Here is a 72,089-nt window from a genome sequence, read left to right as displayed (position 1 = left end):
AAAATCAACTTTCCAGATTCTTGTCCTGAACCAAATACAATTACAATATTTAGGTTTTATACTTGAGAGCATAAAGTATAAATTTCATAAAGCTAACACACAAAAATGAAAACTATACTCCTATACATTTGTTTGTTGAAGCAAATACTGGAGAAATATTAGTAAACTTCATTCATTAGCATAGTGACAAATGCAATATTATGGCCAAGTAGGATTTGTCCCAAAATATAAAAGTTAGTATCAGGGAATTCATTAATTTAATTTACCATATAAATATGTTTGGTGGGAAAATTGCATATATCCACTCATGCACAAATTTCATTGAAAATGTTGAACATCTATTTCTGATAAAATTCAGTAAAATACAAATCGAGATTACTTATACATATATTTTGTTATTTAACATAATTAGTTTACTTAATGGATAAACTAGAAGATTGTCCCAAAAAGCAAAGATTGGCAATATTTCCATTTCTATCTAATGGCATATGAGAGGATTCTAAATAGCAACATTATGCTTCTTAACGTGGATGATTATAGAGAAAATGATTTTATAATTATCCACTAAATTATATGCGTGTTTTGTGCACATTGTTGAATATATGTTTCCTAATAAGATGGTAAAACCTGCTCTATAATACAAAGATACATACATGCATTTAAAAGATTCATTTGATGTAATTTATGCTCAGTTGTAAATTTCAGATTTGCAACTGATGGATACAAAACCAGTCACAGCAAGCAAAAGAAGTGCCACACATTCAAAATGGACAGCATGATATATAAAATGCTCTGTGCCCTTTTTATTGATAGTTATAAAATTTTACTTCAGTGGCCGCTGATATATTGCCCAAAGGCACAAACATTCTTAACACTTCGATAGGAAACTTTGATTTGCAGGTCTTGAACAATGAAAGTTAAATGAGGGCTTTAGCTCTGGCACTTAAGCTGCCTGGAGCTCATTGCTCTTATCCTTAGAAGTCGGACAAATTGAAAAGCAACACCTTTTCTTTGACTCACCACAGAACCGAGAGCGTGTAGGGGGGCAAGGAAAGCATCATCCTGAGTCGGGGGAAGCAGGCGAGCCGAGTCACAATGAGGTTGCTTACCAGACACTGAAGCTGCTGACAATACCAACCAATAGGAATACTTAAACCACGATTTTGATGTACTCCAAAGGCTGAATGTGGACTAGCAAGAAAGTTATTCATACTTTATTCATAGGGGCCTTAGTTTCAGAAGATACTTTGTACATGTATTAGTTTTACCTCTAAGGAATACAATAAGCTCTCAAGATCTGAGAGCTTTTTCCTATGATTCTGGTGAGGAGAATAGAAGATGAATTGTGCCTGGAGCCTCGTCGACAATGAAGCTCAGTTCTCGTGGGAGCAGACTGTTTTTCTGAGCCTTGTTCCACACCCGTGGTGAAAAGGTGTTTCTGTGTGTCCACCTAGTCTTCCTGCCTCACCAAAGTGGGAGATACCACACAACAAAAACGACTTGAACTACTCGAAAAATTGTGTCAGAGACACAAGCCCACTAAAAGACTGAGATTTAAAATTGAAGAATGGTAATCCTTCTCCCCTATCTGTGCTGTTCTAAAAGTAGATTCGATAATCTACTGTTCTACCACACCAAAGCAGATTCCAGTTAGCTATCAGTAGACCACAGCTGGAAGTCTTGCAAGACACATAGGCTCTTTGACAAACTGTGCCAATGAGCCTGAAGTGAAACGGGAGAGGAAAATGACACTGGAGGACCTGGATGACTCTGCTCCTCACAAATACACCAAACATTAAAGTGAGCTCATCTTTAACCATAGCATGCATCCTTATTCTAGAGGCCCATTGTACTACATTTCAATCTGGTACATCTGGTTTTCAACAATGTATAACAAAAGGCAAGAAAAATATTTGAAGAGAGAAATCATCAGAGTCAGATACAGATGTGACATAAATACTGGAGTTACCAAACAGAAAATTTAAAATAATTAGGGCTAACACAGTACAAGATTTAATGGAGAAAGGAGGCAATATACAGAAATACATGAACAAAGGAAACAGAGATTGATGTCCTAAGGAAAATTGCAGAGAAAACTCTAGAAAGATTTTTGTGTGATTAAAGGAAAAATCAGTGTGTTCAAAGACAGGTCAATACAAAATTTCCAGAGTGAAATGTAGAGATTAAAAAAAAATTATAAAGGAAACAGAATGTCTAAGCACTGTAAAGACAGTTTCAGAAGTAGAGGTTAGAAAGGAATAGAAGACCCAAACATTCAAGCAGTATCACAGAGAATGTTGACAAGCACCTGGTTGGTGTTCTTTTGCTCTACTCAGATAGAAACTATACAGAGGCCAGGAGCAGCCCATGGTCCAGTGGCTGAACTGCCACATGTAGAGGTTTAGAGTTCCAAGCCCTGAGCACTGTAGGCCTCATGTTCCAAACTATAGAAGACAGAGACTCAAGTCTATTTCTTTGGGTTTGAACCACCAGTTGCAACTATTGTGATCCTTAGTGGTGAATAGTAGCAACAGCCAATACCTAGTGGTATGACAGCTCCTGAACCTGCCGTGGGTGTTAGGAACTCTTTCTAGCATCTGGTATTATAGCTGTTGGGCCTAATGTAGGAAGTCTTAGGCCTTGAGGGTGTCTACTGTCACACCTCTTAGGTCACTGTCCATAGCTCTTAGAGTCAACTCTTGGCCCTTAAGAGTTGGAAGCTCCCAGGAGGTCATTCGGTGGCCAAGGCTTCTAGTGTCTCTATCTTTGGTCTCTTTGCAGCCTCTGTCTTATTCAGCCACCCCTGTCCACTCTCTCATTTTCTGTCTTCTTTCATTATTTCTCACTGTCTCCATGGGACCTTTCACTCCCTCTTCTCACTGTTCCTGCTCCTATGCCTCACTGCTCTCGCTGCTGCTCTTACACCTCTAGTTCTGTTGCCGCCTTTGCTGCCGCTACCACCGAGCTGTTGCTTCTGCTGCCTTCTCTACCGTCTCTTGGTATTACCAACGTGCCCCATTCCACAAATGATAAAGATCAAGCAAAGGGAAATCAAATGCGAAACAAATAAACATCCTACCTTAAAAACAAACAAAACAAAATTTCTCATTGGGAGCAACGTTGCAACGAGGAACCAGGAGTCAGCTGACTCTGAAGAGGATCTGAATAGCTTGCTTATGTAGCCAGGAGGGCGGTGTGTCGAGGGTGTATGCCCAGTCAATCAGTTCTGCCTGCAAATGAAAGGCTGCCCTTCCACTAACTACTGTGCAGACCAGACTCTCAACCTTCCTAAAGCTGCTACCTTTTAATACACATGTGGAGACCCTCAACCATAAAATTATTTGTGTTGCTACTTCATAACTGCAACTTTGCTACTGCTATGAATCATAATGCAAATATCTGACATGAGGAGTTTCTAATGTGCAGCCCTGTGAAGGGGTCTTTTGACCTCCCCAAGGGTCGTGACCCACAGGTTGAGAACTACTAATATAGACCTTTTGTTGGGCGGTAGGAGGAGCTGCTTACCAGGCTAGTTGGGTGAACACGACACAGGGTTAAAGTTCACAGGGGCTTGAGGCAGCAAACCAACCTGGTGCCAACTGCTGTAAACACTGGGGCTGTGACTATTCCTTCTGGAGCTGGAGCTGTGCTCCTATAGTAAGCAGCTGTGGCTGCCGTGGACCTTCCTCAAGCATATTTGAAGTGATCAAAACAGCTGTGCTGAGGTAAGAGCAGTCCACTTGGTTGAGAGTTCTGTGCTTAAGGCAAGCATGGTTCCAGGAAACAATCTAACTACTTTTAATTGGGGAGTCGAATCACCCTGGATACCGGCTTCCTTTACAGAAAAATATTAGTTTGGTGGAAAGGACATTGCAGTTTCAGACCATGAAGGCCATGAATTTAAATCATTGTAATGAGGCTCAAGTAGATCTTTCAAGTGGGAATCATTACAATCAACACATTTTTGCCAATGAGAAGTAAGTTCACTTATTCCTGTGCTTTAAAATCTGTGCTTGAGAATTCGACAGATTCCGCATCCTCCTGATTGTAGTATTTTCTCTGTACCAGTGAAAAGTGCCAGCATGAGTAAGCTATAGGTTCTGCTCCTATAATTTGGTTTACATGAAATTTCTGTGATTTTATCCTTTCCTGTAAATCCAGATTTTTTTTTTTTAATCTCAATAGAGTGAATCAGTTAGACCTTTGCCACAGGGGATTTCCTCATGCAGCAAATTTTTGTATTTTACTTATTAGCAGCCTCAGCTTCTTATCAACTATGTTACTACTCACTGGGCGTTGGGCTACTAATTTTATTTTTAAGATTTACAAAACTGAGGCTAAAGAGATTCGCTCAGTAGTAAAGAGCACTGGCTGCCCTGCCAGAGGACTTGGGTTCGATTCTCAGCACCTTTTTGTTGGCTCACAACTATTTGTAACTCCAGTCTCAGGGATTTGATGGATTCCCTTTTCTGCCTTCTGTGAGTGCCAGGCATTAAAACACCCACACACTTAAAGTAAATAAATAGATAAATAAATAAATAGAATTGAAAAATTCAAAAAGACTTACAAAACTGATCTACATTTTCTTACCTGTTTACTTTGGTCATAATTAGCCAAATTATGTGTTTCAATACATGGCAGTTCCTAAATAAACTGTAACATACTAATATTTATCTTTGATCACAGTTCTCATGGTGATTTATTAGCTTTTTCTCTTGCCTGGAAGGTTCCCAATGTTTCAGTCTTGCTGGTGTGTGTGTGTGTGTGTGTGTGTGTGTGTGTGTGTGTGTGTGTGTAATAGTACATGGATTCCTGAGGAAAGTTGTTTTGCTGTGATCTTGTCTGTTTGATTCCTTTTTTTTTTCTAACAATTTGTTTTGATAGTTCTGTCCATAAACTTCACTGATAGAGGTAAGTAGGAGCAAGCTGTATAAATGCTTGTTAGGTTAGGTTAGCAAGGCAAGACTCTCAAATATGGAAAGCAAAAGAGGTAAGATCTTCTGTGTAGAACACTCAAGTTGAAAGGGGTTGTCCCAATGTATGCACAGTCATTCAGTAAGAACTAAGCAGCAGGTGCATAGCACATACACCCTCCCCACTCTCCCCCTGCTAAATGTGGGTGCTTAAAAATATTCACTTTAAAAAACTGCAAACTGCAAAGCATCCTTGGAAGCAGTAGCAGTTTGCACTCAGTGGTGGGAAGAGAAATGAGTTTTTGAGGCGCATAGTGGTTTCCCACAGGAAATCCATCATGTAGTTAAACTAACTTCAAGAGCAAGTTAATGAAGTGACAGTTTGCTTAACATCCTGAATGCCCCCCACTCCATTTCCAAACAAGACTGTAATTACCAAGCAGTTTCATCGCCCTAGCACCCAGAACATTTTCACCTTGCAACCCAACCACCATATACAAAAAGAAAAAAAAATGTTTCAGGACAAATCGGCTTAATGTGTTTAACAACACAATCACCTCCTGATTCTGGCAAACACCATTGAAGAGCCTGTGTTACGTTCACTGGAGATGAAATCATCAGGGAAATTCTACCCTGAAAATTGTTCTTTCAGTTCATTTTAGCAATAGTTCAGAAAATACCACATGAAAGTTTCTGAGTTAGACAGGTATGCTCTGGAGACAAGTAAGCTGGGTCCCAGCAAGATGTGCCTCTAGAGTTAAGAGAATTGATTAAATGGGTTAGCAAGGTGGACTGAATTGCCACATATGCAAGGTAGGAAAAATTCTGTGTTTGTTCTTTCTCTACTTTAGTTATTTGTTTATTTGAGACAAGTTCTTGCTATGTATCCCAGGCTGGCCTGGAATGATCCTGCCAGCTTGGTTTCCCTAGTGCTGGGATTACATGCATGTAGTATCACACCCAGCTTTTCACTACTATGTAATGGACCCCTATTCTTTTAGCACTCAGTTGCCTTTTTTTTAAATTCCATAAAGTCTCATTGATTGCCTTGTTCAAAGTTTTCCATAACACAACTACATGTCAAGGTAGTATCACCACCTTCCATTGTCAACCTCTCCTCCTCCCATTAGTGACACTCAGTCACTAATCAGGCATCCTTGGCTTTATCTTTCCTTGTAGAATATTCCAGTTAAGTCTATCTAAACATGCAACACTGATCTACAGTGTCTACTGGGGCAGAGAAGATAGTGTTGAACGTTTTAGTCCTAGGATTAGAAGCAAAAGTCTCCACACATCACTGAGGCAGTAATTCTGGGAGACTGCAATGGTGGGCTAGAGGAAATCTCAGGATGACATCCTTTCAACTTCTAAGATCTCTTAGTCATAGGGTGATAGTATCTGCCACATTTCTGACAAATGGATGGTCCTATCAAATCACATTCTATTCCATGTTTTCTAGAGGGGGATGTCCTTATGTGAATGAACACATGAAGACATGAATACATGAATACATGGAAACAACAGCAATGTGACTTCCTCTGGAGCCAAGCTATAGTCATAGACTTGTTCTCTTTAATGGACTGTTTAAAAGAGACAACATTGTATTTTCTGGGGTAATTTTATACTGTAGAAGAAACTAAATGGTTGAATACTCTTCAGGAAACTGGCTACAATCGTAAATACGTCAATAAATATGTTGTGAGCATTAGCAATGTGCAACCATGTCCCTCGCACAAAGGCTGCCAAAGATGATATGTAAGTTGGTAAGCATGACTATGTTTCAATGACGCTTACTTGCAAAAATAAGTGATGAGGTGGATTGAGCCTATGATCTCTGGTTTGATAACTTTTGTTCTAGAGTATAGAACAAAAGGAAGGGGCCAGTGTTAAGATGGAAAAGTTGTATATATTTGGTATTTTGTTCATAACTTAATCATGTAAAATCTCTTGTGAAATAATCTATTAAGAAAATATGTGTTAGCCGGGCAGTGGTGGTGCACACCTTTAATCCCAGCACTTGGGAGGCAGAGCCAGGAGGATCTCTGTGAGTTCGAGGCCAGCCTGGTCTCCAAAGCGAGTTCCAGGAAAGGCACAAAGCTACACAGAGAAACCCTGTCTCGAAAAACCAAAAAAAAAAAAGAAAAGAAAAGAAAATATGTGACAGTATAATTTTGTTTTGAGAACATGATGTTGGAGACTGTGTGGGGAAAGGATCACAAGGCCCATCCCATCAGTGTTAGAAGAAGAGAGCCTATTTGCAGTAAGGTGGGCAAGAAATAATGATTCTCAGTCTGGAGGGGGCAGCAGAGATGAGATATGAGGGAACCAGTCACTCAGGTCTTCTATATTACGACATGGAGATGGGAGATTTGCCAAAGAAGCAAGATGGATTTTAGATTTTCTTTTCTTTTTTTTTTTTAGCTACAGATATAATAGCACAGTCCAAGACATGGAAGACAGAGAAGCAACCACAAGTTCACTTTCTGAAAGATTTTACTTTTTCAAATGAGTGAGATATCCCAAGAGAATACCTGAATAAATAAGCACAAGTCAAAATGGGACACATTTAAAAAGAAGCAGAGGAAAGACTAAAGTAATACGTGATTAATTCACACTAGAGAAAGCTTGGAGGGGATGCTCTTGACAGACCGTGATCTACAGATACCACACCTCACAGGCAACTGGGGATTTGCCTAAATGAGTCATAAACGTCACTTTTCTCCCTCTTCAAGTGTAGGAAGCAGCGTATCTCGGTCATGTGTCTCTGCTTTAGTATGTAGACTTCCAAGTGAGCATGACAGTGCAGGGGGACTGATTGCAGGCAGATAAAAATAACTGGTGGAGAGAGACAGGATGTCAACTGTGACCAGCAAACAATGCCACAAACACACTCAATGCAAGTTTCTCTTGCTGGGCTTTGACCACATCCGAAAACACAGCACCACACCTCGTCAGTATTTCCAGAGCTCATTTCCTTGCTGGAGTAATCTCTCTTTGGCATGAGAAAATGGAAATCATTGCTCTTTTTATTTGATTCAACTGAATGTCGTTGCTCCCAGAATACTGCTTCCCAAAGCAATCACAGCAACAGGACATGAGTTAAGGAACTATGGATTAGGACACAAGCTTAGTAATGTTTCACAGGTCATTCCTTGTTAGTGGGCAAAGTTTCAAGAAGTATATTTTTGGTAAAATTATTTAATAAGAAGTTGTTTTTCTGAGGCAGAAATTTTGATTAGCTAGATTTGTTTATACCAGAACATCTCTTGCTCATATATTCCCTCCTCTTTCTCGCCGATTGGACTCCTGGAGCTCCACCTGGGGTTTGGCTGTGGTCTCTGCATCTGCTTCCACCAGTCACTGGATGAGAGTTCTATCATGACAGTTAGGGTGTTCAGCCATCGGATCACCAGAGTAGGTCAGCTCAGGCACTCTCGACCATTGCCAGTAGACTATAGCGGGGGTATCTTTGTAGATTTCTGGGGACCTCCTATTCCCATGGGGTTTTCAGAACATCTCCAGGTTACCTGGTAACACCAATAATGCTGAGATACAATATGAAATCTCAAGACAGTAGAGTTTGGGTATTTTCAAACATTGTAAACAAACTACAGTTTGATAAACATACACATACATGTACAACATACAACATATACCCATTACAACAGAATCTGCAGTAGAGTCATCATCCCATCGGAGATCCATTTGGATTGTGTTTTGTTGTAAGCAACAGAATGTTCAAATTTACTACTTAAACAATTGGGGCCGGGCGGTGGTGGCGCACGCCTTTAATCCCAGCACTCGGGAGGCAGAGGCAGGCGGATCTCTGTGAGTTCGAGGACAGCCTGGGCTATCAAGTGAGTTCCAGGAAAGGCACAAAGCTACACAGAGAAACCCTGTCTCAGAAAAAAAAAAAACAAAACAAAAAACAAACAAACAAACAAAAAACAATTGGGGCTTATTTCATTTATAAAGCAAGAAACAGAAAGGCAGATTTATAGCTTTACTCAACTGCACAACAATATCAGAAAAAAATAGAATTTCTGTTGACTTTTTCCTCTTAGTTGCTAAAAGGCTGCTGCAGCTGTAATATCATATTTGTGTATAAGGAAGGAATAGAAAAGTCAGGAAAGACGAGGTTGTAATATTTATCTTTTCCTTATAGTAAGAAAACAAAGTGTTTTCCAGAATCCTTATAGCAAATATTGTCTTGGGCCTTTTTATCTGGATTCGGACTATAGGGGTCACATTCAACTACTATGCAGGGTGGGAGGGCAGAATGAGGCTTTTGGGAATCTGAAAATAATATTCCCATGCACAATTAGATGCTTGCATTTTTTCTCCCTCCTCCTAGCTCATCCTTCTTTGCCTTCCACAGATACTGAGTCCTCAACCTTTATCAAGCCTCTTATGCATGTGCATGCATGTGTTCAGGTCTTCTTTTTGGAGGCCCCAACTGCTATGAAGATACATTAGGAAGTAAAATGTACTTAAAGCATACCCCTCTTTTATTTGAGTTCTAAAATTTGTTTGGGACTTTGTATTCCTTTTAAAATAAGAATTATTGGTTGGATGTGGTGGCACACCTTTAATCTTAGTTGGAAAGAAGAGACAGGCAGATCTCTGTGAGTTCGAGGCCAGTCTGGTCTGCAAGGAAGTTCTAGGAGAGCCAGGACTATGTAGTGAGACCCTGCAATTATTGTAGTTAAATCTAAGGTATATATGAAAGATGATCCTGGACTGGAGAGATGGCTCAGCGGTTAAGAACACTGGCTGTTCTTCCAGAGGTCCTGAGTTCAATTTCCAGTAACCACATGGTGGCTCTCAATGATCAGTAATGAAATCTGGAGCCCTCTCTTGGCATGCAGGCAGAACACTGTATAATAAATAAATAAATAAATAAATAAATAAATAAATAAATAAATAAATAAATTTATAAATAAATAAGTAAATAAATAAATAAATAAGATGATGGACTAAAGGCTGCCTCTACATAAGCCTGTCAAGTTGTGAATCAGAATCAGAATAAGAACAAGAACACCAGGCAGTGGTGGCACAGGCCTTTAATCCCCACACTTGGGAGGCAGAGGCAGGAGGTTCTCTGTGAGTTCCAGGCCAGGATAGGCACCAAAACTGCACAGAGAAACCTTGTCTTGTTTTAAAAAAAAAAAAAAAGAACAAGGAAAAGGAGGAAGAGAATGAGGAATGTGTCTCAAAAAGAGGAAGGGCTTCAGAGATCCATGAAGGAAGTGAACGGCTATCAGAAGAGGTCAGATGGACGAGGTAGGGAAGAAAGTGGAACACAGCCTTCCCTGCACAGTTCTCTGGAAGGGAAGGGGAACCAAATCCACCGCCAAAGGTAATCCGGATGAAACTGAGCATCCCTGGCCTTAGGACAAGCCCCCAGCCCTCACAGTCCACAAACACTTCAGGAGTTGGTGAGATAGTGACTCCGCCGGAAAGTGCAGGAGCTACAGAAAGAAATCCCATGCTGTCAGGCTAATAGTGCAGAGAGAGAAAAATCTAGGGGCCTGAGATCAGGGAACCTCAACAAGTAAGGCCAGCTCCATTTTGCCTGCTTCAGTTTGTGCTTGAGTGAAGAAAGGCCCAGAGAAACAGTTGTGAAGAGTAGGAAGGCTAGACACTAAGCAGCTGATAGATAGGGGGCAGGAAACAGGCTTAGGCTAGGACTTGCACAAAAGAGATAGCTCCGGCCTCAGTGGCTGGGGACATGCCTCATCAAGAGGGAATTACTCTGGACTTTGATAGTTCTGAGCCTGAGGCCAGTGGACCACCAACCTCATCGATGACTATGAACCTGAGAACTCTGATATCCATCCCAGTATGTACATGATACACACAGAGGCATTCCTCGAGCAGGGAGATTTCTACTTAGTTGTCTTGAAAGTATGAAAACAGGTCCTCCTTGGATTGACCAGTGTGGTAGTTTCTTCCCATATTCCTAATAGACCTGGGAGACACCCCTCTGCTAAGGTATTAACCAACTCACTGGGCACAATCTGGAGAGTCTTTGGGTGATGAGAGAATATGGATAGACCACTGAATACAAAGCTATGAGTGACTAGCAGAGACCAGAGAACAAAGAAGAATAATGAGTCCCGTGAAGACATCAGACACTGCTCCAAAGAAAGGCAGCAGCAAAGTGGACTACGGAAAGCATAAGCGTCCATAAGTTCATCTGGTCCTCCTTCGCTCCATGCATGTAAGCAGCAGACTCCAGTTCAGGGGCTCAGAAGGGAGCTCTTTAGAAGATTAACTGTTGTTGTTCTTGAAACAGTACCGCTAAAACACTTCAAATACTGGTCTGTATCAATCATCTAATCATACTATGAAGCTTAGAGCGTTAACCTTTTTTTTTTTTTTTTTTTTTTTTTTTTTTTTTTTTTGGTTTTTCGAGGCAGGGTTTCTCTGTGTAGCTTTGCGCCTTTCCTGGAGCTCACTTGGTAGCCCAGGCTGGCCTCGAACTCACAGAGATCCGCCTGGCTCTGCCTCCCGAGTGCTGGGATTAAAGGTGTGCGCCGCCGCTGCCCGGCGAGCATTAACCTTTTAAGTGAAAGTTTTTGTGATAATCACTGCTTGAAGACAATTAGTGATTCTTTTACTGGATTGTACTTTGTTAAACTGTGTTTTCCTTGTTACTCTTCTTTATGAATGAATATACATTTGTTTATGCATTTTTTCTAGTTTGGGACGATGTTTATTTGTATCGGTTTGAGTTTCTTTTTCCTTTTTGCTCCCTCTGTTTCTTCCCCTTCCTCTACATTTGCTAGTATTTTGTCTTCACCTTAATGTATAAAATATTGCTATGTTTTTCTTTTATTCCTTTATTACATTTATCTAATTATGTCTTAGAGGTTTTCACACTAGTAGGAAGCCCTTTATGATTTCAAGTTTTTAAATTTTTTTCTTTTTTTCTTTCTTTCTTCCTTTTTTTTGGGGGGAGCGGGGGGTTTCGAGACAGGGTTTCTTTGTGTAGCTTTGCGCCTTTCCTGGAACTCACTTGGTAGACCAAGCTGGCCTCAAACTCACAGAGATCCGCCTGCCTCTGCCTCCGGAGTGCTGGGATTAAAGGCGTGCGCCACCACCACCCGGCCATCTTTCTTCCTCTTATTTAACTGTATTTCTCCCTTTATCAGTCTCCTTCCTTTATCTCATTAATTTACTATTTCCACACTTAATGTAATTTTTTTTTGTTTGTTTTATTCAAGATAGGCTTTCTCTGTGTAGTTTTGGCGCCTGTCCTGGATCTCACTCTATAGACCAGGCTGGCCTTGAACTCACAGAGATCCGCCTAGCTCTGCCTCCCTAGTGCTGGGATTAAAGGCGTGCGCCGCCGCCGCCGCCGCCGCCGCCGCCGCCGCCGCCGCCGCCGCCGCCACCACCACCACCATCACCACCGCCCAGCCCCTAAATAAATTTTAACCTTATAACACATTCTTCAGAAACACAAACTAAACTAAGGCAGCTCATTATCAACAATCTAACCCTACTGAAAATACTTAGGAATATACAAAGGAGGAAGGGTAATGTGCCAGTTCTGAGAGCACAGGGAAGAATGAATTTTATAATAGTGACTGAACAAGGAAGCGAGGAAGGAATCATAGTAAAGCAGGAAACACCTGATGTTATAGGGGAGAAAGTAAAGAGTACACAATTAACCAACTTTGAAAAAATCAAGAAAATTATAGGAATTAGAAATATCTGTCAATATTAACTTTAAATGCAAAATAGCTTCATTCATCAATAAAGAGATGCAGACTGCCTGGCTGGATTAAAAACAACAACAACAACAGAGATGTGGTGGTATTGTGTTCCCCGAAATAGTGTGCATGCTAATAAACTTATCTGGGGTCACAGAACAGAACAGCCACAATATTAAACATAGAGGATAGGCAGTGGTAGCACATGCCTTTAATCCTAGCATTCCAGAGGCAGAAATCCCTCTGGATCTCTGTGTGTTCAAGGATACAGCCAAGAATGGTGACTCACGCCTTTAATCCCAGGGAGTGATGGCAGAAAGCAGAAAGGTATATAAGGCGTGAAGATCAGGAACTAGAAGCTTTAGGCTGGTTAAGCTTTCAGGTTTTGGAGCAGCACAGTTCAGCTGAGATCCATTTGGATAAGGACACAGAACCTTCTAGTCTGAGGAAACAGGATCAGCTGAGGAATTGGCAAGGTGAGGTGGCTGTGGCTTATTCTGCTTCTCTGATCATTCAGCGTTCACCCCAATACCTTGCTCCAGGTTTGATTTTATTAATAAGACCTTCTAAGAATTCTGCTACACAGAGGCAGCTAATTTTGTCTCTAAGAAATACACCTTACTAGTAAAAGTACCAACAGACTTGTGAAGAAGGAAATAGGGGTGAAATCCTGTTCACAATAGCTTCCAAATAAAACACAGTAAAATAAAATAAAATAAAATAATAAATGAAATAGCTAGAACTAAACAAGGAGGAGAAAATTTTTACAGTGAAAACAGTAAGACCCTGAGGAAGGAAACCAAAGGAGGCCCTGGAGGACAGAATGCTAACCCATGCTCACGGATGAACAGGATTAATGCCGTGAAAATGGTTATATTAAGTTATATCTTATCTATATTTGAATATTCCGAGGTTTTTTCTCTTATCTCAACGAAATCTCATCAAAATTCTAATGAAATTCTTCACAGATCTAGGAAAAGAAACCCCAAATTTATGTGGAACCATGAGAAACCCCAAAAAGTGATAGAAACACTTAGTAGAAAGAGAAATGCTGAAATATTCACAATACTTGATCTCAAATTATATCCCAGAGCAATAGTAACAAAACCAGTATGGTACTGGCACAAAAGTAGAAATACAGTCCAGTATAATAAAATAGAAAAACCAGAGGTAAATCTGCAAAGCTGTAACTCCTTTAATCTTGACAAATTGTCAAAAAAAAAAAAATGGAGGAATAGAAAAGCTCCTTTAACACACAGTGCTTGTAAAACTGGATTTCACCCTGTAATGGTGAAATGGTTCACTTCTCTAATCCTGCACAGAGACTAATTAAAAATGGATCAAGACTTAAACCTTGAACGTGTTAGAGGAAAACAATAAGAATACTTGATACCAGCATAGACAAGGATTTTCTGAAAAGTCCAGTGGCACAGAAAATTGAGAAATGGTCTTAGACAAAATTTAGATCTACACAGCAGAGGAACTAGCCAGCTGAATGAAGAGACTGCCTCTAGGTGGGAAAATCATTGTCAACTCTATAGCTAACGAAGGATTGACATCAAAGGTATATAAAGGATTATAAAAACATAATCCCCAAACCTACTTCATACAACCCACAGATGGATGAATGAAATAGGCAGACAGTCCTCAACTGAGGAAATGTTGGAAAAATGTTCAATATCCTTAGAGATCAGGAGAATGCAAATGTAAACTACCTTGTTCTGGCTAGCTGCAATCTGAGTGGCTATCATCAAGAGAAGAAATCTAGCTTCAGTATTCACAACTGCAGGAAATGGAGCCAACTTAGGTGTCCATCAAGGGGTGAATAAAGAAACTGCGATACATAAACACAATTTAATTTTGTGGAGCCATCAGGAAAAATGAACTTATGATATCTTCAGGAAAATGAACATAACTGAACATAACTGAAAATCATTACGTGTAGTGATATAAACAGATGAAGTAAGACAGATAATCACATCTTTATGTCTCTCTCTGTTTCTCTGTTTTTGTTTCTCTCTCTCTCTCTGTCTCTCTCTGTCTCTCTCTGTCTCTCTCTGTCTCTCTCTCTCTCTCTCTCTCTCTCTCTCTCTCTCACACACACACACACACACACACACACTAGAACATACTTTTAAAGACTGTGGCTTGCCAGTGAAATTCTGTTATTTCAATATTGCCAAGTGTGAAAAAAATATTTACCATCTGCACCAACTGTTCAAGTCCTAAATTGAATAAACATTTGATTTTGTTTAGAAAGATTTAACTTTTGGAAATAGTTTTTTAATTCAAAGTTAATTACCACTCATTGTAAAAATTCAAAACAAGTAAAAGTTTACATAAGAAAAACAAATCACTTATTCTCTGAATACATGCCTACTGTTAGCCTTTGAGTGATATTCGTCCAGACTTTTAGAGTTTACATGTTTTTATGGAATTTTGTTTAGCCTCAGAAGAGGCAAAGGATGGTACTATCTATCCTATCTGCCATGTTAATGGAGGTAGTTTTTAGGAATCTAACAGTGTAATGCAAATTAAAAGAGAATTAAAAGGAGCAGGTGCAGGACCAGCTGCCACACCTCCTTGTTTAGACTTCCTAATGAATAGCTACCATTAGTGAGATGCAGCTTTGCCTCCCCTCCACGTCTTTAGTCTAGTCCCCTGCTCCTGCAAGAAACGGTGTGACTGATGGAGAATGGAAGTGTCAGGAACTCAGAGCTGGCGACTTCCTGAGTTGAGATACTTGGGACATTTCTCAGCTTCGTTTCTCAAGCTGGATGTGGGTGGAATAAGATCACACCTATGATGCTGCTGTGACTAGTTGTCTCTTGCAAGCTTTCTTAAAATTAAATAAATGCGCTGTATGAAGACTAATATGCCTCACACATTCATTAAACTGAACGAAGAACTACAGATGTTGGAGACACATTTTTGTTATCACAAAAATAATTGGGTCCTTTTATACTGGTTGTAACAGATTTGGGTAATATAGAATTCTATCGTCTGCCCCAGAAATCTCACTCTTCCTTATTTATAACTGCTAATTTAATTACCATAGTTTTTATAGACCTAGTGATATTTCTTCTTCTAATTCAGTTTTGGTAACTTACATCATTTTAGAAATTTAATTTGTCTAAATATTAGCATTGTATGTGTCAAGTTGGTCATATTTTCTTATCAATATTTATTTCCTATAGTATATGTATTTACTATCTATCTGCTTTGTTAATCAATCAGGGCTCAGGAAATTAAGCCCTACAGAAGAAGGGGCAGAAAATTTTAAGAGCCAGAGAGGATGAAGGCTACCGAGAAAGCAGTCCCTCTCATACATAATAGGTCTCATTGATATACATTTGAATCCACAGAGACTGTGGCAGAATGCAGAGGGCCGGCACACCTGCACATGTCTCAACCAGATGGGTCCCCCAGCACTGATAGGGGAAAGTAGACATTAATTTCCATCCCTAACCAAGAAGCTGTCTTCAACTGATAACCAATTTCAAGGGAAAAAATTTTAATTTATTAATTAATGGAATTTAATTAATTCCATTAATTTTCTCCAATGGAATCTCACTTAACCACACTTAAGGCACTTAAGGGCAGGCCCATGCCCAGTAGAAGATGATCAACACACAATGAACTCATTGGTATTTTTGTAGATGTTTGTTTTGTTTCATGTTGCTTTGTTTGGGCATTTTTTTTTTTAACTTACTGGGGTTTGTTTGTATATTACAGTTACCCCCCCCCCCATTTTTAAAAGGGATTGTGTGTTTCTGTCTTTTTTCATTTTTTTTTTTTAAATTCTGGTTTATTTTGTTTGTATTATCTGCCTGCTTTTTTTTTTCCCCCTATAAAGAGAGAAAGGAGGCATGGCATTGGGTACATGGGGAGGTAGGAATGATGTGGGAGTATATGGGAGAATAGAAACCATGATCAGAATATATTGTCTGAAAAACATTTTCAATAAGAAGATATAATAATCCCCATTACCCATCTGTCTTGTGGCGACAGGGGCAGGAGAGAAGTTCCTCCTTACCCCCCCTACCCCCAACCCCTACCCATCAACGCTGGAGGCAGACTGGAGAGGCAGCCCTGTGGTCATAAGAGTGGGAGAGCCATCCCTGACCCCCACCAGCGGCAACACTCTGGAGAGCAGGCCCTGCATCTCACCAGAGCAGCACAAGAGAGCCAGCAGGTTAGGGTAGGTGTAGTTGAGCCGGACCGGAAATTGTGGACCATGGGAGAACTGTCCACATTTCCTAACTGGCGGACCAACCCTACAGCTGCCCAGGCCCAGAACCAGGGTTATAACTTGGCCTGCCCCAACATCCACCCCATCCATCTATGATCTTCTGGAGCACGTGAAGGAACCTGACCCTCAGACCCAAAGCTGTAGAATCTCCACAACACAGGGAAGCAGCAGAATGTCCAGGGAGAGTCCAAGTCGGGGCCCAGCATTGAACATGTAGTGAGACCAGGGGCCTCGAACCAGACCAAAGACTCTTAGCAATGAACACTTGCAAGTGGAAATGTATGGACACAGGAGAATACGGCGTGACTTGTTGGGTCGCATTGCAGCTTCCATGACAGGAATTTTTAATTCCTTTCCTCTTTCCCCCCTTCTCATTTTATTTTCTTCATTTTTTTTTCTCTTGAATTTTGTTTTATTCAGAGTGGGAGGTGGAGGGGTGGAGGGCGGATGAAAGGGATTCGGAATGAATGGGATTAAGATACATGATGTGAAAAACACTTAGAATAAATAAATTTTATTAAAGAAAAAGAATATATAATAAAATAAAAATACTCCCTCCAAAGTTTTCTTGTGTCATTTTGGGGCCCATTGCTTTCCCAGTCTCTAGCTTTTGAACTTAACAATACAATTTCTATTTTAATTTGAATCTCTTGTCATTTTAAATCAGATTATAAAATGAAAATGATATTTTTCAATTAATCTGTCATCAACCAACTCCTGTTATACCTGCTGATAAGTTATAATAGACTTTTTGAAAATTCCATAGACTGTATAAGCCAGTTTTACTTTTGTATTGGTAACCCATGTCTTTGATTTCTCTTTAAAATTATTATTGAAACTAAAATCTCCAGGACATCATTAGTGATGGGAATGGATGTCTTCGGCCTATACTGATTTTAGAGGGAAAATAGCATTTCACATTCAAGGATGGTATGATGTCAAGGCTTTATTTTATAAGAATTGTTAATTATGTTGAAAAAAAAATCCCTTTTAGTCCGACTTTCTTCGGGGTTTTGTTTTTCACTAGTCTGAAATGCATGCTGGGATTTGCCAAGTTATTTCTCCTTTATTCTAACGGTGATCCATTGTTTTTAGTTTGTTGATCTGGCGACTTACACTGATTGGGTTTCTTTTTTTTCTTTTTTTTTGGTTTTTTGAGACGTGGTTCACTGATTGGTTTTGAAATGTTAAATTTTCTTTGCATTTCTGAAATAAGCCTCCTTTGGTCACAATTATCCTTTTAATATGTTGCCTTATTATAGTTGCTAAAACTCTACTAAGAATTTTCTATTTGTGCAGATGAGGAACAATTTACTTCAAGTTTTCTTTTCTTACAATGCCCTTTAGAATTTGTTATAAGGGCAATGCTTACTAAGCATTTCACAGCTAGCAGATGCTGTCCTGGGTAATTTACATATTATGTTCAAACTTCTATTTTGATACAATTTTGGACTTTAGAAAACTACTGTAAAAATAATATAATATATTTTCATATACTTCTATTGATTTCACACATCTTAACCACCTACTACATAGATATTATTTTCTCACTCATACTCTGTTGCTTTTCATTTTCATGACTCGTATTTAAAACAGGAAAATCCTATATATTTTCCTTATATCCCCTTTCTATCATTTTATAAAGTCATTGGGTAATTTCTATCTTTAATTTTTTCTTGTTATTCTGTGCAGAACCAGGTTCTCGATTTAAGTCGTCTCAGATATTATTTCAGAGTCAATAAAACTGATCTGATTAATTTAGCTGAAAATCTCAAGATGAATTGCTATTATTTACTCCGCAGCGCTCTTGTAGATAAATCTATTTATAACACTATGAAGTCCATGTCTGACAGGACAGATAATGGCTCTCTAAAACTAACCTTCTCCCTGAACCACCCCCCCTATTTCTGTTTTTAGAGCCATCTCCTCTCTTAGAGAGATTGCAGGCTGATTTCTGAGCGCTACAGCCTCATGACTGACATTCCCTGACTGTGAGTTTGGCTAAGGAAGAAAGCGTGTGAAAGGCTGAAAGCAAGAGGAGAGCAGCTCATTTTTTTGGCCTTATCATAGCATGGCACTAGGTGTTGGTGACTAAAATCTATGCCTCCTGCCATGAAGCTAGGAATCTCACAGGGCTTCCTTAGCTGGCATTCCTCTGATACTTTCAAGCCCAGGGTTGGTCCTCAGCATATTCTTTTGTTAACTCAGAAGCCTTTCACTCTCCCTTATGCTTTTCTGTGTGATGATTAATCTGGTCAGTTTGACTGGATTGAACAATACCTTGGAGATTGCTACAGCACACCTCTAGGTGTCCTTGTTACAACATTTCTATTGACAAGTATGTCATGAGCTCTCTGATCTAATGAATGGATTATTCCATGGATAGATTTAAAAAAATGGCTAGAATATTGGGAAATGATAGATTACGGGCAGTAGGCCTGGTTAGAAGAAGTAGCTTGAGGGCTCTAATAGTCCTGTCCGTACTGTTCTGTTTCCTGAGAGCCAGATTCCTCCACCACTTTCTTCTTGCCATGATGAACTAAAACCATGAGCAAAAGAAATCTTTCCCCACCTAAGTTGCTATCATCCCAAAGTAATAATAAAACTGATGTGCCCTGCCTGCACCTAGGTAAGTATTCCCTTTATTTAACCCTTTCCAGCCTCCTTTGACTGTTAGCATTCTGCCCAGCCAGGATTCCAGCTAGTGCGTCAATTCTCCACGCTCCTGCTCTTGTTCTTTGCTCCTCCTCTCAAGAGTTCTCCAGTGAGAACGCCTGTCCCTGGGAGTACTCTAGCCCCAGTCATCTCTTGTTTTGATCAAAATTTAATCTACTACATGTCTTACTGGTGGAAGATCAACCAAAAGAAGATTCACTGTGTCAGAAACTCTGAAGATTGCTACTTGCGTTGCAAATGTCCTCAGGCATTTGGAGTTTTGGGGGCTCCTTCCTTTAATCTCAAGAAAACTGTTTTTAATGAGGAAACTTCATAGTCAAATGATAAAACTCATATTATCATCCTGTCCTTCAAGTAAGCCTAGCCCTGAATGTGCAAGCAGTTCAGAAAAAAAAGCACTTAATCCAGTGTTTCCTGAAATACTTCTTCAGAACAATAGTCCTGCAAAAATTTTAAGAATAAAAGGGCAGTTACTTTAATGTAACACTTTTAGAAATAATTTTATATACAACAATTTGTAACTAAAGCCATTAGAAGTCCTACAGTATATAAGTATATATACTTACTTTGAGCTTTTTATATTTCAAACAAAAACAAAATTTGTCAGACTGTGTAGGCTGTTTGCTTATTCCTCCCTCTAAGACTTGGAAGAGCATCTTCATAAAGGGATGAACTGTCTTCCTGAAAACCTGGACAGAAGCTTCTCCCATGGAAGAAAACAGCCTACATCTGCTATCATATACTTTTCTTTACTGCTTCTGAATTTTTGTTATCTGCTCTTTAAATCTTTGCTTTCCAATTCTGTTTCCATAAAACACATAAAGGACATGAAAAAGATTCAAGAATCTTATGCCAAACCCACTTTTTGTTCTATGGCTTTTAACTTGGTTTCACTTTCCTGTCTGAATGAGTAGATTTGCCAGAGGATCTCAGTCTAAATTCAATGTAGTTTAATAGAAATGTGAATGATCAATAAGGTCTAATCACATGCAATTGTAGCTCTATAACTAGTTTTGAATGGTTTCATGGTTTAAAACTGCCTGGTTACAGGTAGAGGGCGCTCTCCCTTCTTGTCTCCCCTAAAGCTGTGTGCTTCCTTTGCACATGCTTCAGGGTGGCTGAGTGATTTGCAATAACAAAAAAATTCTGCAGAGTGATAAGTTCTATTGCCATAAAATAGAAAAGCTTTTAAAATAGGAGAATTAAAGTGAGAGCTTTTAAAATTGCACAGTGCTTTTTATTTGGAATATTTCAAATTATAGAGAAATGAAACTATAAATATACCATAATGTCTGCTTTTAGGTGTTTAGAGTCTCTTGGAATAGATAGATGATGGATAGATAAGTAGATGGATGGATGGATGGTTAGATAGATAAACAAATATAGGGATATGTGAATATGTATATATGTTCCACACAGATATAAACATACCATACCAATAAGGGATAATTAATTATAAAAATGATAAATAACCATTAAAATAATCTAGACGAAGTAGGCCCATTTCTTTACACTGCGACCTAGTTTTCTATTTTTCTACATATGGAACCTGAGTGGCAGCTGTCATTGTATGTTTTTTAGTTTTGCCAGCAAAACTTCAATTTTCTTGCTCTTCAAATTCTCATTTCTTGACAGGTATCCATCAAAACCTCTTCTCAAATTTCCTACACTTGTAACATGCTTGGAGTGCATCAGGACATTTCTGCTCAGTCTAGCTATCTTTTAAATTTCGTTTTGATAACCCATCTCATTAAAATGTAGTGCAGACTCCTCATGTTTATTTATTATTTGAACATAGCTCATGAAGCCATTATTCAAATCTGACTGTACTCACTAATATATTTCATAACATACATATATCCCCAGACATTTTTGTATTCCGGTAATGTTTCCATTAGCCATCCATTCTTTAATGAAAAGCTATTTATTTTCCTGGAAATGAAAGAAAAAAATCTGTGGAGCTCTCTGCTGAACACTCACAGGCTTTCCCTGTGGTTTTTGCACAACTTGGTTCTATTTTCCGATTGTGTAAACCTAAGGAGTGGGTAGCATTGTAATACAGCTCACATTTCAAAAATACTACAATCATTAGAAACTATGACACAGAATTCTTAGCCTTGGTTTTTTTCTTCTATTTCCAAGGTCCCAGTCATGCATTTGGGATATATACTTACTCCTTTAGGCCAGTAAGCGATTCTCTTCTTGAGCTAGAGCACATCACCTGTGTCCTGTGCTCTGATTTTCGACTCCATTTAGACCTGCATGTGTAAACTCACAAGCTTGAGCCTGGGAAGCCCTGGGACAGCCACGGCCACCGGTGAGTTTGCTTGGAGAGTCTTCCAGCTGTTTTGTGTTTCTGGGGCCAGTAACAGAATTCTTGCATTTTTGCCCAAGTTCTTCTTGCTGTTGACCCGTGGACTGAAAGCCTGTTCCTAAATACTGCTGTTGTTTCTGGAATTGAAATTCCTGGATGACCCAGGTTTGAGCATCTTCTTCCTTCTCTCTGTTTTCTGCAATATTCCTTCTGCTAAAGATGTGTTTTGCACCCTAAGTTCTCAGCTCCGAGACCTTTTCCCAATGTCACCTGTATGAATCACATTACAATTGCTTGTTTGGTTAACCTGTGGGGTTCCTGCTTGGATCCATGGTCAGTTATCTTCCTTAATGACCAACCCCTCAAGGCCATTCCACAATGGCATCCTTTCCTTTTGAACTGATGTTCCAGGAATCCATGACAGTGTAGATGTCTGGGATCGGTCCTTCAGCTGCCTCATCCCCATCCCAGTGTTCCCTCTGAATGAATCCTTCTAACTGTTCATTGCTTTTGGAACTCTACATGAACCAAATACTATTATTTTCCTGAAGCAGTGTTCTGTGGGCACTCAAGATGTGCTCCATGGCACCTGCCATCCTGACGGTAGCTGATGAAGAAATAGTGATCTGGCCGAACACATCTGAGAAGGACTCTGAAGAAGAGATTAGCCAGTTTCCCTTTGTGCAGAACTTGTCTAGATTCAATATACTAATATGCACCCATACAGGCAAAATTAAGGTACTCCTCCCCCCCCCCCGATACATTTGTTTAGGAATATTGTTTTCTAAGAGCTTCTTAAAGCCAAGTATTCTGTAAAACATTAAAAATGATTTATTATTGTTATTACGTGTGTGTTTTTGTGCACTGTGGCAGGTGTGGTGTGCGAGGGGGGGTGTCAGGGGACAAATATTGAGTGTAAGTTCTCCTTCCATTGTGGGTTCTTGGTGGGCAATTCAGATAGGCAGGCTTGTGGGACAAGCACTTCTATCCACGCAGCCATCTTGTCAGCTCTAGAACATGCTTTTAAAATGCTTCTAAGGGTTAGATTAGAGAATCTTTTAGTGTTTTTCAGTTTTACAGACTGGTTCAATTATTCACAATAAGTATTCTGGCAGGAAGGAAGTGAAAAAAAAAAAAAAGGTCTCTGAGTATTTAGCCAGCTCCATCCAAAGAAACAAGAGCCATGAGCACAGCACCTGGGTTCCTATATAGTTCTTGTTTATAGAGGTGCAAAGATGCTGCAGAAGACCCCACCCATTGTGTTATGTCTTTCAACAGCATGATAATATTTACTGAAACCTAATGGGTCAAGCGCAATTCTAGGTTCTGAAGCTGTAATGGTTAATTAGGCTAATTCCATCTTGTATGTATGAATTTCTTTAAACATCATCCAGAGAACCTATATTCATATTACCAAGAATATGGAATCCACCAATGAGTCCACAAACAACTGAGAGCATATGGGAATGTGGCATGTACTAAACTGAATGCTATCTCCGTGGTTAAAAGAGAAAGAACATGCTGTATGTGGACAAAATAGTTTTACTTTTGATAAAGAGAATGAAATATTGTCTTTTATGACAACACAGATTGGATTGGAAGGTAACACATTAATTTAAATAATTCAGTCCCAGAAAGACAAATACACATATTTCCCCTCATTCATAGAAGGTATAAATAGAGTTCACAGAAATAGAGGTTAGTGGTTACTGGAGGCCAGGAAGGGGAAGGAAAGGAGACAGAGTATAGCCAAATAATGAAAAGCAAGATGCATTTAGAGAGCAGAAGTTAATTTGTGTTCTATATCATAGCAGCATGAATATACTCTCTAACAATTTATGATGTATTTAAACATATCTCAACAAGTCACTTTCCAATACACAGAAATAGTAAATGTTAAGAGAGATGAAAGCTAACTACCTGGATTTTATCATTATGCATTGCATGCATGTGCAGAATTACACCATATCCCATAAATATGTGCATATGTTAATTACATTACATTTTAAAGCTGAAAAAGCCATGTTAGATAAAATCTTTCCATGTGTCTACACTAACAATTATATATATATATATATATATATATATATATATATATATATATATATATATGTAACCAGGGCTGCACCATGCCAAAAATCGTGATTCTCTGGGGTTCATGGTTACTCCTCAATGCGTTGAAATACTGCTGCATAACACCCTTAGATACAGATGTTTAAGAAATCCCGGTGCTGATGCAGGGATAGTGGTAAAGCTTGCTGGTGAGTCGGGCTTATACAGAGCTACTCATGCTGGCTACAGTGATGGCTGGTGGAACCAAGGCAGGCCCCTGGCCCCCTGGTAGGATGATGTCCATCTGACAGGCATGTATTACTCACTAAGCACTCAGAATGTTCATTCTCCTCTCTTCATTGGGTCTCAAAGGACAGAGTGAGCCGCTGAACACACACCGGGGCTTGCTTACTATTGGCCTACCAGTTCAGTAGATTTCCTTGTAAACTCAGAGGTGAGGAGACTCCTGGATTTCCTCAAGGGATATGGTGTATTTCTCCTTGATTCATTCACACCTTGCTTTCATTCTTTATCTAAGGCAGACTTTATTTTTAAATCAGGTAGTGATGAAAATTCAGCTCTCGGCATACAGAAGCACAGCAGATTTTTCTTCCCACGTTCCACCACTATTTAAGTTGACTCGGTTCAACCTAAACGCTTGAAGCCTCTCTCACCACATTTCCTGTTTATAACTGAACAAAGTACACACAAAAGAGTTGAAGAAACAGAGGAGAGGAGAAAAAAACCCGAGTGCTGATAAAGATATATGTCGGCGCTATGCTGTTTCTAACATAACAGAGCAACGGCGTTTAGAAAAAAAAGCTGGTAGGAGAATTCGCAGTCTGTCCTTCTGTTTCATGGCTGCACACGGGCGCTTCTGAAAAGAACCATGTCAGGTGGGTGGCATTCTGAAGTCCTTTTTTTTTTTTTTCATTTCTATGACTAACAGTTTATTTACTAATTTCTAAGTCTTAACAAAGAGGTATTTACTTGTGGGAAAGTAAGTTGGTTAACATGGCGTTTTAAAAAATGTACAACGATGTTTTGTATGACTGAAAAGTGGTTTGTTTGAATTGCATTCATAGTATATTGATTATTTGCTCCTGAAAGAAAAAAAAAACTTAGGCAGCGTTTCCTATAAACACAGTTATCATGGCTATTGATGAATGTTCACTAGTAACTGTGCCATTTGAAAGTTTGTTGTTTTTACAGAAACTTTTGTTGACTTTGCATATTTCTCCTTGGTTGGTGTAGACAGAAAATGGGATAGGAATAATTGATTGTAACTGTCTAGCAATTAGGCGTTATAGTTTCCCCTGAGGGATCAGTAGAATTGCCAATAATCATGGAGATGAAAAACTCACGAGACAGATTGTGATGGGATCTCAGATGATTTCCCTGCTACGAATCCAAGCCCATCATTCCTTCCTTCCACATTCCTGATGTTCTCTTCACTTTTTTAACAAACGTTTTTACAGCAGAAAAAAAAAAGTGTATTATTTAAAGAAAGAGCACTGTGAAACAGAAAACCCTTTGTTTGTTTGTTTGTGTTTGTTCTCAAGACAGGGTTTCTCTGTGTAGCTCTGACTGTCCTGGAATTCTGTAGACCAGGCTGGCCTCAAACTCACAGAGATCTGATTGCCTCTGCCTCTTCCTCCCAGGTGCTGGGATAAAAGGCATGTACCACCACCACCCAGCAGAAAAAATGTCTTACAAGCTGGCATTTAATTACTTTAAAATGCAAAATATTAACTTGAATTTCCTTCAGAGTTTTACTCCTGTGGATTCCACATAGTTTGCCTTTTATAACTGGAATAATAACGTGCATTAAATCATAAACTCAGCTTTACTACCAGCTCTGTAACATAACCGTTTCCTTCTTCATTATAGCATCTGCCTCGTCATGATAAATAGATGCACAGATGATATCCATTGCACTAATTAGAATTTGTCCATTCATTCATCTATTGTTAGATACTTCTGTTGTATCCAGTTGTTTGTTTGTTTGTTTGTTTGTTTGTATTTTAAATGGCAGGAAAATGAACGACTTTAAGGCTTTCATGTATTGGGGGTTATTTTTCAGAAATTATATCTAGAATCAAAATTCCTGAATAAGATGTTATGGATATTTTGAGTTTCATTGTTGCTAAATTGCTTCTCCAAGGCTCATGGCAATTCCCTCCCATTCTAGAGTGCTTCCTTTTAATGGTTGATCTCATTTGACAAACTTCGTGAGCACAATGTACAAGTCCACTGCTTAATACGTATCACTTTGGTTACAATCAGCTTGGACACCAAACATTGTGCACAGATTTTTAAGCTGTTTGTAACTCTGTGGTTTGCACCTTTCTGACCGTATCTTATGCCTAATTGTTATGCTGTTGGCACATTTAATATCAATAATTATTGGGCAGTAGTAGAGCAAAGATATCACATATTATAATTTCTGAGAGTTCACTTTCAGAAAATTGTTTGAAGGATTTTAAAAAATTGTTTGTCTGGGTAAGGCACAGCAGTGTAACTTAACATACGACATTTATATGTGCCTTCTCTTTCCTGGTTCACAGGAGAACAAAAATAAAGGGACTAGTTCTAATTTTGCTAGGATCATGTAAGAAATAGACATGATCAGAGACAGCAGTTCTCTGCCCATGCTGCTGACAGGAGCTTGGGAAGGGGAAGGTCAAAGACAATGAATGTGATGTTCAACTCTCTCTGGAACTTACCAATTCTCAATGATAAGAGATAATGGTAAATTTTCTCCATCCACTTCACAGCTCAGCACTTGAGCACAGGGCAGGGATGCTGTCACTGTCAACAAGGCCTCCCCAAAATGGAGATGAAAGTGTTTGCCATTAAAGCTTACTAGATCTTAAAAGTCAAAAGGATCCCCACAATGCAAAATTTAATATGAGCTAAGGGAATCTGGTGACATTTTCCATTTTTTAAATAGATGAAATAAACATACTGATCTAATAACTAAGGCCATGCTTCCCTATTCAAATAAAATGAATATTAACCAGATCAAATGGAGAAATCTGTTCCTTTGGCTCATCATTTAATGAACAATGGTTCACCATTTAGTTAACACTTTGTGTTGTTTGCTTTATGGAGTTCTCACTGTCTTTGCTCACTGGAATTTCACTTACATTTCTGGGCAGAATGACACTCTTTTAGAGACTAGAGTTAGCTAATTATGAATAGTCTCTTAAACCCAGGCATTCTTTTAAAGATCCGGAGACAGTGTTTGCCATGTAACTTCAGTAATATTTGTCAGTAAATTTAAGACAAGCTAATCAAAGGAAAAAAACACACCAACACTTAAAGGTCATAGGCATGAAACACATATGCTCACAAGTTCATAGTAACATGTCATTATTACACAAATTCTTACACATTTTAAATTTTATTTAATTATCACAGCATTCCTTAATTTAAAGAAAATAGCACAGGCCTTTGCAAACATTTAACTCTAGTGTTTGTGGGTTGGAAGATTCCACATAGCCATGCTTATGTCCATAGTCCTTCCAGATTGCTCCTCTAACAAAAGACACAGTGCATGTACAAGATGAAGTAACTAAGCATGGATGAGCAGCAGCTTGTCTACAGAGGGATTTGGGCAGCACCTCAACCCCAACAGCATTTGTGACGTTTACCAATCTCATATAAAGTTTAGTTTCAAAAGCAACAAAGGAATTTAGCATTGGAGAAATCTGCAGCATGGTCTCTTAAAATCTGCCATCTACCTCACAGGCCTATGTACATTTTTTTTCCCAGTTAACTTACATACAATCTAAGAGGAATCCAGATGCTTCAGAAAGAGGTGGGCTTGATGCCACAAGGATGAAGTTGGAAGCTCCAGATTGACAGCAGGCTAACTGAGGATCACTGATTTGCAAGAAGGAAGTTACATAACTTCCATAGGACTAGTCTTGTTCTCATTCTCATGCTGTGTGAAAAATAGACATATCAAAGGTTGTGTTGCTATTTCGCTTCTCCCCCACCACTCTGTGAGCTATACCATTTACATCTCAGATACCCTCTGTTCATGGCAGGAATTCATTTTGAAGTTTGTGAGTTTCAAATTTTGTATTAGAAACAAGTTATTTACTTGGAAACCTAGAGCTGATGTAAGAGCTCCCCTGATACTAACATCTATGATTCTCATGCTTTTTATTGGTGATGATGGGCCTAGGTGGTGGAGGTTTGGAATATTGACATGGTGGTAACGTGCTATATAACCCCCAAATCAAAAATATGCTGTGTTCAACACAACCATCAGCACACTGGAAAAAAAAAAGTGTCATTAATAGACACACGGGAATTGTAACATCAATTTTCTTTCAGAACATTTCAGTGCTTCAAATAAATATGAATATTTGTGTAATGCAAAAGGATGTCCTTTGCTCTAATAGACTTTATAAGTCAAACAAAGGAACTAAGAGGGGATGGCTAAATGTGGCAAACCCATATACTTGTCCTAGTTAAAGATAGTTTGAAGTCTGAAATATGTAAAGCCCTATGTTTACTTCTTTCTACCGTTAATTGTTTAAGTGAAAGTTTCTGCATTAATAAAATCTGCAAATAGAGAAGCATTACATTTGCTTAGTCAGGTCTCCTTCCATAACTCATGCAATTATGAACTCCATATACAGTGCCTGCCAATACCTGTTGACTTTAAGGGAGTCAGAGCTCTTACAGTCAAATCCACTGGTACTAGTCATTGGTGACTGAAAACTAGATAGAAATTCACATACGACTTTTCTGTCTGCCATAGCCTCACAAATGATTTCCTAAGCCCTTTGGCTTCCTGATGATGTAAATACCCAAATTCATATTGTATATAAATTGCTTTTAAGTCAAGAAAAACCATATACATGAAGGTACAATTAATTTAAAATGCTACTTAAACTTGCTCTTGTTGAATAGATGTTGAGTACAATAGGATGCACTCTGCACTCACAGAAACTCTGAGGGATAAGGAGATATTTGCATTGCAAACAGAGAATTACTGGAGGGGGAAGCCATAGTTGTGTGTGTGTGTGTGTGTGTGTGTGTGTGTGTGTGTATGTGTGTGTGTGTGTGTGTGTGTGTGTGTGTCTGTTAGAGAAGTTCTTCCATTTAATCACCCAATCTTTGCTCTTTTCATGTATGTATTTTATTTTTCAATGTGAGGGTAAGCATTGCTGACCATCAAGAAAATGCAAAAGATGTTAAGAGTGTCACAAAGTACAAAACTTCTAAATAAAAATCTTCCCCTTTAAAACTCAGATCTCATTACTGAGGAAGAAGTTTCTGAAAAATAGAAACATGGAGTCTAAAGTCAGAGAGAAACTGGATCCAGTGTTAAACTGATTCTCCCTAACAAGTCAAAACCTCTCCCAATATATTGCAATTTAGAGTGTGTTGTCGAAGTTTAGATTTGCTCATGAAAAACAAATTTGCTCTTTTGTAAACAATGAAACACATCCCCAAGGGGTTGTGTAGTGTGGCCCAAGTTCTTACCCTGTACCACTGACATAGTCCATGAATGCTGTCAGAATTTTAGCTTTTAGCATAAAATGGTATTGGTATTTTAGTTGTTTATTTGTAGCTGAGAGAAAAAAATTATGTTCCTGTAGCAATTAATGAATTAATATAACTATTTCACTTCTCCTTTTAATTGGAAAGGATAAAGTGCAACTTCCACTTGAAATAAAATTTTGTCCAAATGATAGGATGATTTATAACTATTTTTAGTGCAATTAAAAAGTAAGTGCTTTCTGTTTACTTCTTTGAACTATGACTTTTTATATTTATTCCAAGTACAGCAATTTATTGACTGTATACAAAATTAGAAATTGGGGGAAATGAAAAAAAAACCACTAAGTAGAAAAATTAATTTTAGCAAGCTTCCAAAAATGGTGAGTGCCAGAGATTCATTATTATTTTCTGTATTTGTTACTCCACAGACAGAGCAGTGTCAGAGATATATAGTAGGATGAAAAGTCACCACGTAAGTCAGGTTAGAGGAAAAATTAAGGATTAAAGGACACATGTCATCAAAATGACTATTGTAAGGTTCTAGGAATTTGTCCAAGAAAGGCTGGAAGGAAGTTCAGTGACAGGCAATATTCAGCTGGACTGTAAGAGTGGACTATTCTTGAGATCTTTATATTTTAGATACCTTAAATAAACTGTCCTGCAATATTTTTATAATTAATAAATTTAGTGATGAGTTTCATATGACTATTGCTTTTTCTTTAAACCTGTTTCTTTTGTCCTGATAACAGGGCAGAACATACGGAAAACAGACCAACATAAAAAGAGCAATGGAGAATTCTAGATTTTATTTACTGACTACAACCTGAACTTCAGCTCTCTGTTTGTACACTTTAATGGTTTGTCAGATGGACAATGCTTTCACATTCTCTTAAGAATTGGTACCTACTAGGGAGTAGAAAGTTATCCGAGCCTGTTCTTTCTCTACCTATGAACAATCCCAGCTATTTTCATTTAGATAGTGTCAAATTTAATTTCCAAAATCAAATCTACATTCCTTGGGCTGAGTGCATGATCAGGATTCCAACCCCCTCTTAGAGATCCAGTGCATGACTTCTAGGTTAGATTATTCTAAAGTTCAGTTTCACCAAAAGTAAATTATCGATGTATCCATTAAATGTTTACTTTTAGACAGTGCAACATTTGGGTCAAGTTTACAATAACTTAATTGTAAGACGTGAACTAAGGGAATTAATAGTAAATTATAGCATACTGCATAATTTTTATCCTATGTAGCTGTGAGGAACAAAGTTTTCAAAACGATGGATATTTGTCAAAAAGTAATTTGGATTGTACTGATTATTCTTTCTTTGGGAATAACCAGTCAGCTTAGCTGCTTGGTGAAGTGCCTGAAGGAAGAATTATACTATGAACACATAGGAAAACATCTGGTTTTTGTTCCGTAGGATGGTACGAACTTAAGGAAAATAAACACTTTAGGTTTTTAGGTTCAAATGCTGAAAAGAGAAGAGCAGAGAGAGCAAATCCTCATGACGGGCTTCTCAGCATTATTATGTTGTCCACCAGGAGGTCATTTTCACTCACAGTGAACTCTTCAAGACTTAAGATCTTGGCCTTGTGCAAGTATACCTTTTCTGGCCTGGCAGCTGGCTTCATAGCCTAGCTCCACTTGTAATCGTTTTCAAATTCTCCTTCCCAGACATTTTCAGACATCAATCGAACTCCCAAAGGAAGACAGCTTTTATATTTATAGTGGACACACCTCTGAGTTTAATCAGATGGCTAGCCATCACTGACTGCTTATTTCAAGTTTCCTGAGAAACAAATGAATAACCACCACATTTCTTGGTAATTCTGGACTCAGAGCAGACAGATGTCTTTAGTTCTGGGTATTGTTGATGTACACTTTTACCAAAGCTGCAGTGGCCTGGTGCATCACTGTCTCTTGCACAGAGGTCTGTTTCCCAGGTGATGGGAGGTTGGGTCTCTTCCTCAGCCGAGTTAGAGATAAGTGGAACAGAATCTGTGGCATGTCGTCCTCAGTTGTGGATGTGTCTGGACTTCACACTTGGCCAGAACCTTTCTTTTGGCTCTCGGATATTATATTAATCACCCTTCATTCAATTTTACAGTTATTGAGTGATCTGATAGTGGTTAGTGAGAAATGACAATCTCCTGAATTTGTTACAGGAATAATAACATCCTTACCAGGGGTGAGAAGATAATGTAACAAAGATAATACTAATATTGACAGCTAACATTTATTGAGCGTTTCAATAGTTAGTCACACTGTTTTGAAAACCTTCTCACCCAATCTCATAACAATAACAACATTATTATTACTTTCCTTTTACAGATGGGGATATTAAAGTATAAAGACAAAGATAAATAAGACAGTGTCTGGCACTTAGAAGGTTCACACTTTAGGTTAGTAGTGAAGTTGGTACACAAATGATTAACAGAATGCTTGCTGAAGTGTAAAGAGATGAAGGAAAGTCTCAGAAAGAAGAATGTCTATTTGGTTTTGAGTTAATCTAAGGAGAAAGGCATTTCAGGCAAAGGACAATTAACAGAGACATAGGAACATAATGAGGTATGGTATCTATTGATGACTACAAGTACTTCATAGTGATTGGAAAATGGTATATGATGGAGAGATGGCAGCAGTTAAACCCCAAAAGATAAGCAGGAAATCTGGTGTAGCATTTTGTGGGAAGAGTTTATGATAAGGAATAAAGTGATGTCATAGGCTGTGGAGAGCATTTAACAAGAAAAACCTGGAGCTGGGGAGGAGGCTCAGAAGGTAAAGTACTTGCTGCTCATGAATGAGGACCTGAGTTAGGATCCCCAAAACCCATGTAAAAGTTGGGTGTGGTGGCATTTGTCTATAACCTCAGTACTATATGGTAGAGAGAGATGGAACCCAGAGGCCTGCTGGTAAGCCAGTTTAACTGAAACAGTGACATCCAGGTTCACTGAGATACCCTGTCTCAAAAAAAAATTAATGTGACAAGCAAGAGAAAAACAGCCAAAGTCAACCTCTAACCATCATGTCCTCCACATTGGCAAGTACACCAGCATATACATCTATTCACATATATACAACATGCATACATGTCCATGGGTGAAAAAAAGCCTTCACCAACTTTATCCAGAGTTCTTTAGGGAGGGGAGCATATGATGCTAGATGGTAAGATGGTGATTCTGCAAAGGAGTGTTGAGTGATGTGGTGGGATCAACTAAAGCAGCAATAAATGAGAAGCTGATGTCAACTGTGCATGTAGAAAAAGAGCCAAGCTGGCCAGTGAAGATAGTGTATTGTGATTGTAAACCTTGGATATAAGTAAGAAAGTCCTTCACATTATATACACATACTTTAAAAACTTTTGTAAAAATTGTATTTATTTATTTGTGTATGGAGGTCAGAAGATGTCTTGCAGGAGGTGGCTCTCTTCTTCCACCATGTGGGCTCCAGGGATCTTTCTCAAGATGGTGAGGTTTGGCCCCGAACACCTTTACCCACTGAGCAATCTCTCCAGTCTCAATATTATTTACTGTTTCATCTGGCCATTTATCTTCACAATTTTTAGCCTAAAAGCAATAAAGGTGTGTAGTTTTAGCAGGTTATACTTTACTAATATTCCTAGGCTTCTTATGGTTTTATTTTTCAAGCAGTTACCTATACAGAAATCAATAAATGCTGAGCATGGTAGCATAGTCTTATAATCCCAGCACTAGTGAGTTCAAGGGCAGCCTGAGTTACACAAGACTGTTTTAAACAAACAAAAGCAAGCAGGTAATCAAATAAACTGTTTTGTGTATATATAAAATATCAGTGGCATGCAGAATTTCTAGGTATATTTGACATAATAGTTACTATATTATAGAATGCTCATAAATACTTGGTAGAGTTTTGTTCATGAGGAATACATCAGTTGCTGCCTCTTAATAAAATTTGGTTGTTTTTAATAACATTATTGCACAGGGAAAACATTACTAAGGCTTCCACTGTTTCTACATTTTATGAAGCAAGTATTCCCTTAAAGAAAAAAATCCCACATATTTCATTATCATTATCAATTATTTTTCCATTTTTTAATTAACCCTTGAAAATTATTTTATAAAGAACACATTATATGTTGTCACATAAGGAAGTCAAAAATAGCCCTATTCTCAATTATTTATGGTGTCCTGAAGATATAGGAATAATAACAGAATTAAATTAAATAGCAAGTAATAAGTAGACAAATATTTCTGGCTTTAAATGAAGCTCAAATTAGTTTAAATTGGAATAATATATGTGTGAATATATAGTGTTCAGGGGTGGCTCAATGGGCAAGAGTACAAACAGGAAGACATGAGCTTTGATCCTATCATCCATATTTAAGGAGCAAAACAACCAAATCATTGGGTGTGGCCTCGTGTGAGTCTGTAAAGCCAGCATTGTTGAAACAGGAAGATTACTGGAGCTTGTTGACTGCCAGCCTAGCTCAAAGTTCAGTGAGAAACCCTGCCTAAAAGGAACAAAGAGTAATAAAGTGAGAAACCCAACACACCCTCTGGTCTTCATGTGCCCACCCACACATTCATGCACATACACCACATTCACACACATACAAATAAATGACATGTAAATTATATGTGTATATGAATGTGCATGTCTATATCATAAATACATATGTAGTACAACTAATTCTTTATATGCCTGAGCATGTTTATTTAAAAATCAGTGATGCCCACTTGAACACAGGAACATCGGAGGGCAACTAAACAACAAGAAGTGAGTGAAGCAGTCCCAATCCAAACATCATATTTGAGATACAGAAAATAGTAGAGAAGCACGAAGATGTTTTCATGGACACCCAGTATTCTCATTTAGTGCTTAAAGACAGGGCAAGGGAAGCAAAACAATTTTCTCCTCTGTGAAGTTTTTAACACTCTGTTTATTATATTTATCAAAGTGATATTTTAATTTCCTAAGAGGTTCTAACTTGGTCTCTGACTTGGTTTCATGGTGAGTGAGTAGGGACGCAGAAGGACTGTGGTCTCTCTTACAGCTACTTTTACTTGCAAGCTATTTATAGCTTGCAGTTCTAATGACATGTGCAACATCTATGTTCCCCGCAAAGGAGTTTCATGAAGGCAAGGCCTCTGTTGGTTGGCGTTAGTTTTTTGTTTGTTTGTTTGTTTTAAATTTTTGATTCTTTAGTATCGGGTATAGACTCTGGCATAAGGGACTTATCAAATTTATACTGGTTTGATAACAGAGATTTAGAAGTTACTCTTCTGAGATCAGTATATGACATGGGTCGTGTTGGCATGACTACCAAGATATACCAACTGTGGTCTGTTATGTTCACAGTTGCTCATCAATCTGTGGAGGTAACAATAAATCATCTGGGGTAATCAACTAGCAATAACCAACTTACATCCTTTTACCTCTCAGAAATAAAATGAAAAGAGAGTCCTTCATAGCAGTGAACTCTCCCCTGTCCATTAATAGGACACTCAGTCATCAGGAAAGGTCCTTGTGGCCCATGCTAATAAAACTGTGCTATAATGATTGCAGAATTGCTGCTTTATCCCAATATCTAAAGTGTTGCAGTTCCAGGGCTGATGAAAAGAACTAAGTGATTTCCTGAAGGAGAAACACAGAAACACACACACACACACACACACACACACACACACACACACACACACACACACACACACACAAAATTTTAGCCTGAAGAATAAAGTCTGGCAAGAATCTATGAAATGAAGATTTGGAGTGATCAAGGTAATCTTGATTTTTTTTAATTTAATTCTTATAATCAGTCAGCACTTGTCACCCTTTAACAGCCAAATTTATCTTTCATTTTATTAGCACTAAAAATATGAAAATCTTACTTTAACCACTCTGAATCCAGAGACTTATCAACACTTGGAAATCTGCAAATATCCGATTGTCAATGTTTATTAATCTTCTGGCAGATTTGTCATTCATTACAAGTAGAGGAAATTAATTAATTAATTACTTTGAAGGCCAGGCTCATCCAGACTCCTAGCCATTCTAATACCTTAGCCTCTCAAGTGCTGCCCGCACTCACTAGTATGAATTGCCACACTCACCAGTGTGAACTGCTACTCTCAGCTAAACACAGTGGTTTGAATTGCAGCATTTGCTAAAGTAAAACATGTGTGTGGTAAGCTGCTGTGTCACAGACATATCTACTTTCGTTTCCAGGAATCTCCGGCTGCCCCTTTTTCCTCTGGGGACTTCTAGCCTTCTTTGGTTTGGCTCTGGTTATATCGTTAATCTTCAATATTTCCCACTATGTAGAGAAGCAGCAACAAGGTAAGACCTTCTGGAAAATTGTTCTATGGTACCTGCTCGAATGCAGACTCTATCACCACTGGCAAATCTCCGGAGTAGATACTGTTATGAAATGCCATTAATAGTGTATTGTAACCATGGGAAATCCATGTGGCACTGTTTTCACCCTGAGGGATCTCTTTAAGAATGAAATAACATTAGAGATGTGAGAAGAAGCTCCCAAACTTAGCTTTCTCCCTGTCTCAGGAGTGACAGCTGGAAGGAATTATTCTGGTAAGCAGGTTTTTCTAAATGAACAAATCGGGAACTGGAGATCTTTTGAGACAGTGACAAAGGTAAAGAGTTGCTCCCCAAGGCTGGACTGAAGTTATTCGGTCCCCTCAGGCTCTGGCCACAGGACTCAGCCCTGACTGGAAAAGCCACAGACTGAACCTGGGCCTGTTACAATACAGCAGGTCGGGAACAGGTCAGTGGATCTGTCACTCCCACTCTTAGCTTTGTCTGTTTTAGCTGGGTGGCTTTGACCTACACATGCCATAGATAAAATGGTATCATGTGCACAGTGGGCACCTGGCCCATGTGCACTGAATACATGGATCATTGTGCAATAGAACCAAAGCGCAACTATTTCTGGGAGGTGCTTTAATATTTGAAGGACAGAGAAACTTCAGCTAAAGCTGTAAGTGGTCGGGAAAGATTTTTTTTTTTTAAAGTGCTTTTTCCAAACTCACGAAAAGAGCTAGAACTAAGTTATCAAAGTGGAGTTAAACAGAGCACATATGTCTAAGAAAACCTGCATGAAGTGAATGTAAATGCTGATCGAATTGTAGAGCGTGTGTCCTTGGTCCACTTAGAAGCTTCCTAAGTGTTGATAATGTGTGGAGAAGTCATCGTCATGCAAATTTTAAAAACTGAGGGTACTTAAGAATGAGTGACGTCGCTGAGGTCACATAGCAATCCAATATCAAAATCATGCCTGAGTGGCCAAGGAGGACATATACTAGTTTTTCACATTTCAATGTGAATAGCTTTTATAATTTTCACTTTTGGTGCTTCACACATTAGATTTTATTTGTCCATATCCAGATCATTTTCCATCATACACACAGAGGCAGTCCCTTTGCATTTACTTTTGCATGTTAGGTTTGATTTATTTAAAAAAAAAAAAAACGCATACAAGCTATAATTGTCTCAGCCTTACCAGAAATGGCTCTATTTTTTTTTAAAGTAGTGCGGTGGAAAAAACATTTTTGAAAATAGGAAATAATAAATTAAGCGTATGATGTCTTTCTTTTGCTTAATGCCAGCCATTCGATTTTTAACAGCCTAGCTCTTTAAGAAAATCAAATCTGACGGGAATTAAAATTCACTCTGATTTTAGGTTTCAGCTGTCAGATTTTGTGCAAGTAGCAGCTTCTGAGTCTCAGTTTCCATTTTACAGCAAATGGAAAACACCATGCAGAACATCAGGGTCTAGTGAGAAAAAGAAAACCTGCGTGTGTCTTAGCACAGCGCTGGGACTCAGCAGGTTGGTTGTGCACCTGGTATAGTCCACATCACAAGCCTCGGGGACCTGGCGCTTCTTGCCCTCTTCCCACAGTAATTACTTCGCCCACAGTAATCACCGAGGGCCTTCTGTGGCCCACATCAGTTCATTTAACTTTAGTATGTTATTTCAGTAGGCATCAGCTTCTCAGCCTCTTTGCCGCTCCAACCATGTCTGTGCCCTGTAGATCCTCCGTAGCTCCTGGCTAACCTCCTGTCGCCATATTTATATTAGTTAACAAGTTAACAACATCCGGGGCTTTAGCGGTCCCTGCTATGCTCCCGCGAGTCATTTCAACTCCATTTCAGTGGGTGTTTTGAGGCTTCAGTGGGATTGGGTCCAGACATCAGTGCATCTCAGGTCATTTCATTTGATATACACTTCTTAGGAGGAACCCAATGTATTGACTGATGTGCAAACGTAAGATGATCAGCCTTAGAGAAGCTTCACCAGGGCTCTACAAGTGCCAGTTGCTCTCATTCACCTCCCCGACTGCCCAACCCTTCCCAACAGTTTTCCTCAAGTGTGGCTATCTACCCTGCCATCTTTTCCAAATCACAGGAACAAATAACACTATCCTTCTGTTCCCGAGACTACAGGCAGCTGGAACTGTCTCTGCGAATGCTCAGTTCCTTCCTAACGCTGAAGACTTAGGCTTGCTCTGTTTCTTTGGCAAGGCAGGTTAGAAGAGATTTTTGTCACATCAGCCAGCTTTCTCCCACGTGGTCTGTAAATGGAATGCTCCTGCTCCTGGCCTCCCGTCACTTTTATGTCGGCATCTTTGTGCTACTCTTTGTGGCTGAGAAACTTGCAAGATATGAATCCTCCTTGGCCAACAGTCAGTGAAGAAACTTTGGGGGTGTATTAAATAGCTTACAAAAGGAACTCTCCTTCCAGCCACAGTGTAATATCTACATATTCAATCAGATAGACATGACAAGCCTTGTCTTGATGCTTTCTGTAGCAGCTCGCTAGAAGCTTTGAAAATGAGCCCTCTCTCTGCTTTCCAACATAAATCTTTATTTTTATTCAATGTGCTGTCCAAATCTTTAGGAGGAGTATATTAATTTCTTTTCCTGATAATGTCTTTTCTTCTATTAAATCCAAAGAATATATATATAATTAGGTTTTTTGAGACAGGGTTTCTCTGTGTAGCTTTGTGCCTTTTCTGGATCTCGCTCTGTAGACCAGGCTCGCCTCGAACTCACAGAGATCCACCTTCCTCTGTCTCCCGAGTGCTGGGATTAAAGGCGTGCCCCACCACCGCCCGGCCAAAGAATATTATTTATTCGACTCTTTCTCTTTGATTTGAGAGATTTCTTCTTCTCACTAGACTGTGGCACGTTTTTGACTGAAATGCATCAGAAGAAAGAATTCAGTGTTAGAGTTCCGGCCATGTGCTGCTGTTTCTTGCTGTAACAGAGTGTGCAGAGAGGAGTGGACACCCTCAAGGGGAAGCATAAAAGCAAGTGTCTTTGCCTTGCAGCCTCTCACATACACACCAACCACAAGCCTTGCATCTTTATCACAGGGGAGGGTGGGGGAACCTCACCCAGCTCTTCTCACTCATGATCTTGCACACTTTGCTGCTCTGTAGCAGAGCACAGTTTGCAATTCAGCCACATAGCACTGAGATGACTAGGCAGCATTTAAATCATGCCATTTATTCATAAATAAAACTTCTGAGCCTCTGTGACAGGGAAGGTCTTTGCAGGAGCCTGAGCTTGCTCACCTTCATGCTTAGCAAGAGATCATTGGCTGTTAACCTGCTTAGAAAGGACTGTAAAACTAAAATTACCCAAGTAATGAGGGCTAGCTAGCATCCAAATACACATTTATTTTTTTAAGGCTAGTGCAGCATGCGGTGTCCTTGGACTTTTAAAGTCTTCTTTCACAGCGCTTCTTCTGCAGTTGGTATGATGTATAATATCCCATATTCATTTATTTTCTTTTGTTAGTTTGTATTGTTTCAAACATCTTTCATCCTATTTAAGGACCCTGTGCTATTATATAATATCTTGATCATAGATGCTTTTATTCAACTTTTCTCACAGAACTTTATAGTGTTATATTTTCTTTTTTATTCTAGGGATGATACATTCAACTATATTTCTCTACTCTAGAGTTACTCTTTCAAACATTACAAGAGTATGTTTTCCAGGCACCAAAATTCATATTATAATTATTTTTACCAAAAAGTATTTATTTTATAAAATATATTTGTCAGTTTGAGAAAATATTTTGTGGGACACCTATTCTTATTACTAAATGACATTCTTTTGTTTTAGTTTAATTTTGTGAATAGGTTTCATGTGCCTCAGGCTGGTGTCAAACTCACTGTGTAGTAGAGGATGACCTTGAACTTCTGTTTCCCCTATTTTGATCTTCAAAATGCTGGGATAAGAGACACGCAGCACCATGACCAGTTCATGCGGTGCTGGGGATCCACCTGAGAGCTTTGTGTGTGCTAGCCAAGCACTCTACGGATGGAGCTACATAGCCCAATGTGCTTTTTTTTTAATTAAAAAATATTCTTTATTTTTATTCTCAAATTTTTATTATAAGCAAAGATGTTTAACTGGTGGCAATATCCTCTCTGTAATGGTGAAATTTCAGTGATTTCCTTCAAAGTCAAACTTTAATTATCATTATATTTCACTTTATTAACTGAATAATATAAGTCTATTTCCAGTTAACTCATTTACGAAGAAACTTTACAATTCAATGAGCACAGATTGTGGTTTATATAATATGGATTTAGACCACATGATATTGATAAGTAGCTTTGTCATTTATAAAATGCCCTGACATTGTTTTAATTATTTTCCCATATCCACTCCAAGAAGCTGGTCTAGGTTTTGCTATTCGGTTCTACAGATGAATTGATCAGCATAGCTTTTGAATAATTTTTATACTGTCACATAGCAAGTGTCCTGCAGAACTGACACCCAATCCAATATTAGCTAATTCCCAACCATGGATATGTTCCATGAAACATCATCCTAGATTTTATATTCTTATAGATGTACTTAAAATTCTAAGCACATTAGTTACTTTTCTGTTGCTGTGAAAACATCATTATCAAGACAACTTCTAAATAAAGGAATTAGGCTTATGGTTCCAGAGGAATACAAGTCTGTCATAGTGGGAGGCCAGGGTCATGGTAGCCCAAGCAAGAAGTTGAGAGCCTACATCTTCAAAGTCAGGCACAAAGCAGAGAGAGGGCTAGCTGGAAATAGGTAATGGTTTTTAACTCTCAAAGCCCATCCCTGGTGACATACTTCCTCTAGCGATGCTGCATCTCCCAACCACCTCAAACATTGTGACCAGCTGGATACCAAGTAGTCAAATGCCCAAGACTTTGGGGGACATTTCTCCTTTAAAGCACAACACCAAGGAAACCTTAAAAGTTCCTAGTGATCTGAGTGTCAGTGGTTCCTTTTTCTAAGTATAGAAATAAATACATGCTATGTCATACTTTTTCACACTTTATAATTTTCTGACCATTTTTTCTCCTTGTATTTATTGATATGAGTTATTTTTCTCATGTTTTCTGACTTTACTACACTTTCATTAACTCGGGACTATTGTGATGTGTCGTTTTTGATCTTTCTAGGTTCCCTCCAGGGTTCATCAGTATTCATGTTCAAAAGACTAATCAGAAAGCAGCTGAAAGTAACTTCATATTTTATATGAAGTTTCTTGGTAGGACATTTACTAAAAGAACAATCATATTTCTGACATCCTAAATGGATTACTTCCATCATTTTGGGTTCTGTGGCAGCTTAAAAGACAGGTTCTGCAAGAACATCCCTCGTTTGGTTGTCCTCAGAGTTCCTCCCCATCACTGACATGAAACATGCCCATTTCTTACTTTCATAAACACTTCAGCTAATTGTTCTGAAATAGTCAGCATCCTCTCTGGAGACAAAGTCTACACTATCACATGTTCACCGAAAAGTATCTTTCCCAGTTGTTTGGTGAACGGCTCAGTTATTTTACATGGTCCTTGCTAGTGCTTTCCTGGGTCACAGTGTTTTCTACACATTAAAGTTGTGAGACCATTTAGTTTCTGATGTCAGAAACTGAGAGGGTACCTGTCTTTATTTTTATAGAATAACTCCAACAAAAGTTCAATTTTTGTTCTATGCCTCATTAGTAGTAGGAAATTCAAATATGGTAAATGTCATATTGCATATATCTTTCTAGTTTAGTATATAAGTCATTGATGAAGAAACAATAAAATCTCTAAAATAAAGTTGATATTAAGCATCAAAACTGTACCTTGACTATCTCTAAGTCCATTAATTTCAATAATTTAGTATGAATCTATTACTTTCATAAAGCAATCCTCAAAAACTATATTTACCCATCTCTTTTAAATAAACAGATGCATTTAGCAAGCTATTTGTCTTTGAGCTACCACCCTCAAGATTCATTTTGAGCTATTATTATTATTATTATTGTCATTGCTGTTGCTGTTGTTGTTGTTAGAAAGGTCTATTAGAACCAACACAACCAAAAACAGAAGTAACAGTAAAACCCAGAAGTGTCAGTGGGATTCAAAGGCAGAAACTATTTTCATGTTCCACAACAGCCAGGAACGAGGGTTATAGGCATAAAAGTCTCAGATTTTCCTCATTGCTTTCTATGCACAAAATAGTCATGCATCTGGTTCAATACTATGCTCAAGCTGTCTTGTTTTCATCTCAAAATATCAGACATAATTTGATGGGCTCAGAAAGGAAGATGTCTCTATCCACTATATTACTACCACAAAACACCAAAGGCAGTTAATTTTGTAAAGAAAAATGTTTTATTTAGCTTACAGTTCTAGAAAATTCAAAGTCTGAACAATTATAGCATAGGCTCTACCCCTTGACTACGTCACCTCATATCAGATTGTAATGGCAAGGGTACATGTTAGAGTAATTGATCACGTCTTCAGCCAGGAGACAGAGAGGAGCAGCCAGTTTTGTCCCTGTTTATGACTATCTTCCAAGAATTACCAAGCATTCACATGAGAACATGATTAATCCCTTCTGGCAGCAACATTCAGGGTGATTAAAGGATTTTCCCTTAGATTCCACTCTTATAAGTTCCAGTGCACTCTGTGATACTGTTATCCTGAGGAGTAAACATTAGCACAGGGACCCCTTGGAGACTCCCAAATCACCTCCAAATCCTATCGTCCCCAGTTCAATTAGTAGTAGCTGCTGTGGCTTGACCAGATTTGTTAATTTACACCAAGGCTTAGCTCCCCTCAGAAGACTTCGTGAAATATTTTTAAATGTGTAAACATTTCTTTTAATTTGTATATTTTTAATATTTTTCAGACAAAATGTACAGATACTGTGATGACTACATTCCAAGGTATGTTAAAACTGAACAATGCATTATAATTTCCAACTAATAAGGAAAGTAACAGTGCTATATAGCAATATGTGGCTTTGCCTCAGAAATGTTACCACATGATCTAAAAGAAAACGAAAAGTAAATTATAATTACTTGACTCTCATCTGAAAATTGGAAGCCATAACATTATCATCCAGTTATAAATATATCAACCTAATCAAAGAGCTGAGTGAAGAGTAAAAAGACAGTCTAATGTGATATCTATAAAACTCTCATTAATATCTGATACAGATATCTATATTATAACTAAGATAACACTTTAAAGATTACAGTCTAATTTTATATAACATTATATAATGTTTCAGAATGTAGAGTAGAAGGAAGTCCATAAAACATCATAAGACTTAAGATAAGTCACAAGGCATGATGGCTCATGCCAGTAACACCAGCAGTGGAGAGGGCAAGACTGAAAAGAACAGAAGTTTATGGCCAGCCTGGGCTACATAGTGAATTTTGATGTCAACCTGGGGTATATAGGGCCTTTGTTTCAAAAAGCAAACAAAACAAATAGAAAACACACACACACACACACACACACACACACACACACACACTTAGTGGCATGTTGTTTGCAAGGATGATTTCAATCAATAGTTAACTGTGATGAATTTATACAGCAAAATAATACTTAAACTTAATTTCATCTCTTTACTACTTCCTGGCTTAGTAACAGAGAAAGTGTATAATATATATTTTTAATTTCTTATTTTTGAGAAAGAGTCTCTCTGGATGTCCTGGAACTCACTATTTAGCCCAAGCTAGCTTCAGATTCAAAGAGATCCACCTGCCTCTGCCTCTTGAGTGCTGGGATTAAATACATGTGCCACACCATACCCAGTTTGTACAATTTATGTTTAGAAGAAAGTCTAGGGAATGAATCATAGCAAAGAAATTTCATTTTTCTGGATAGTATATTGTAACCCAAATGTATCATTTTATGTTGGATATTTCATTGTAGGAATGAAAATCCAAACAAGGCGTATTTCCTGCAGGATTCTTCAATTCTGAAATGGTGGACTGAGTATTCTTTGGACAAGCTTTCTAACTGGAAAGGACAGGATAGGACAGAATTTGAAACCCTTGGACTCTACAAGGGCTTTTTATAACAGTTTCTGCTCTGTTTAAAAATGTCTCTTATAGATACAAGATATGGTTGCAGGTAGATTCTTTGCATACAGATTTTTGTGACTATTCTTCACACTGGAATCTTTAGTGTGAGATAATTTCATGCCATCAAGAATGACTTGCTAACAACAAACATGAGAACACTCATCTCTTTTCTGATTAACTTGATTGAAGGGCAATTAAGATACAGCATGCCAGGTGTGCTGGTGGCACTACTCTGCATTCCCAGCCCTAGGAAGGCGAGGCAGGAAAGTCTATTCTGAGTTTCTGGCTAGTCTGGGTTGCATGAAGTGAGTCTACCTCAAGATACAAAAGCCAAAAAACAAAATAAAAAAAGATACAGAACAGAAGTCTTGAGGTTTGATTGCTCAGCTAAAGCCTTTCTTTGGTATCAGCATGAGAAGAGTTGAAAAGAAAAATTGGTATAATACCCATCTCAATGTAAATAGGCTTTTATCTGTACTACAGATGTGGGAATAAGGCTGGATCTTATGTAACATTCATTCATTTAGCAAATAATCCCTCAAGAATAAGCACTACTACAGAAATCCACAAAGATACCCCCACAACAGACTGCTGGCAATGGTCGAGAGACAGCCCGAACTGACCTACTCTGGTGATGGGATGGCCAAACACCCTAATAGTCATGCCAGAAACCCCATCCAAGGACTAAGGGATCTGGATGCAGAGATCCATGGCTAGGCCCTGGGTGGAACTCCAGGAGTCTAATTAGCGAGAAAGAAGAGGGTTTATATGAGCAAGAATTGTTGAAACCAAGATTGGATAAAGCACAGGGACAAATAGCCAAATGAATGGAAACACATGAACTATGAACCAAAGGCTGAGGGGCCCCCAACTGGATCAGGCCCTCTGAATAGGTGAGACAGTTGATTGGCTTGATTTGTTTGGGAGGCATCTAGGCAGTGGTACCAGGTCCTGTGCTCATTGCAAGAGTTGGCTGTTTGAAACCTGGGGCTTATGCAGGGACACTTGGCCCAGTCTGGGAGGAGGGGACTGGACCTGCCTGGACTGAGTCTACAAGGTCAGTCTCAGTCCTCGGGGGAGGCTTTGCCCTGGAGGAGGTGGGAATGGGGGGTGGGCTGGGAGGAATGGAGGGGGGCAGAAGGGGGGAGAACAAGGGAATCCGTGGCTGATATGTAGAAATGAATGGTACTGTAAAATAAAATAAAAGGGGAAAAAAGAATAAGTACTACACTAGGAAATTATAAACTAAGATCACTGATTCCCAAAGAGTAAACTCCCTCCAAATGAAGGAAAGCAAAGATCACCATCATGCCGATCATCAAGTATAGAAGTTTAAACACTTCAACCCACTGTGTCTTGAGCTACACTTTCCTACCTGCCAGGTCTAGTGAGGAAGACTCTAATACACACCAGGTGTTTCATGGAAAGAGTTTATACATTACAATTGTGCAGTGAGCGACAAAGAGACCTCACATTCATCATAAATGGTTCCTAGAGGCTAGGACAGATGCTGCCTGGATGCTGCCTGGGGCACAGCATCCCATCTGCATGTGTCTTACTTGCACTGTATGTGAGCAAAATCAAAAATCAGCCAGCATTGGCTTTTATACCCCAGAGGCAAAATGACAACTAAAGCTGTTAAGACTCCTGTCTCTATGGAGACTGAAGCCAAGCCTTGGCTTTTCCAGTCAGTTCTTCTTCATCCCATGATGTTGTAGCCTCTGTTTCATACTTTGGTTATCCTTGAGCATTACAAATGTGACAGGAATGTTCCAAAGTCACCTGGAGGGTAGTCTTCCAAAAATAAAATGACAAAATGGAAAGACATAGATCTTCTCCTCAAAGATTTAATCATCTATTGTCTGATAATAAATGCCTTAAATATCTATTGCCTTTTGTAATACATCCCCATTTAGGCAAAAATTGAATATACAGTGCAGATACTACCTCCAAAAGGTACATTAATTCCCAGACTTCTGAACATATAACTTCTCCCCTCTACTTGATTGTGTGGATTGAAGATTAAAAACACTTTTGTTAGGGTGGCCTTGAGACTCTGGAAAACAAAATTACCATGACCTCCACTCACTAAAATGTAAAACTATCAACAGAAAACAAGTAGAAACCAATCTCTTTGAGGTGGAGCTAAAATTACTGAAGCCTCTTCAGTTAGACAGAAGTAAACAGACGGTCTATCATCCTGGATTCCCCTTTTTATTCTCCTTGGCTCTACATAGCTGCTAAGCTGGGAAGCTATGCTAGAGGGAAAGAAATTACTTCTCTGCTCTTCCTGCTTCCCCAAGCCCCTGCCTTTTCTGTACTGGAAGATCACAAATATGATCAACCCAAGGACAACAAAACATCCGAACTTATAGAACAGAAAATGAAATACTGTAGCATGAATCTTAAAAGTTCTTATTAATAAGATCAAACCTGAGGCCAGTTATTGGGGTAAATGCTGGTAGATCAGAGAAGCAGAACAAACCACAGCTATCTCACCTTGCCAATTCCTCAGCTGATCCTGTTTCCTCAGACTGGAGGCCTCTGAGTCCTCATCCAGAATGAATCTCAGCTGCTGCTCCAAAGCCTGAAAGCTTAACCAGCCAAATGCTTAACAAGGCCAAATGCCTCTTGTTCCTGGTCCTCACGCCTTATATATCTTTCTGCCTTCTACTATCACTCCCTGGGATTAAAGGCATGAGTCACCATGCTTGGCTGTATCCTTGAACACATGGATTTCTGCCTAGCTCTGCCTCCCAAGTGCTGGGATTAAAGGCGTGTGCTACCAGTGCCTATCCTCTATGTTTAATATTGTGGCTGTTCTATCTCTGACCCCAGATAAGTTTATTAGGGTGCACAATATTTTGAGGAACACAATACCACCACAAAATACATACTCTGTGTTATTTATCCTTAGACTGCCTCATTTTTCTTTGAAATAAATTGTATACAATCCTTATCTCTTTTCTCTTTGTGTAAGTAAGTTACACCATCAATGGTTTGAGATCCAAGGAATTCAGAAATTTAGTGGAATTCTTGCAGTCATCTGTTTGCATGCTTGAGGAAATGTTCAACATCTGTAAACTTCAGGTTTAGCATCTGAAAAATATGGTGATATTTTACTTGCAAGGGTAATGGATAGAAACTCTGATGAGTGAGATGTGAGGCCTAAGAAACCCCTGTCCATCTCTAGCCTGTCTCACTCCAGTTTACAAAGCTGCACTGTTTGTGGTTCCTTTACCTGCCCCACCACTTCTCAGTCTTCAGTCTTTCTCAGAGAGTGCCACACATTTTTCATGGAGACAATGGGGCTGCTCTTATCACAAACCACTGTGGCTCAGCTGCCTTCCTACCTTAGGGCACGATCTGGATGTTTAGAACTCCACGGGGCACAGGCCCTCTTGATTCCATCTTTGTTGACTCTACTAATGAAATATAAATCCCGTCCTTAACATAACCCATGCTAATGGTCTTCTAGACCAGTTCTCCAGACCGGGATTCTTTAAGACAGTGAACTCCCAGGTGTTTTTGCTGACCCAATAGCTTGTAAGGATATATGGGCTGGGGCTCTTCTCCTTTTTTCCTTTTATTGAACATAGATTTTTTTCTCATATAATATATCCTGAATATGCTCTCCTCCATCCCATTTTCTCCCCACCTCCTCTTCCATCCAGACCTAATCCCTTTCTATCTCTCATTAGAAAACAGACTTCTAAGGGATAATATAAAATATAGTAAGCACCAATGACAACCAATGTTGGAGAGGATGTGGAGCAAAGGGAACACTCCTCCACTGTTGGTGGGAATGTAAACTTGTACAACCACTATGGAAATCAGTATGGCGGTTTCTCAGAAAATTAGGAATCAAACTACCTCAAGACCCAGCCATCCCACTCTTGGGCATATACCCAAAGAATGCTGATACATACCATAAAGATACATGCTCAGCTATGTTCATAGCAGCACTATTTGTAATAGCCAGAACCTGGAAACAACCTAGATGCCCATCAACGGAAGAATGGATGAAAAAAATGTGGTACATATACACAATGGAGTACTACTCAGCAGAGAAAAACAATGAAAGCATGAAATTTGCAGGCAAATGGATGGAACTAGAAAAAATCATCCTGAGTGAGGTAACCCAAACCCAGAAAGACAGTTATGGTATGTACTCACTCATTGGTGGATTCTAGATATAAAATGAACAATCAGACCACAACCCATAGAACCATAGAGGCTATATATATAGCATGGAGGTCCCTAGGATGACTGTGGCATATAATAAATTTCAGTTTTACTCAATTATTGAAAAAAAAATAGCCAAATGAATGGAAACACATGAACTATGAACCAAAGACTGAGGGGCTCCCAGCTGGATCAGGCCCTCTGAATAGGTGAGACAGTTGATTGGCTTGATCAGTTTGGGAGGCATCTAGGCAGTGGGACCAAGTCCTGTGCTCATTCCATGAGTTGGCTGTTTGAAACCAGGAACTTATGCAGGGACACTTGGCTCAGTCTGGGAGGAAGGGACTGGACCTCCCTGGACTGAGTCTACCAAGTCGATCACAGTCCTCGGGGGAGGACTTGTCCTGGAGGAGGTGGGAATGGAGGGTGGGCTGGGGGTAAGGGGAGGGCGTGGGAGGGGGGAGAATAGGGGAACCCATGGCTGATATGTAGAACTGAATGGTATTGTAAAATAAAAAATATATATCACAAAAAAAAAAGAAACGAAAAAAAAACAAAAAACAAAAAAAAAATATAGTAAGATAGAACAAAACTAACATATCAGAATAGGACAAAAGAAGCAAGGAAAAGAGCCTCCAAAAGCACAAGAAACGGATAGAGATGCAAAGGCACACACTCAGGAATACCATAAAAACATTAAACTAGAAGCCATAACATATATGCAAAGGACCTGTAGGAGAGGGGTGGGGGAGGGAGAAATAATTAAGAATTAAAAAAGACAAAATTAATAAAAGCAGAAAAGCTCTGACAAGACACCTCCAGTGATGCCTTTGAGTTCATTTTCTGTTGGCCATCTACTGATGGGCATGCCTCCTACTCTTAAAAGTAGTTTCCCCAGTGAGACGCTCTTGTAGAAAACTAAATTTCATTTGCAAGTAGTTAACAATTGGAGATAGCTTCTGGGCTAGGGATGAGGGCTTGTGTCCACTACTCCTTTCAGTTCTAGGACCCCATCTGGTGTAGACCCATGAAAGCCCCATACATGCTGCCTCAATCTCTCTCAGTTCATATGTGTGTTAATCCTGTTGATTTAAAGGCCTTGTTCTCCTGGTGTCCTCTATCCCCTCTGGCTTTTACACTCTTTCTGCCTCCTCTTCTACAGGGTTCCCTGATTTGGTGGAGACATCCCATTTAGGGCTGAGAGTTCACACTCTGCATGTTGTCTGTCTATGGGTCTCTGTATTGGTTCCCATCTCCTGCAAGAAGGAGCTTCTCTGATGACCACTGAGCAAGGGACTGATCTATGAGTATAGCAGAATGTCATTAGGAATCATTTTATTACTGTTCTTTTAGTAGAACAGAAGCATTTAATTTTACCCAGGTTCCTAGGATATCTAGTCTCAAGTTCTTGGCTACCCAAGCAGTGCAGGGTATGGTTTCCATCTTGTTGAGTAGGCATCCAGTCAAATCTGACAAGGATTAGTTACTTCCACAAGATATGTGACACCATTGCACTAGCATATCTTGAATGTAGGGCAGCACTGTAAATCAAAAGGTTTGTAATTGTGTTGGTGTTTGCATTTCTCCTTTGTTAGTGTACAGAGTTCCTCCCTGTACCAAAGATGCTAGCATGTTGTGGTGAAGGCTCTATGCAGGCACTGACTCAACTTCTCCATGTTCAATGAGTTGTGTGGGTGTTGCCTTCAGCAAAAGAGCCTTGAGGTCAGTTTGTGGAGGGAAAGGGCCTCTAAACATGCCTCACAGGTAATCAGAAGTGTCTCCAAAATATCCAGCCTCCTGTTTACAATTGTGATGCAAGCCCCAGCCTGTGTAACTGCAAGATAGCCAGTACTCCTTGTGAAGAGCCACTATGTCCCCCCAGTGGTTCTTTTTTATGTGGGGGGGGGATGCATGTGTATGCACACATGTCAGTGTCTGTGAAAAGGCCAGCCATCAATGTTGTTGTCATCCTCCATCAATCTCTACCTTGTTTGCTGAGACAAGGTCTCTTACAAAACTGAGAGTTTGCCAGTTTGATCAGTGAACCCTTTCCGTCCATCTTTCTCAGCTCTCCTCTGGAACTGCTCTGGGAGGTAGGGTTACAGGCTTGCATTGCTACTCCCAGCTTTTGTATGCCTACTGGGGACCTGAACACAGGACCTTGTGCTTCTGTGTCAGGTACTTTACTTAGCAAGCCATCCCCCTGGCCCTCATTCTTAGTTGCTCCACAGTCACCCTGGTTCTGCGTCACTGTTCTAGGATTCTTTCCCCATTGCATCAGAGACTTTCATGTTGGTATATCTTTTTGTCTTCTCCCCCTTTGGCCAGAAACTTTTCTGTATGCACTCCAAAACACAAGCAATATTGCCTGGGATGTCTTTCTGTATGCTGTGGATGTGTTGCTCTGATTGATTGATAAATAAAATGCTGATTGGCCAATAGCCAGGCAGGAAGTATAGTATAGGTGGGATAAGCAAAGAGGAGAATTCTGGGAAGTAGAAGGCTGAGAGAGGAGACACTGCCAGGTGCCACCATGAGAAGCAAGATGTAAAGATGCCAGTAAGGTGGTATAGATTTGTAGAAATGGGTAAATTTAAGGTGTAAGATCTAGCTAGCAAGAAGCCTGAGCCATTAGGCCATACAGTTTTAATTAATATAAGCCTCTGTGTGTTTACTTGGGTCTGAGCGGCTGCGGGCCTGAGTGGGACTGGAGAAAACTCCAACTATACAATTTGAGCTCCCTGTGTCTAATCCCACAAAGACTTAGGCATATCAGAGAAGACTCTGAACACTGACCATGGGGATGAATATTTGGTGTTGGACAACACGGCTCTGAGAGTCCAGTCACTGTCCCCTTCACACTGAACAATGCAACGCCTTTCCTGCCTCAAGCCAATAGGAAATATTTCTGTGGCTTACATGCTTCTTCTGGATCAGGGCCTTCTTCTTTCAGCCCTCCCACTCTCTGTCCAAGATATTAATGCCAGTCCCACAGTTCTTGATGAAGAAAGTAACAATTCAGCAATCATATATTTAGGAATACCCATAGCAGCTTGATCTTTCTCTTCTGTTTCATTATTATCTCAGCTTCACTGTATTTTTGCCTTAATACATAAGTAACTGTATTATCCATGCTTTAAAAAATAAGAAATGAGAAAATATTGGCCTGATGCTATGTCACTACATAGCTGCCTATCTACCATACACCTTTTACAGCCAACCATGATGATACAGCTGCATTCTGATTACATTTGCTGGCTTCCCCCATTCTTTCTGAAAGTCTTTAATCTATGTCATTCAGTCTTTGGGTCTCTAATTCACTGCCTCAGCTCTTGCCAAAGTGACCATTGAATTCTATAGGGTCAAATCTTAATTTTGTTTTGCTGGCCCATATGTAGCCCTGGGGACCGTGGCACTTTCTATTTGAAAAGCTCACTTCCCTGGCTCTGAGTCACCAAGAAACCTCTTTCGTTTGCTTCCTGTGGTGATTTGAATAGGTATTGCCCCATAGACTCATGTTTTAGATGCTTGACCCACAGAGAATGGCACTATTAGGAGGTGTGGCCTCTTTGGAGTAGGTGTGGCTTCACTGGAGTAGGTGTGGCCTTGTTTGAGGAAGTGTGTCACTGTGGGCGTGGGCTTTAAGGTCTTCTATGCTCCAGCTAGGCCTAGTGTGGCAGTCTCTTTCTGTTGTTTGTGGTAGAACTCTCAGTTCCTTTTCCAGCACCATGTCTGTCTGCACACCACCATGTTCTGCCATGATGGTAATGGACTAAACCTCTGAAACTGTAAGCCATCCCCAATTAAATGTTTTCTTTTATAATAGCTGTTGTGATCATGGTGTATCTTTACAGCAATAAAACCCTAACTGAGCCTGGCCTGGCAGCTAGTGGCACACACCTTTAATCTCAACAATTGGGAGGCAGAGGCAATAGGATCTCTGAGTTTGAAGCCAGCCTGGTCTACAGAGCAAGTTCCAGGACAGCCAGGGCTACACAAAGAAACTTGAAAAGCCAGAACAAACAAACAATAAAAACAAACAAATGACAACAACAAACAAACAAACAAACCCCAAGACACTCCCCTTTCTAGTAGCTTCTTTCCCCTTGTCCCTTCCCCTGATCCTTAAAACCCCAGAGTGTCAGCGCTCCCCTAGCAACCTGCTTTTCTACCAGTATTCATTCCCCAAGTAATCTCACCCTCCTTCGTGGTTGTAGATAGCATTCAGATGCCAATGCAACCTGAACTTATGTCTCTACCTAGTCAAAAAAATGCCTTTTAAGGAAATCAAGCTAACATTTGTCAACATCAGCTTCTGATACACCCCAAGCCTGCTCTTTCCCTAGCCTGATAACTCCCCAACTCCTTAGAATAACTTGATTAGTTTTGCAGAAATATCCTACCTTTTTGTTTTGGTGTTGGAACTCTGTATTATATTCTAGAATTTGGAGGCTGAGAAGAATTAATTAATTTTAACGTCCTTGAGTTGTAAGTATTACCATTAGAACTTGTAGGATTGAAGTTCAAGGGGATCCAAGAAGAAATAATTTTTTAAGAGTAATTCACATATACTTAGATAACAAAGCATTTGAGGTAAATAAAGTAAATGTTTTTAAACTGTGATTGGATAAGGTCTAAATGAAAACTCAAAATTTGGATAATAAAAGAGGTTACAATAATATATTTTACAATTTTGAAATGTCAGTAAATGTTCCTAGTGGCTAGAGGTCCTCTTTAGGCATGCCCAGATTGAGAGTCTGACTTGACCCCAAACTCAGGGTAAATTATCCTCTCAGGTATGAGCTCAGTTATTAATTTTTTAAAAGGCAGTCACTATATAAGCTGGGCATATAACTCAGAGGAAGGATACCTACTTAGCATGCATAAGATCTGACATTTGATTCTCAGCATTGAAGAAGGAAAAAAAGAACAGCAATTATTGTAATCTCCCACATAAAACATTGCCAAACATTTGTTGTTGAAGTTTATTACATGTCTGCAAAAAGCTGGAGCTATTTGGCATTGCCAAGTAAAAACACGTTTTTTAATTTGTTCGTTAAGCAGCTGCTTATGAATAATAGTTTATTTGAGGTGATTAATCACTTGAGACCAGCCTGCAGACACAGGGCACTGCATTATAAATCACATCTTATTTTCATTCATAGGGAATAGAGTGATATTCATTTTTTGGACATGATTTATCATTTGCAGGTTGTATCTGCTATCTCTGTGGGCTGGGAAAATGGATAGCTCATCTTATTAAAAAGTCTTCAACTTTTGCTATAATATTTTCTGCATAGCCAGAAGAAAACCATGATCAAGACCATTGGTTCCAGTATTAAGGTGTACTGGATGGAAAGAGTGTTGTAAATGGTTTCTTCACTATCAGATAAGTGAAATGTGGGCGAGCATCTAGGCTTTCCAAACCATTTTGTGTGGGCATCTTTTGAACTGTTATTTGTTTAAGGAGACCTGCTTAGTATTTATAGATACTCTGTCTTCTTTAAGAAGTACAGGAAGCACTACTGGTGTCATGCCTTGGGATGACTTTCTTTCCCTTTGGTTATAATTCCTTCCAGCTCTCTGTGACATGAAATCTCAAAGTAAAAGTAGTGGGTGCTATTTCATAAAATTTCATTTACCAAGTGCTATGTTCCTCTGTCCCTACCCTGCCAATGTAAAATTTAGCCAGTAGGGCCATTGTCATTTCGAGTGATATCAGTAGACAATCTGGTGATGCTGGTAAGGTACTTACTGTAATAATGGCAATATTCACATAAAGCAAGAAGGAAAGTTAACAAGAACCAATACTCTCATATCCCTGTTAGCTCTCTTGACTAGAGGGGCAGGAAACTACGATCTTTATATGGTCTTCTGGACTGTTTCCCTAAAGTCTTTAGACTATCTATCTTTTGCATGACTTTCTTAGAATATAGGTAGAGCATAGGATGTTGCAACCAAATTTACATTGTGACCCTAGCTCTACAATTACTAACTGTGTGTCTGGATACTTAACTCCCATGCATTGCAGATTTCTAGTGTGTACAGTATAGGGAATCATACTCTTCTATAGGCCTGGCCCAAGGGTGGGAATGAGCCCTGGCAGAGTGGGAAATTCTCATAACTGGTAATTATTTCTGATAATGTTCATAAAAGTAAGTTAATAAATTAATCTATCTGAGTCTCAGGCTTCTTATAGTTACATTGTAAGTGTAACTATATGTTGCTAATGTTGTCAATCATTATGTTTCATCTACCAATCTGAGTCTATAGAATTTACCTAACAAATGTAGGGTTTTTTTGCGGGGGGGGGGGTTCAAGACAGGGTTTCTCTGTTTAGTCCTTGCTGTCCTGGCACTCACTTTGTAGACCAGGCTGTCCTCAAACTCAGAGATCCGCCTGCCTTTGCTCTCCAGTACTAGGATTAAAGGCTACATCACTGCCTGGTGCGGTTTTAAAGGACCTTTCAGAGCTGTACTGGTAGCAGGCAAATAGTACAGCTAACAGCACAGACGACTTGTAATCTAATCCTAACTCTGCTATTTTCTACTTTTGTGACCTTGTGACCTTGAAATCGAGAAGTCATGTAACCTTTGTGTATTTCATGTTCTTATCTATAAAATCATGGTGATACAGTCCTGGTCTGTTAGAATTGCTTTGAGAATTAAGCAAACAAACTTTATGAAATGTGCTTCCAAAAGTCCCTAGCACATCACAGTTCTCAGTAATCATTTACTATCCTTATGCCTGAAAGAAGGCTCCAATCTCAACTTTTAATTTGCACATACACACACACATAAAGACAAACATAGACACACACATATGCACATACACAGACATACATATACATACACACACACATGAATACATGATTCATGCTTCCACTTATTCATATATGATCACTTCTACCATAAGAGTCTCAGGATGAACAAGAACGCACGATGTTTTACTAGATATTAAAGTTAGCTGAAAAATTAGTTATTAGTTAACCAAATATTACTTAGTAATTATGTTTTACTATGTGTAAAGTGGATTTTATCTAATAGAGAAAATTATTTCCCCTATTATAGAGCTGAAGAATATTACGTTGAAGATACTCCAATTTATGGTAACTTAGATAATATAATCCCAGGTAAGTTTTATTTTTCCATAACTAGACATCAACAATTTGAGGTATCCCATTTCTAAAACCATCACAGTTAGGCATTCTAGAAGCCATAAGTTATATACAGCATATTGCATAGGATATGTTGGTAAGGACCACACTGTAAATTGTACTGTGATAGTCAGTGCAAGCCAGCAGCTCCTGTTTTTCTGTGTGCTTCATTTCACGCTGGTAGCAACAACAATACATCACCACTAGAATAGCAATAGAAGGTTCTAGTCCCGTGAATTTTGACACACAGAGAATTTTGTGAAATGAAGCCACAGAAGAGAATATGATCCACAGAAACAGTATTTTGTGATCCATAAAGAACAGAATATATTCACAGAAACAGTATCTTGTGATTTGTGTATAGAAGCCTGTGTACAGTTAATGGTCAAAACCATGAACACTTTCTCTGGTTTCCTGTGTTATAGCCTGTTCTCTTTAAGCGGAGAACCTGGGGCTGGATTGATAGCAGCTGGGGAGAAAGCAGAACCAAGTCATCACTAAGTGGTTTGTGCTTTTATTCTTCTACAAGTGCTCTTCACTTGAACCTTCTCTCAAAACAAAACACTCTCAAGCGCTCAGAGCAAACAGCTGTGATCTGATCCCATAGTTGATGAGAGAAGCTGCTACCCTGCTATGGGCCTTCCCTCTGCTCATGAGCAGAGTCTCTGAGTTTATTCTGCTTGCAGATCTCTGTCTCAAATACAAAGGTTTTCTGTGATCTAAAAATACCATAGTATCTATGCATCCAAACCAATACAGAATTATAAAGTTAGAGATATGGGAATTTTATGATTCAAAGTTTTAACTGTCTTTCTTTCCATTATGAATATCCTCTAACTTCTACACTATAACAAGCCAGAAATATTATATTAAAATAATGTTCCTTCTGCTTTATGTTGCAGAATTATGATCTCATCCTTCATATTTAAGTTCCTATAAATTTTGATGGCCCAGAGCCCATCAGATCTGTACTTTCCAAACCAAAATATGCCAGGGGTTTATTTCCAGATGCTGACCTCACATGCTCTGGATTGGATTTAGAAATCTGCTAACAAGGCTGGGCCATGGTGGCACACACCTTTAATCACAGCACTCAGGAGGCAGAGCCAGGAGGACCTCTGTGAGTTCAAGGCTAGCCTTGTCTACAGAGCAAGATTCAGGACAGGCACCAAAACTACACAGAGAAACCTTGTCTCGAAAAATAAAAAAGAAATCTGCTAACAAGCAAATACAAGATTCTGATGCTAGTTTCCCATGGACCATGATTTGAGAAACACCACTCTAGGCTGTTTTCCCATGTTGTTTTTTTTTAGAGAGGGTAGAAAGATTATTAGGTACCTTTTGGTATAATAAATATATCTTCCTCTCTGAGGTCAAATTGATGCATTGTACATTTTGGCTGGGTAACTAGCCACTCTAAGTAGGTATATATAGGGATGTATTTGAGAGAATAAAGATACAAAATAGGATGGTTCACTAGCATGAAGAATGTAGTGAGTACAAGTCTGTTGACTTTTAGACACTGCACAAAAAGTTCTAGATCCTTCGAATGGCATTGAACAATCTTGAGGATTTGAAACAGTCCTGTCTAAGAGAGATGCTTCTGATTAGTGGGACACAAATCAGAATCTAAGCCATTTTGTTCAAAATTAGAGTGAGGCACTTTAAATATTTCTGGATAAAGCATATTATTCATAGAATTAATTACAAAACTGTAATCATCGATGGACTTTGCAAGCAGATGGACTTTATGCTAGGGTGTACCACGTGCAGCCACACCCATGTAGTAGATAACACAGACAACCCTTTAACTCCATTGGATCTCCAGATCATTTTAAACAGTAGTTCAGATGAGACTTCCACATGCTGTTGTGGTACAGAAAATCCCTATGACACAGTCTCCGTCTTGAGCTTCTTATCATCTATCAGTAATATTGTGGACAAAAGACTTTTCTGTCTGATCAGCCAGTAACAGTTTGTGCTTTCATAACTTCTTTGCACGTCCATCTAAAAGACTACTTAAATAATTCTTGAGGCTGTATATTCTTAGCTAAATATTGTTTGGGTCACACATTTTATTTATACCAGCACTTTTCATTTTTTCCACGGAAACCTCCATCACCTCTACTCCCAAGAAGCAATGGATGAGGACTGCTATGAGCAAATGAAAGCTCGACCACAAAGGTCTGCAAGTGATATGCAAGAAGCCCCCACATCTGGACAGGTGACGTTTTCTGTATAAGTTAAGTCTAGTCTAGTTCAAAGCACCTGGACATGTTTCAAGAGCACATAGGGTGTTTTCTGATACACATTTGAAGCAGCCTGTTAAAAATTTTGCAGCATGAATCACATGTCAAGTTCTGAGACTTGAGCTCTACAGGGAAATACAGAAGCAAGAGCAAACTCAAACAACACCAGAAGACTCAAAATTAGGTGTAGTTCAAAGAACAATAGGCCCTGTCTTTGTGTATATATATATATATATATATATATATATATATATATATATATATATAAATGAATTTGCATAATGCCCTGAAAGCATCCAAACGTTCAAGTATTATTCTTTCTTCTCCAAAATCTTTTCTCTTATATCCCCTCACTACTGCCTAGACTAGTCATGGACAATTGTGACAGCAATTGTGACAGCCTTGCTTCATGTGCCCCATTTGCAGTCTCTGCTTAGAGTCCCATGAAGGAGGCAGCATTAAAATTCCTATTTTTTAAAACTTGCAAAGAAAGAAAAGCTTGTCCTGGAGCACCCAGATACTGTGTGAGGAAACAGAATCCAAAGGCAGATTCATCTTACATACAATATTCTTGTTCTAAAATAGGTCACAGTTTGGAAATTTCCCATTGTGGTAGAATTTTTCTCCTTTTCACTACAAGAATTTTGTAAGAAATCAGACTTCTTAACAATTCTATTAAGAAATTGGGGCCGGGCGGTGGTGGCGCACGCCTTTAATCCCAGCATTCGGGAGGCAGAGCCAGGCGGATCTCTGTGAGTTCAAGGCCAGCCTGGGCTACCAAGTGAGTTCCAGGAAAGGCGCAAAGCTACACAGAGAAACCCTGTCTCGAAAAACCAAAAAAAAAAAAAAGAAAAAAGAAATTGGGATGTAGTGATATTTGAGAAAAAAGCCACCACATATGAAATCTGACATTTGGTTAATTATAAAATATGCTTTTAGGGGCTGGAGAGATGGCTCAGTGCAAGAGCGCTTGTTTTAGAACCCACACTGAACAGCCCACAATCACTGCTAACTCAAGCTCCAGGGGATCTGACATCCTCTCTGCCCTCTACAGGCATGTGCATGCACACACATACACAGGTGGGGGGGATATGTACATATATACACACATATACACATAAACACAAATCTTTAAAGTGCACTTTTTTTTAAAGTAGGAAAAGCTATATGGCATGATATCTCCTGTTAAACTCATGATAATAAAATGAAAGCTCTTGAAGGAGATTAAGGTGTAAATACACCATCTAGAAATGTAGATGTAACTATACCAAAAGTTATGAATATAAATTATGAATAAACACATGGGAATTGCATGGAGTCATTTTCTTTGAGCTGCAGCTGGCTTTTCCTCAAGTGGAAATGATGCAAAACCATGTAACACCGTTGAGCCTGCTCTTTTATGAATTGTGTAGTTAAAGACACGATTCAGAAAACTAGTCTCTATTCCATTACATTCTTATACATCCAGTTTCACACATTAGAAGTCCTCTTCTCCTAATTGCTCCATTTCACCTCATCAGCATAGTCATGACCATTTGCTACTCTGATATTCATGCACTGATTGGTCACAAAAGCACAGGGAATCTACAATAACATGTGTAGGTTGAAGGAAGAAAGCGTTTTCTGAGAAACACGGGTCATTTCTTTGTCCTTTGCCTTTGTGTGTGGTTCAGAGACTGTAATTTGAGTATCTTGATCTCATTGAAAAATTAAGTCCTAAGAGTTCATCAGAAAACCTAGGAATTAGATTATTCCCCAATTGCTCCCATAGCCTATAAACTTTAAGGATATACACATGTGATATTCCTTTTATTTGTTTGTTGGCCTTGGGCCGATGTCCCACCTCCTTACTCTGTCAAAAGCATCCTCTCCCTTCTCAGACCAATACTAATTATGCTCCGCATTATTCCTCCTGAGTTTCAGGATCTGACAACTTTAATTAATTTTTCTCTTCTTCCTGGAAATGATCATTATCATTTGCCTAGCATGTGTGAAAATGATCTCAATATTAAAACCCAACCAACAGAACAACAGAAACTTCCTTTGCTCTTTTTTTCCCTCTAATTTTGGGACTAAGTGAAATTAAATAGGTTCTTTCCATCCCCTGTGGCTTCTATTTCTTGCTAGGGACTCACATTTCTTTACCCTTTCCTCTATGAACCCCCAATGCCCTCAACTAAGCCAGCACAGTGGAAGTCTGAAGTAAATATTGAATGTACAGCCATGATCCTTTCTTGGGACTCAGATATTTCTTTTTACCCTGACACTGCCTGATAAAACACAATAGTATTGCCACATATCATTTGGAGTGATTTCCTATAATTGCAGGAACCAAATTCCAACCACGCTGGTATTGAAGAGAGATGTCATGCCTCATATGACAGACAGAGCTAAGAATGTATTTTGCCTTTGAGACGATTGAGTAGCGACACACTCCTCATTCTCCTCATTCTCCTTCTTTCTGTTCTGTTATCAGCAGACCCCTCAAGTGAGGTTGGACAAGCCACTAAAGGCTTATGCATTTTTTTTTTTGATTCAAGGGAAAAGATGCCTTTTCCATTCTTGATAGTAAATATCAATTTTCAAATGCCATCAAATGTGCCCATTCCTGGTGTCATGATATTACATATGCTGGCGGGTAGAGCCAAGGTGCCCCACGGCAGGTGAGAGACAGAGATGCCAGGCAGACAGCGCTTACTGAAGAGTTTTATTTGGTGGGGGGAAGAAAGAGGGGAGATAAGGAGGGAGGAAGAGAGGTGGGGGGTGAGGGGTTCAAGAGGTGAGGGGTGAAGCCGGGCGGTGGTGGCGCACACCTTTAATCCCAGCACTCGGGAGGCAGAGGCAGGCAGATCTCTGTGAGTTCGAGGCCAGCCTGGGCTACCAAGTGAGTTCCAGGAAAGGCGCAAAGCTATGCAGAGAAACCCTGTCTTGAAAAACAAAAAACAAACAAAACAAACAACAACAACAACAAAAAAGAGGTGGGGGGTGAGGGGTTCGAGAGGTATGCATCTCGTGAGAGGAAATCAGAAGGAGAAGAGAGAGAAATGGGTGGAGAATTCTTAAGGAGAAGCTCTAAGAATAGGCTTCTACAGCAAGGCATTGGGTGGCATCAAAGGGCAGGATCAGAATATTAACACCTGGGCCATTCATTCTCTTGGGGCCTGTTGCCAGGGTGATGGGAGGCAATGGGAGCTTGCTATAGCATAGGTCAGTTGCTTGGTCTTGCTGGCCTTGGGTACAGGACTCCAAGTCTCTAGAACAGGATAGGGCAGAATTTACTGAAGAAGACAGGAGAGTTCAACAAAGTCCCCAAAGACCAACAAATCACCATTTCTTTATGGTTCTAAGTGAACTTTAATAACTTTTCACTAGTTGGCCTGGGGAAAGTTGAGGCAGACGACAGTACTAAAAGTGTGCAGCAGTGAATTGACAAGTTTTCTGGGGTACAGAGCAGAGTGGGGAGTACTGAGCATCAAAATAGAAAACCTTAAAGGTCAGGACCTGAAATCCCAACTTTAGTCCACAGGCTGTGATTCTTTCAGAAGGACAGATAGTAAAAGACAAGGGTTGTACCTTACAGCGATAATTTGAAAACAGTACAGTGGGATGAATGGTGGAGGGGAAGATGAACGTGTGGATAGCAGTTAGACAGCTCTTGCACTTTTGTGGAAATGATAAGGAATAGCAAGTCTGATAAAGAAACTAAAGAGCATGTAAATGGAGCCATCTCTTCTGCCTGACATAAAAACACAAGACGTTTCCCTTATACCAATAGGGAAATACTTGCTTAGGTGCGGGGAGTTTTTTCATCCAAATGTTACTTCCTCAGCCTCTAGCCCCCATGATTTTGGCCTGGTCTTAGAGGTAAATCCTGAACATAGATAGCTACACTATCTCCAATGAAAACCCTCCAATTTTAGTTGGAAGCTTGTAATAATCATAATATCATCTGCTTTTAAATAATTACAGCTTCAGTATCAACGTTCTCTATTTACCAGAACGTTCTCTATTTACCAATCATATCTACACTATGAGATCAGTATTACTGCTTCCATTTTAAAAGCAAGAATACTGAGACTCAGTATGATTTTCAAGAAGCCACCCAAGCTCAAGCTGCCCAAGTTGTACATAACACAACTGAGATTTAATGATGCTGGGATTTTCCAACAACGCATTCAAGGTCTGGGCTTCAACCTGTTGTGTGCCCCAGGTTACCTTAGCCTTCTGTCCTCACCCTGACATTGACCCAGCTCTAGGACAGAGGGGAAGGGTAACAAAGTCCATTTTGTCTTAGGTGTCAGTTGTGCGAAGAGATCTGTTTGCTTTATTCTAACGAATCTTTAAAACTGTAAAGCAAGAGGCAGAGGAAGGATTTGTGGGTCAGATTAAATCACCATTTATTGAGAATATGCAAAGCACACCTTATACTTGTTAGATTCCTCTCTATTGTGTGTTTTCCCTCCTAAACAAATGAAGGTACAGTTACTTGGTAGAAGTGACATAAGACAGTAACTGCTTGAGGTGAAGGTAAAGATATAAGCAGGTGAGAAACTGTCTAATGTGTTCACATAAATTTTGAGTATGAGGGAAAAAATCCATGAAGCTTCATCTAAATACTTTTTCAACTCAAAAGTCTTGAATTAACTACTGATTTGTTGTTGTCTTTAACTGTTAACTTTGGCAAAATAAGGTAACTAAAGCCAGAATTTTTTTTTTCATAGGCCATGGAAATTTATAGAAGTCTTGGAATTTAAAGACTAGACCAACAATGAAAAACTAACATACCTTTTCTTTTCAGGGACGTGCCGAAGATCAGATGTGCTATGCCACACTGGATCACAGCTTCAAGGGGAAACGCAGAAGGCCCAGGAAACAGAACACTAATTTGTTAGACAGGGAAAAGGATGCACAAGTGTGTGCAATGGATGCCAACATTTCTCAGATCAATTTGGTAGAAAGTTCCCCACCAGATAACCAGGCAGTAGAGGAAAGTGTTCATGATGATCCTGCAAGACTGTTTGGATTAATCCGTGCCAAGAGAGAGCCTGCAATCTAGCTGGATGATGATCCAGCTCACTGATAAGCATCCTATCAGAGATGGTTAAGAAAACAAGAGGGCTGGCAGGACAGTCTGCTCATTTGTCGATGGGATGGTAGCTTCCTTTTTCTTCAGAGATTGTGTCTCCACACACTAAATCTAGTGCCATTAAATTTAATTACCTGAATTCAGTTAAAAAATATCCAAGTAGGAAAAGTAAAATAATAAAATCCAGTTTGCAAATTAAGTTACTTGATTACAAAGCCAAAATGTATAGCAATACCTAGGAAAATTTTCAAAAAATTTAAAAGTACATATGTGCTCTAGGATATGTCACTTGAAAGATAAAAGCCAATGTCTTAAAATATTAATCAATTGAACATTTCCTCTTTCATCAATGTGAATAAATAATTAGAAATTTCATATTGAAAGTACATTGCCAAGAAAAGTAGAATAATCTTGAGGAGTATTTTTCCAAAATATAAATAGCATAATTAGTTTAAAAATTGTTATAAGAGTTCCATGTTCCTTACAACAATAAAAAAAAAGAACTTAGAAATTCTACTGCCAGAGATAATCAGTATGAATCTTTCTGTGTTTGTGAATATTTTATGGACATAACCATGTATATGTATCAGTTGTTCCCTTTCTCTGTTTTAACTTAAAAGTAGAGGATTATGAGTGTTATTTAAATTTTCTTCATGGATCAAGGTACTCTGGCTTTACTTCTACTATATTTAACTATATCAAATATACTACATTTTGTCTGTGTTACTGCTGGAAGCAAACGCAGGATCTTTCACACAAAAGTCAAGTGCTTCATCGCTGAGCTCCATCCCAAGTTCTGTCTCATAATTGTAAAGTCTGCGTTGTATCTCATTTATGACTCAATCAGAATTCATTCCATTAATATTGAAGATTACTTAAATTAATTCAAGTTTCTATTTATCTGTTCACAAATAATATTCTAATGAGAATGTTCCAAGACATGTCTGGATACTTATCTAGTTTCTTTTTTGTGTTAAGTCCCCTAAAGGAAATGGAATATATTTAAAGATATGTGTTCTTATCATTCATCTCCATAGGGCAGATCTCTAGAAGGTCAGAAATTGGATCAAAAATATGCACACAGTTTAAATTCTAAAGGATTAGCCCACATTGTCTCCCAAACAGTTAACTCAATAATCTTCAGCATGGGGCAGAGGTGCTTAGCTGTGATCCCAGCATGCAGGAAGCTGAGGCAGGAAGAGCCCATTAGTTCCAGGTCATCTGGTCCTGAATAGTGAATTTCTGGTCAGCTTGGGTTAAGAGTGAAACCATGTTTCAAAAAAAAAAAAAAAAAACTATCAAAACCAAAATAGCTTCTATTGTCTTCCACTGAGAAAAGAAGCTTGTTGGTAGTTTATAATTAACATATTTAACTTGTTATAATATGTATTTTAAAAGGCTACTTTGGCAGAGAAGCTTGGGTACAACATACCCTTTTTTTCTTTTCTGGCTATGTGCTGTGGATTTTACATACATCACATTTTTATACTGTTTTTGAATTTTATTAAGTTTAAATGTAGTTATATAATTTGCCATTTCCCCTTTCTTCTTCCAAAACTTCCCCATGTATCCTTTCTCGCTTTCTCAGTGACCTCTTTTTCTTTAATTGTTGTTACATATATGTATGTATATAATTGGAAAGCTCTACCTGTAGAAGACCATTTCTCCTACTCTGAACATTCTCCAGTTGCCCATAATTCTTTGTCTAGAGTTGAGAAACTGCAAGCTTTCGACCCTCTCCATGTTGGCACATCCATTGGCATCAACATTGTTCAGATCTTGTCAAGTCACTCATATTGATGACACTTCATGGGTGTAGGCTTTCTGATATCATACATTTTTATTTAAATTACCATTTAAAAATATTAGAATAATAAAAGGTACCTTCATAATTTTCCATAATGTAATTGGAGTGTAATTTCCTTTAAAGGACTTAACCTAAAGAAGAAATTTTCCATAAAATTGGAATCTCAGTTTGCATGCATGCAGGATTCTGTCTGGTACCCTATACTTTAGCTTAAGGGATTTCTTTAACTATTTTTGCAGTCCAGATCAATGAGTAATAAAACTCCCTTTGTTAGAATTCCTAGCCACTCTCCCACGACCACGCAAGTGCTGGCAAGATGCTTAGTCATCCTCCAGCCTTACCTCCTGCATAATCCATGAGCTGCGTGATCACGTAATCTATGCACATGAATGGCGTAGCTATGTAAGCCTATATGCACATGTGCAGGGGAACATATGTGTGGGTCCCACTCACCCCTCCACCCTTTCTTCCTGCATGACCTTTCCATAGGCCTAAGCACCCCTTCCGTTCCCTTCCCTTAATAAACTCTTATAGTGGGTTTTGTTGTACCTCATGGCTTTTCTCACACAGTAAACAACACCACTTAATAAATAACACCCTTGTCATGCTGTGCATCTGAAAAAGCCATTGTTTAAATTTTTAGAGACATTGTCATGGGGTGAAAAATTCCCAAGGTTGAGCTAACTATGCTTCTCTGAACAATCTGTACTGTTCCATTTTTTGAACAAGTAGATGCCATCCAAAGCCTTCCTGGTACCCTTTGGTTTGAACTGTGTGGCTTGCTGAATCAAAGCTGCTGGATTTGAAACAAGTTGAATATCATTTTCCTCAAAGATTAAGTCATCCTTCTAGATTTGAGAAGCAGAACAAGCAGGCCCTGTCTCCATCTGAACACTGTGGATGTATTTTTCACCCTATCAGTTTTGAATTTCAACCAGAGGCTCATTCTCCTGAATAACAGCATTGATGGGGAAGTGTGTACTCACAGATCTCATCTTGTAGTGGAAGCCTGTTGTAAAGCTCTGAATCATGCTGTGAACATGTCTACAGGTAGTCTGAGCAGTGGCCAGTTCCGCTCTGGTTGCCTACCATTTGTCAACCTGGGGCCTCTTTTTCTTTTCAAGGAGACTTAGCCCTACACTGATGTGATTAGAGACTTACCTGTGTGCCCCCTCAGAGTGGTGTCAACATTTTCTGGAACATTGACAGTTTGTTAAGAATGGTCTTCATGGGCTGGAGAGATGGCTCAGAGGTTAAGAGCATTGACTGCTCTTCCAGAGATCCCGAGTTCAATTTCCAGCAACCACATGGTGGCTCACAACCATTTATAATGAGATCTGGTGCCCTCTTCTGGTGTGCAGACATATATACAAACAGAACACTGTATACATAATAAATAAATAAATCTTAAAAAAAAGAGAGAGAGAATGGTCTTTATTCTCATAGTAGATGTGGCAAAAAAAGAGCTTTCTGATTCTTTAAATGATAGTATTTTTATTGGGTAAAAGATACTGTGAACTGTACTTTATCTAATGATGGCTGTTTTAGCACTAGTTTGAACATTTCTTATAAAGTCAAGTTATTTGAAGTTATTTGGACATATTTTGATCCTTTATTTTTCTATTAATTTTTTGGGGGGGTTTCTATTAGTTTTTTAGTTACCATATAAAGTAATGAGTTTTATTTGAGTGTATGTGTGTGTGTGTGATTGTGCTTTGCTCTAATTTATTCCCTTCCCCTACTACCCTACTCTACATCACCCATCCACTGTGCTTTCATTCTCTTCCTTCCCCCAGGTAGTTCCCTTTTCTGTTTACATATCACATGTATGCCATTACCATCTTTCCCCCTGACTTCCTCAGGAATTCTTCCTTCTCTCTCATGATTCCCTTCATTGACCTTCATGCACACACACACACACACACACACACACACACACACACACACACAGAGAGAGAGAGAGAGAGAGAGAGAGAGAGAGACAGATCAGAGACAGAGACAGAGACAGAGAGAGAGAGAAGAGAGAGAGATGCATACATAATTATAAATCTAGATTCTGCATAATAGAAAAAGCATGCAGCATTTTTCTGAGTCTGGCTTATCTTGCAAGAATATAATGATGCTTGCAAAGGTCATGATTTCATTTTCCTTTCTGAAATAAAACTCCATTTGTATATGTACCACATTTTTGCTGTCCATTCATCTGTGGATGCGCAAGTAGGCTGGTTCCATTTCCTGTCTACTGTGAATGATCCAGCATTAAGCATGGATGCACAAGTATCTCTATGGTATGATGATGTAGCATCCTTTGGGAATATCTTCTAGAGAGAAATAGCTGTCTCATATGCTAGTTCCAATTTTAATTTTTGTATAACAGCTATACTGATTTCCTTAATGGCTACACAAGTTTACAGGCCTATCAGAGTGAGGATCGTCTCTAAGTATTTGATATCTTTTGTTTCCTTGATGATAGCCATTGCAATCAGAGTGAAATGGATTCACAGTTTGTATTCTCATTTTCCTCACAGGTAAGGTGAATATTTATTGGCCATTTGTATTTCTTTTGAGGACTGTCTATTCAGTTCACTACTCCATTTGTTAACTAGATGATTTCACTTTTCTTATTTAACTTGTTTGTAGTTCTTTGTATATCCTGTATATTAATTTCTTCTCTGATATATAGTTGGCAAAGGCCATTTCTTACTCTCTTCACATAGATTATTTCCTTTACCATGCAGAAACTTTTTAGAAATACTTTTATTTATTTAAATTTTTTTTCATTTTACATACCAACCACAGTTCCCCCTCCTATCCTTCCTCCCACTCACCCTCCCTCATCAACCCCCCATCCACACTCCTCCAAAAGGGTAAGGGCTCCCATAGGAAGTAAACAAAGCCTGGTACATTCAGTTGAGGCAGGACCAAGCCCCTCTCCGCTGCATCAAGGCTGAACAAGGCGTCCCACCATAGGGAATGGGCTCCAAAAAGCCAGCTCATGCACCAGGGATAGATCCTGACTCCCACCCATGCAGAGACTTTTAACATCATCCCCTCGTATCACTTAATTCTTATTCCCTGGGCTATTGAATCCATTTCCAGAGTGCTCTTGCCTATGCCTGTATCTGCAGGTGTTTTGTTTATTTTGTAGTTTCAGGTCTAAAATTAAGTTCTTTGATCCACTTTGAGTTTTTTGTCATGTTGTGTGAGAGATAGAGATCTATGTGTGTAAATTCAGTTTTCCCAGTTAAAGAGACTTTCTTTCTTCAATGTTATACCTTTAACCTTTGTCCAAAATGATGTGGCTATAACTGTAAGGCTTTATTTTTGAGTCCTCTATTCTGTCATATTATCTATATGTCTGCTTTTGTGCCAAGACCATACTGTTTTATTACTATGATTCTGTAATATGCTCTGAGATCAGGTGTTGTGATATCTGTATTGCTCTTTCTGCTAAGGCTGTCCTTGCCTATTTGGGTTTTGTACTTCCACATGTATATCAGGGTCGGTTTTTTTTTTTTTTTTATTAATTCTCACCTTTATTCTTAGAATAGCTTGAATATATTTTTTTTAATTTTAAAACACCATTCAGTTCAACATAATAGCCACAGATTCCCCTGTTCTCCCCTTCTCGCCCCCCTCCCCCTCCCCCCAGCCCACCCCCCATTCCCACCTCCTCCAGATCAAGGTCTCCCCCGAGGACCGGGATCGACCTGGTAGACTCAGTCCAGGCAGGTCCATTCCCCCCCTCCCAGACTGAGCCAAGTGTCCCTGCATAAGTCCCAGGATTCAAACAGCCAACTCATGCAACGATCTCAGGACCCAGCACCAACGCACAGCTGCCTCCCAAACAGATCAAGCCAAATGACTGTCTCACCCATTTAGGGGGCCTGATCCAGTTGTGGGCCCCTGGTGGAGCACTGGGAGTCTAATTAGTGAGAAAGAAGAGGGTTTATATGAGCAAGAATTGTTGAAGCCAAGGTTGGATAAAGCACAGGGACAAATAACCAAATGAATGGAAGCACAGGATCTATGAACCAAAGGTTTTTTGTTTTTATTGTTGTTGTGTGAAGAATGTCATTGGAATTTTGATGGAGATTGTGTTTGGTCTGTAAGACAGCTTTTGGTAACATAACCATTTCCACAATATTAATTCTGTAAATTCATGGTCAAGGGCAGTCTTTCCATCATCTAGTGTCTTTTTCCATTTCTTTCTTTTGGTGTCTTAAAGTTTTTATTGTAGAGGTCTTTTATGTGGTTACCATGGGGAATCAAAATGATGGCAATAGCCTGTGCTGTTTTGGAGTCTTCTGGAAGCTCCCTGAATAAGAATTTTTAGAAAGACCATTTTGTCATTTGCATTTTGTGGTCAGTATTGAGTGAGTATTTGAGGAGTGCCCTTTACATATCTCTAGAACTTACACTATTACTCGAACAATCTCACCTACAACATTTTTCCCCTTTGACCTGTTTCCTCATTTCACATGATGCCTAAGCTTCCTCTGCCTTATGAGAGTATTTAAAAACATACCCCAGACGATTATGTAGGGAAACAGAAGGTTCATCTCCTTTGTTACCATATTCCTGGATCCTTGTCCCTCACTGCTTAATGTTCAATGTCTTCAATTCCATTGATTTGCCTATTTTGTCTGGGGTTTATCTCTTTATCCAAGAGAGGATGGCAAGTCTTATGTGTTATTTCATCTTGACAAGATGCCAAAGCACTCACATTGTGTTACTATCATTCTGTAGTATACATATATTTCAGTCTAGTTCTTGGACATGATAATAAGCTATGAGTCAGTAGTCATCGGGCAATAATTAGGGGAATACTTCACCTGTGGAAGCTTGAAGAGTTTATGTTCCAAAAGGAATATCCTTATAAACTCTCTCATTTCTGCTGAAATGTACAGAGAAAAGCAAAGAGAAAAGCTAACAGAAGGAAACAGATGACTTTTTAAACTCTCGAATTTTTCATTGATGTTGCCGGAGAGGCTTTTCCTGGCGAGATACAACACACACATCTATTCACCCCAAACACTGAGCCAATGACAAACCAAAGTGACAACCGTATGAAAGCCCAACTTGCAGAACCAGTGAGTTCTTGTTAGGTTCCCGCTTCATCTCTATAAAGCCCAGCAGAACCTAGGTGAAATCTCACAGAAGCTGCAACACTAAGCTCTATGCATGACCTGCAGGCAGCTTGATGGGCCCAATGTCCTCTCAGGCACTGGCTGATTAGAGCCCCCTTCCCTGGCTGTCCTTTACTCCTTCTGTAAGTCTGGGGGTGGGGGTGGGGCTCTCCTAAATCTAGCAAGACTCAGTTTTCCCAGGCTTATAAAATCAGTTTTCTTCCTGAGTCTCGTGAGTCTACTCCCTCCCCACTGGAGGGAATGTTTCAGTTCAAAGGAACTTGCTATACAACAATTGATATTACCTTAAAGCTAAAAGGGAAGAAAAGAGCCCAACTCAAATCTCAAGGAGAACAATGATTGCTTATTTCCTTTTTGGTATTAAATAGCTTATTTCTGGTAGAATAAAGGCAGAGGGATTAGTTTCAGTACATAGTTCAAGTGTCTCTCTCTCTCTCTGAAGTTTTATCATCATTTGATTAATAAGGCATACAACATAAATTAGGACATTAAAAAGTAGAGAAGATGAAAATTTTGAGATAGGAGAGCTAGAATGTAAATTTAGTGAGCGTGTTCTCCTCTACTATTTATTCTTGTTTTAATCTCTATGGTGAATTGAATGATAAATGTCCCCCATAGGATCAGATATTTGAACCCTAGGTTTCAGTTGGTGGCAGTGTTTGGGGAGAGGGGAAGAATGGGACCTTTAGGAGGTGAAGCCTTAATGGCAGAAATATTCCCAAGGACAGTTTCACTTGCTGGATATTTAATTACCCAATTGCTATGGATCTGCCCTCATTCACAGAAGTCCAGCGGGCTATGGAAGACAAGATTCCAGCAGAAATGCTGATAATGAGACTCATCCCTCTTGTAGGATGGAGAGTACCAGGGGCTGAGGAGGTAGCTCAGTCTGTGAACTGATTGCTTAGCAGGCATGAAGACCTACCTGAGCTCACTCCCTACAACCATGGGAAAGAGCTGAGCATGATAGTAAGTGCTTGTAATCCCAGTGATGAGGAGAGAGAAACAAATGGGTCCCTGGAGCTGCCGGCCCAGCCTAATCAGGAAGTTCCAGGCAGATGAAGAAAGTCTAGCTCAAAACAAAGCAAAGCCCACAGAGACTGAACTGACAACCAGGGAGCCTGCATGAGACTGACCTAGACACTGCATATATGTTACAGTTGTGTAGCTTGGTCCTTTTGTGAGATTCCTAACAGCGGGAGCAGGGGCTGTCTCTGACTCTTTTACTGGCTTTTGGGACCCTACTTCTCATACGAGGTTGCCTTGCCTATCCTCAATGCATGGGTAGGTACCTAGTCTTACTGCAACTTGATATGCCATGTTTTATTGATACCCATGGGATACCTGCCCTTTCCTGAATGGAGACAGAAGAGGAAGGGACTAGTGAGTGGGGGGGGTGGTGAGGAAGAGGGACTGGGAGGGGAGGATGGGGGAAAGGCTGCAGCCAGGGTGCAAAATAAATAGATGAATAAAAAAAAAAGAAAAAAGAAAAAATCAAAGCAAACAAAACCAAACCCAAACAACAAAAACAAACAAACAAAAAAACCTGTCTGGCAACATAGGAGGGAAACAGCAGAGGATGACCTCTGGCCTCCACACACACGTAAACACACGCATGTGCAAGCACACACACTTACAAACCCAAAGGGGGCGGTGACACAGGTTTCAGCCGGGAGGCAGGAGCTGAAGCCTCCTGTAGGGTTTGGGAGAGGCAAAGCTTGCCAGCTGGCAGCCATGTGCATCTTCCCTGATGATGTTTCTGTCCTTCACCCAGTTTTTGAACAGTCCATCACCTTAGGAAAGAAGTAATCCACCTGTACCTGTGGACAGCTCTTCCTTCTGCACAATTTGCCATTCTGTGATAATGACACGTTCTCCATGGACATAATCAAAATGTGTTCAAGATTAATGCCACATACGCCTCCTTTCACCATTAATAAGTAAAATCCCATTCACGCTTTATTCCATGTCGGCAAATACAAATGAAGTCTCGGGCCTGATTTTTTTTTTTCCTTCACCTTTTCATGCTTAGTTACAGGATTTCCTGAGCCTGGGCTTAAAAAAAAATGAAAGTCTTCACAATTAACAAAAGGAGTCTAAGAGAGATAGAGCGATGTCCCCCCTCTCCTTAACTTAGAAGATAAAGCTTTCTGCATCATGAAACAAATTCAGATAGTCTGATTTGCTAAGCTTTTAAATTGAGAAGGTTCACAGGGATATCAATCTTGTTTCCTGCACAACAAGGAGACCCGTGTGAATATTCATAACCGCTGCCAGCTCCTTCCTGTCTCTCTGCTAATATAAATTTGTCCTTGGAAGTCTCAAAGACTTGCAAGACTAAAGATTCTTGTCATTCCCCCTGATAACACCCAGGGAAGTGTGCAGTTCTCTCTGCTTATCTCATTAGGCTCAATATTATTATTATAATTGACCCGCCAGTACCCTTAGACAATATAAATACTTGCAGTATTGGTAAGTTGTACCAGAAAAGACTCTCTGGCAGTTTTTTTCTTCTTTTATGGGCATGAGGGGGAAAGTTAAAGTCCACAACTGCAGCTTCTCTTGTTTTAACAGGGAGATTAAGGGTCTAATTTTTCCAGAAAAATACCTGTTTAAATCTACTTACAGGGCTATTA

At 39.2% G+C, this 72,089-nt stretch overlaps 1 protein-coding gene and 1 pseudogene across 2 annotated transcripts; one reads left to right on the top strand and one right to left on the bottom strand.

The window, feature by feature from the left end:
* Window positions 1-24,659: 24,659 nt before the first annotated feature.
* Trat1 (T cell receptor associated transmembrane adaptor 1) lies at window positions 24,660-62,561 on the top strand. Of its 2 annotated transcripts, none has more exons than XM_076548928.1 (6): window positions 24,660-24,824; window positions 35,660-35,770; window positions 42,632-42,668; window positions 55,076-55,137; window positions 57,300-57,385; window positions 62,209-62,561. In XM_076548928.1, exons 1-6 carry the CDS (start codon window positions 24,818-24,820, stop codon window positions 62,464-62,466), a joined length of 561 nt encoding a protein of 186 aa, XP_076405043.1. In that variant the 5' UTR covers window positions 24,660-24,817; the 3' UTR covers window positions 62,467-62,561. The 2 variants fall into 2 exon arrangements, with proteins under 2 accessions (XP_076405043.1, XP_076405042.1); XM_076548927.1 differs by having other exon boundaries at window positions 57,297-57,385.
* A 2,422-nt stretch (window positions 62,562-64,983) lies between these two features.
* LOC102907107 (large ribosomal subunit protein uL6 pseudogene) lies at window positions 64,984-65,533 on the bottom strand (annotated as a pseudogene).
* Window positions 65,534-72,089: the final 6,556 nt, after the last annotated feature.

Source organism: Peromyscus maniculatus, chromosome 12 (genome assembly GCF_049852395.1).
Source record: "Peromyscus maniculatus bairdii isolate BWxNUB_F1_BW_parent chromosome 12, HU_Pman_BW_mat_3.1, whole genome shotgun sequence".
In the NCBI taxonomy this organism is placed as follows: Eukaryota; Metazoa; Chordata; class Mammalia; order Rodentia; family Cricetidae; genus Peromyscus; species Peromyscus maniculatus.
Note: the sequence above shows the minus strand (reverse complement) of the source record. Positions and strands in the feature narration are given on the sequence as shown.

Excerpts from the sequence above, each read along its gene's own strand:
- Trat1 (XM_076548927.1), top strand. Across the intron at positions 42,669-55,075 it reads TGTGATGACTACATTCCAAG|AGCTGAAGAATATTACGTTG; the intron begins GTATGTTAAAAC and ends CCCCTATTATAG. Across the intron at positions 55,138-57,296 it reads CTTAGATAATATAATCCCAG|AAGCAATGGATGAGGACTGC; the intron begins GTAAGTTTTATT and ends TCTACTCCCAAG.